Genomic DNA, 72,089 nt, shown 5'->3' with positions numbered 1-72,089 from the left:
CTGAAGTTAAGTCACTTTTCCAAAAACTCAAGAGACCCAATCCCTCAAATCTGACCCATACCAAGAGGATGTTTCACGTTACACAGCCAAGAAATGCTAACAGAAGAAAATAGCTACCAAATCAGCGAGTGAGTGTAGCATCTGAAAGACAGGGAGGAGAAGAAAAAAAAAAAAAGAAAGACAGGACTTGTATCTATTTTGTAGTCTTATAAATCAGAAAGAAAAAGGCAGGCCTTTTTTTTTAACTGTATTTTCTCATTTAAACTACTGAATGCAAAAAAATCTAACACGCAATTTGACCTTTTCACGAAAAACCCAAGTAAAAGTTCAAATACAGGTAAGCCACACCACCAAAAATAGAAAGCAGAAAGAAAGAACCATCAATTGAGGATTTCAATTAAGCCAAAACAGTAAATATAAACACTGGCAAAAAAGAAAATATTTTTGATCACTTTCAATTATTCTCTCATTTCTAAAGAGTACATGATTTTATTTTAAGATTCCATTCATATCTGGGGAATAATGGGAGGTGTAAAGAAGCGGAGGGGCTAAATCCTAACAAATAGAAGAATGCCTCTATTTCAAATATGTGTCTAAAGAGGTAGATCAAAACAAACTGCAGAGGAGGGGAAGGGTTAGAAGGATGGTTTGGCAGGAAGGAAGTGGGGAACTGGGAGAATTCTGGGATAAAGTATCACTTGTGCCCCTCAGTTAAGCGCGGTGTTATGATGGCGCGCCCTTGTAGAAAGAAGTGTTCGGGGGACTGAGGTATCGGTGCGCGCTGGCGCTCAGTGGGGGCAGGGTGGGGTGCCTAGTGCCACAACAACCCCCCACCCCCTCAGCTGAGGTAGACGGTGTTCTACTGTGGAAGCATGGATACACTCGAGCACTTTTACCACAATCAACATATTTACATTCGGATTGAAGAGACAAATGAAATAAGTAGAAGTAAGTTTTGGAAAGCTTTCGTCTTTTCTTGCCCCCAGTCAAGGTTCAGTCAGTAAATGTGAGCGCCTTTCTGGTTCGTTTTTCCCTGTATGAACAACAAATTGAAGCTTCAAGTTATATTTGCGAGTCACAAAAAAGGTCTTTTTTTGTTTGTCATTTTTCTATAGCAAAAAAAAAAAAAAAAGTATCAGTGTGACTCCCCCTACCCTCACCTTGCAGAGAACAACTTTACCATTGATCTGATGGCCTGGCTACAAGGGCCGCTCTGAACCGACAAAGCTTACTCTGGAAAATAAACCCAGTCAGGCAGAAAGGAAATTTTGACAAATTAAAGTACCATTACCAATAACCATGTCAGTCCCAAAATTAAATGGCATTGCTGCAATTATGTACGGTTGGCATTATTTTGCATGTCTTCGAGTTGTTTTGTACTTTTTTGAGAAGATGGTGGACCCTCAGGGGAAAAACTGAGGTGATTTTCTCTAGATACTCTTGTCAGCCGCCAGCTGAGGGGGCGCCAACTCTTGCTCTGGGGCCGCTATGTACAAATAGACTTTATGTACAGGGTCATCTTAAGTCACACATACACATGTACAATGCCACCTAAAGCACCAGAGTTGAAGGCAAGGTCAGTTGGCAGCTGACCAAATTTTAAATTTTCTTAAAAAAATAAAAATGTTCAAAGACTATCAGCTTTATAAAGTATACAAAATACCACAAAAGCAAAATAAAAAAGAAAGGAACATTTTTTCATATATATATAATCATTTTCTTTTCTCTTCTGAGGTACTAGATCCTGAGGTAGTTAAGTAAAATGCATATTAAATTGGTTTTTCTGGGCAGCAGCAGTTCGGCACCATTTCCCTAAGTGTCAGTCATGGCGCTGCCCTCACCTCTAAATATATATTCATCTATGTATATAGGTCTATCTATAAAATGCATCCGAATTTATAAAATGCCACTATTACAGGGGCAGGACGCCCAATATAATCCACCCTTTCAGGGGTCCCGTCCTGAAACAAGAAATCTTTCCCCTAAACATGGCCCACCCAATCTGAGCCAACCCTCCCCCCAAATAAATCTCTATTGGTCCAACTTGGACCTTGATAGCAATGCCTTTTCCTTTCCACAGAAAACTTATGAGAAAGCTTCAACCAATTAAACACTAAAAGGAGAAGAAAAACAAAGTTTCAACTAAATCTTAAGTCATCCAAAACATCTTGTCAGGTTTAAAGTACCACACCAAGGAGGTGATAGGAGGGGGATTCTTATTTCTTCTTTGTGTTTCTAGTGTAAGAGGGGAAAAATTTGTTTTAACACACCCGTGGGGGGAGGTGGACAGTTGTCAAGGGGTGTGTACATGTGAGGGCAGATGACATTGCTGGGAGCCCCCAGAAGTACATTCTCACAGAGATGCAGAGAGTTGAGGTGGGTGGAGGTTTACAAGCTCAGGGTCTCTTAGCCACACTTGAACGTTCATCAAGTAAGACATGGAGGGGTGGATGTTTGGTTGGGTTCGGAGAACCTTTGACCCCTGAGGTGAGCATTACAACCCCTCGTCTTCTCCCCCGGACTCTGCTGCATAGTCTTCCGGCTGATTCTGTCATCGTTCCTCCAGGTCCACTGGATCATTTACTTCCTGCGGGGCAGTGGAGGCTGAGCACCAGGTGCTGTTTTCGACTGCTGTTGCTGCTGCCTCTTCACCTGGGCTAGAATCTCCTGGATCTTCCTCTGAGCCAGCTGGACACATTAGGAGAGAGGGGACGGTGGGATCAGAGCACTGACTAATCAAATTAAGAGTCATTTAAAAAGACACCCATGGCATCCTAAAGCGATGTCTTAACTCTGCCAGTCTACTCTAAGTGAAGTCTTGAATTAAAACATATTTAGGAAACTGGATCAATCATGAGGTTAGTGTCTAATGAGGGAAAAGGTGGTAAAAGCCAAAACATTCAGTGATCCTTAACAGAGTATGTCAGTACAAGTACCTTCAATTATGCAATGACTTAACCATCATGTGCCTCTCAAATCACTACTCCTTGAGGAACTGCACATCTAATGCCTACCATGCACTAAAAGACTTAGAAAAGACCCAAGTGGGACCCTTCTCTTAGATCTGAAGGCAGTTGTGTTTCCGTAAGTGTATTTAATGCACTTTCTGAAATTTGACATTGGAAAATATGGATTAAAATTGAAAAATTTTAAAAACTCATCCATGTTTTCACAAAAATGTTTTTCCATTCACTTGAGGTAATTTCTTTTTCCACAAGAAAGTAAAACACAGAGGAAATGACAACACCTTTTTCTCAATAAATTCTGACAGCCAACATTTAACACATGACTGATCAGCTGATTACCATCATCTTCTCAACTATTTGATTAAACGTGAAGACATGTTTGGTACAATAGTGTGAACTAATGGAGACCAAATTACAGCCATTTAAGAATAGCCTTTGATTTGGAGTTAAAATAATGCGCTGCTGCTGCTTCTTCTGTTTCAGAGCCAAGTGTTCTGTAGCTTACAGCACCACCTGCTGACAACACAAAGCCTAGATTATTTGCTCAAAATCAATTTACAGAAATTGTTGGTTCAAATTCACTTGATAATTCATGGAATCACAGCTACTGGTAATCAGTCAGGTTTCAGGCTACAGGGTCAGATTAAGAGATTCTGCAAGAACTGGGGCGCTTTCAGCATCACCAACTGCAACAACAATCCTTTTGATTTCTGCTTGTTTGGTCTGTTTTTGTATAGTACAGAGTATAACTTTCATCACAGAACAATAACCGTCGACTGAGATCAGCTGAACTGAGGATTGCTGACGTGCATAAATTTAAGGTTTTGGCTCTAAACTCCACAAGGCAAGAGAATAAAAAACAAAATGAGTTCCAGCTAGGTATTTAAATGAGCACTCAGTCCTGTATGTAGGAGGTACAACAATTACTTTTGGTGTGGTTGCAGAGGAAGACGAGCAAAACAGAAAACCAAATAACTGTTCAGTTTTCTCTAGACAAAAGATTTTAAGGTTTTAACAGTTTGTTGCCCAAAGATCATCGTTTGTTGACAGCATTCATATGAGCCAAGGTTAAACACTTAATATTGAACAAGTTTGATGGTTTTGTGTTGACCTCTTTCATCATTCTGAGATTTTGTGACCGCTTCACACCAAATAATCCACCCAACAGGAGCATGTCTAAACTATCGCAGCTCTCGCAACTTTATTCACACATTGAAAATTTGCCTGTGATACAGAAAACCACCTGCATACGGCTGATTTATGAGACCCACCTGACAAGCGAAGAAGTGCCCACAGATCTTTACTATGACCTGATCGTTCTCATCCGGTGTCTGGTCCCTGGGCACCACCACCTCTGCACAGGTCAGGTTCTGGAGCTCATTGACCTGAAGCCACAAAAGGAAGCTCAATATTATATCTAAAAAAGCATGTGATTGAAAAATGCCACCATCAGTTCTTTAACTTCTCCTTTTTCCATTTGTTGAAAGAAGCAAAACTGAAGTGTCATGTAAGCGGTACTAAATTATGATTTTGTTACTGCAGGTCTAGTGATTAACAAAGCTACGTCCTTATTTACCGTTTTTCCACCCTTCCCAATGACTCGTCCAGCAGCAGATGAGGGAACCTTGATGTGAGCCTCCAGTTTCACTTCTTCCTTGGGTCCAAAGAAATTCTCTTCCTTAAGCTTACCAAATATGCGACATTGAGCCTGCAGCCAGATGAAGTTAGAGCAGTGAGTACTCAGGATGCTTTAACAAAATGAGATATTTCATGACTTTAGAAAAGATCTGACTTTAATGGGGTGCAGAGTCACAATGATGCAATTACAGAAAATACAGTTCAACACCACTAACTGAAGAGGAAACTAACACAGACACAACAGCCACTTAAACAATAGAGTTCTACATTTCTATTTGTACCAGCATTGAGCCTGTTTACATGACCATAAAAGTCCAATAACTGGGTGTAATCGGATAATTGTAATAATCAGATCTAACGCATTTACACGCACTTAAGAAACGCGATAATCGAAAACCCACATTTTGATGCTTCAGTCCATTATCAGATGTCTTTCAGAGTACATACGTAGTGATGGTAGACTTATGCTGCTTTTCCACAACGTGGTACTGGCTCGACTCAACCTTTTTGTGTTTCCATTACGTAAAACAACCTGGAGTCAGGTACCTGGTACTATTTTTGTAGTACTTGCTCGGCCAAGGTTCCAAAACAGATGAAGAGATACTATGTGACGTGTAAACACTGCAGACCACTGATTGGTCAGAGAGCTGTCTCTGCGTCATCAATGTGCAACACTCCATCTTTTAAAAAACAGATTTGAAAGTTTACAGTAAATATACCGGTGGGCTAACCCATGATGACAGCCTGCAAAATGACACTGTGGTCGGTCGAGGAGGTTCAGACATTTCTGTTCTTGGTGGCCAAACAAACATTCAGCATGAGCTTGATGGGCCAACATGTAACTAGCAAGTGTATCAGTAACTCTTTGAGCAGACGTCATGGAAGTTATGCGCAGCATCACTATGACATCCAGGTACTCTATAGTATCGCGTAATGAAATGGTCTCTGGGAGTAGTACCTGGTACCCGAGTCGATACCATGTAATGGAAACACAGCATTAAACTTCCTGTTATTGTCTTCTGCTCATGTTCGACTACGCAACTTTCATTCTCTACGATTTTAATTGTTTACAGATACGCAGACGTAAAAGAACGAAATAAATTAGACTAATCTGTATACATGCAAGAAGACAAAATATTGGGGAGAAATCCAGATGTGTTTATCCAATTTCTCATAATCAGACTACTGCTGTTATCTAATAAAACATATCAGATTATCCCGTTTACATGGTCACTTAAATAATCTGACAAATCCAAAAATCAGATAATTATCAGAGTACTGGTGTGCATGTAAACAGGCTCAATGTTTTGTGTGTTTGTGGAGTTACGGCACCTTAAACTGAGCCTCTGGTGGACCATTGATGATGACCATCCTGTGAGTGGTATCTGTTCCTTCTGCGGGGGCAATCTGACAGAGTGGAGACAGCCGGCGTTAAAAATGGAAACCTTCCCTTATGCCCCCAACTCCCAGCAGTCACGCCACAAGAGGAAGATGGCACACATTGACACGTAATCATTGGGATTCAGACCTTCACTGTCCCGTCCGTCACTCACCTTGATCGAAGCCCCAGCAAAGTGTGCCAGCTGTTTGATGTGTTGACCCTGTTTTCCAATGATAGCTCCCACTGCGAGAGCGGGGATGAACAGGTGAACCGTCTCAGACTCCGGCTGTCCCTGCTGGAGACACAAACGCATGACTTCAACGACAGCCTGGATATGATACAACACAAACCGAAAGCTCAGCTCCAGTCGCCAACGCAGACAGTGGATCTAGCAAAGCTGGAAATGTCTTCAAACTTCAGCTGAGATGATGCTCTCCTCTTGAAATCTTCAGATGGTCAAAGGGACATCATGTCCAGCAACATTATCAACACATTCTGCCATTATGTCCAGTGGGAATTTATTCACACTACTGGGCTCTGCTGCATTTTTCAACACCAATGAAGATATAGTAGTGACAATTAAAAATGATCACACGACTGGTTTGCTTTTAACCTTCAAATGTGCTGTACTTTTACTGTTCTATTTTTAAGTTTTAATTATCATGTTTCATGTTACCTGCCTAGGGACAACAGATGCAAAGTAGCGTTTGCTATAATCCGGAACATTTACATCTGATGTTAAATACAGATATTCAGTAATGAGCATCGTCCCCACCAAATAAAAAAATAAAATAAAAAGAAGCATTCCAACATTTGTGCTTCCATTGCTCAAACATACAATGCCATTAACATGTAATTGCTTTGTGGTCTGTAGATAAACTACCATAACCAGTTACACCTCAACACGAACGCTAAGGGCCTGGCTTTCTCTGAAGGTGACAGTCATCCTGCATGCATCTCAAGAAAGAAACTACATCTCATTTTATCTGTAAAAATAAAAGCACCAGGACAAAACTCCTCAAAGAAAGAAAATGCACAACTCATTCAAATGCACACTTGAACTGACTGACATAAATGCATTCCAAAAGCTGAAATGAAATAAATTACAAAGTTTTATTTACAGTACAGTGTGAGTCTCATCCTTAAAACAAAAACACAGCAAAAAACATCTTACCAAGTTTATTTTTCTCATTTCTAGTCAAAATATCTCACACTTAAAGTAAGACAATCACCTAAAGAGTAACTTTTCAGTGAGATATAAGAACTGATCTTTGGACAACAGATCTTGAAAATTTCTGTATGGAGTTTGTATGTTCACCCCGTGTCTGCGTGTGTTCTCTCTGGCTTCCTCCCACCATCCAAAGACATGCACTGATAGGTTAATCTGTTAATCTAAATTGCCAATTGGTGTGAATATGAGTGTTTGTCTCTATATGTCAGCCCTGTGATGAACTGGTGACATGTACAGGGTGTACCCCGCCTTCAACCATAAGTAGCTGGGATAGGCTCCAAGTGACCCCCACAACCCTAGTGAGGATAAAGCAGGTTCAGAAAATGAATGAATGAAAGACCTTGAAAATCTTATTTAAAGAAATCTTACCAAGATAATTTTCACTTGTTCCATTGGCATTTTTTTGCTTGATTCAAGGTTTTTTGCTCAATTCAAGCAAAAAAATTTTCTTGAAATAAGATTTTCAAGATTGTCTACAAATAAGCCCTTATATCTCACGGAAAAGATACTCTTTAGGTGATTATGTCTTATATAAGTGTGATGAGATATTTTGACTACAAACGAGAAAAATACATTTGGAAAAATTTGAATTTTTTCTAGTGCAAAAGCATCAACTCACAATTCAGGGCATGATAATTTGTGAGTTTCAGTTGTTGCTCTTTTTTTTTTTTAATTTAGAGATTTTATTTGATGAATTTAGGGGGAAATATTTTAGAAAGAAGGAAAACCCTCTTTAGTTTCTTAGAATTCCAATGCTTTGGTTCAATATTCCTGTGCAGTTTGTTCAAGAAAGGCTCATTCCAAATCTTATTCTATATACAGCATTTGGAGTGTTACAGTAATGTACCCATTCAAGTAGAAAAAATAAGGCATGTACAGTATATCTAATATGCACACTTCAATACGTGCTCACTTAATGCAGTCGACATGACAATACTGAACAATGTCATCACACGTCAGGTCATATACACGCCAATTATTGAGTTTCATGTTCTCACCAAGAGCCACAGCTGAAAGAGGAACCATGGGGCAACAATTTAGAAGTTAATAAAAATGGGAATTGGAAATTAACAGATGAAAACTGGCACTTGGCATGAGAAGGACAAAAGCCAAAAAGAACAGTACTGTGCAGAAGTGCGGGCCAACATTAATATTGTTAGTTTAATAAAGTTAAAAATGACCACACATATGCATTTCTTAGTCTCTGTATTAAGATATAATCTGGAATATGTGAAGTACGTACAGCAGTAAAAACAAAAGTTTCATAAAGGAAAAAAAAAGATAGCTTTTATAAACCAAAGTGGTAGTATTTAGTGTGACCTGCCTTTGCACTTAACATGTCTTTAACCCTTTTTTCAGACAATATGAGATTTATTGCATTCATTTTCTAATGCTTTATACCATGTTTCATTCAACACGTCAGATGTTTGTTATCATTTGAGCTGCTACTTGTCATGGGTCACACTAAATACCGACTAACTTTTAGAACCCATTTAGTTCAGTTTTTTGTACATCTTTTAAGGCTCTACACATATTTCCTAGGGGTGCAACAGTATAGGTAGCCAACAGCTCGTTCCCTTCCTCGGCTCTTGGCCACGGTTTTGGTGTTTTGTGCGTAAAGCAAACTGTTTTTTCCTCCCAAAACTATATTTCTGTTTTGTTTGTGTGCAAAACCTGAATTTCACAGTAGGAACAAATTACATTACTGTACTGAATGAAGTAACACTTCCTGTCCTGAACAATATAACCCCTTCTTTTGCCTTGACTACTTGTATACAGTCATAAAAACAGGCATGTGCACACATAGGGCCCAAAGGGTGTTTTTTTTTTATAAATAAATTGCTGTTCTGCATAGGGATGTAAAAGAAAATGGTGGTATAAAAACACCACAGTTATCTACTGTATGCATTTCCTTGTAATAGCGTGTCACGGTATTGTATGTGTGCCAGAGTCCTGCACCAAATCAGGTAAAAAAATAAAAAATAAAAAAAATTAATGAATTTTTGCAGACACGGGTAGAATTCAACGAAATGCGGGCAGGTAGCGGGCAAGGAAGTGACAATGTAAAAGAAGATTCATAGCTGAAAATAATTGTCCGGACATTTAATGATGATGATCATCTAATTTCACCGTGGTTGATCTACAGCCAGTTTGTTTGTTGAAGTGAGCTTCACCTCTGTTTACATCCAGCCGCAGATGGCATTGAGCAGCACAAATTCAAAAAAAAAGCAAAAAAAAAAAAGCTCTTAAAAGTGACTTACTGTGTAGACAGTGCATTTAATTATGGGTCAAGTTGCAGGTCTAATGTACATGGATACAGGTGGGTGCGAGTTCGCAGGCAGACAATTTTGTCTCTGTCCACTGTCTCTCACTGAGGGGCGGGGCTTCCCATGCTGCATGCTCACATGCATGTCCAGAGAGCGAGAGAGAATCAACTGCAAAACAGAAAACCTGCGATCCATAAGGGCAGATTGTCCCGTGCAGGGCTAACCGAACGGTACACGGTTTTCCTGAGTACCGTTGCATCCCTAATATTTCCTGTACTTTCTTCTTGTATCTGAAGAAAAGAGAATGACAAATGAATACCTTTGATCATTTCAACCCTAAAAAAACAAAAAAATAAAGGTGGCCTGAGACTTTTTGCACAGTACTGAAGCTCTGTCTGATAGAAAGTTGTGATGAGATTATTGAATATCTGTCGTCTCATGTCATCTCAGTGCTGGGGGAGCGGTGGCCTGGCTGTAGACCACACATACATTTTTGGAACTGTCCAAAATTCTAACTATATCGATGACACACAAAATTACCCCTGAAACCATCTAGCTACATATTGGGAATATTAAAGGGATTAAATGACAGTCAAGCAACACTAGTTATTAATTACCAAGATGATGACAACCTACTGACTGAGGCCACAGCAAGACAATGTTATGGATGTCTGATATGAAAGTATAACTGAGATCACAACTAAACACGGTTACATTCATGACAAAATGGCCCCCAGATATCCCATCTCTTTTTACTGGACGTCATTTATGACATAGGATTAACTTTAGTGCTTTCTCTCTTCTTTGTTATTAATTTAATGTGAATGTCATTTTGTCGTTTGCATTTTTTCTTCTTTCTCTCATTTCATCATTTAAAGGTGTCTGTGCTATGTCCATGAATGACTCCATAAAATACAACAGATCTATGGACTTCTCTGGATCTACTAACCACTTGTGTGTGTGGACTGAGGAAACAAGTGGCAGCCTGTGTGTGTGTGACTGCACCAGATGATAAATGACAATAGTAAAAGAAAAAGGCCACAGTTGCCATTACTTTCACCTGAAAAAGTTGTTCAGCGCATCTGCACTCTGCAACAGATTCATGCATCTACAGAAGTCTTCCCACTAGAGATGACTGCTTACCGAGGTCTTACAGAATATTGCACATCAACTGTGTTGGAGGGAACTTTGGAAGGGAAGAATGTAGCATTACCACGTGTAACAGGTAGAACTGTTGATATTGGAATAAACCCAAAATTCCATCAATAAGTAAGAGCTGAAGGCCATCAACATGCTTTGGCAGCGTCCAAATGTGGAGAAGGGCTGTCAGAAATTCATCTTGTACACCACCAAGTATTTTTAAAATAAGACTATGTCCTATATTTGGTGGAGAAGATACTGCAGAATATTTGGTGGAACAGGAACAAAAGACAAAAAAAACCAAAAACAAACACTTGAGGACTCTTTTGCATTAACGGCAGGTTAGAGGCTAAAGATCAGAGGGCAGATGAAGATTTATTTGTTGTAAACCCAAACTCTAATCCCACAGCGAGCAGCCACAAGCCGTGCAAAGCACTTGGCAGGGGTGACTTACAGCAAGGGGCTGGCTGCTCGCCGGTGACATAGAATCCCAAAATGGCCCCTCACCCCCATAAGGACTCCACTAAAAAGGAAAAAGAAACATGAAACTGAGCACCTAAAGTTTGTTTCTAGAATGTCTGCATTTCTTTCAGTATGCCATAGTTTTTACGAGCCTGACTTACAACTTTCAGGAAAAAGGGGACCACAGGATTTGTAATAAGTGTATGGACAAAGCCACTCAAGGGTACCGCTGAATGTCACTTACTCCAAATGGTGAGAATCCAGGGTGGGCTCCAGTAACTTGGACATTGGACACATTGCCCATGCCTGATGCTCCACTGGGGAACAAACCCAGTGCATTCAGATTCAAGCCTGGAATCAGGTTGGACTGGAGCTGGAGAGAAAAGAAAAAAAACATCACTCACTAAGCACTCCTCATTATCCATCACAATTACCAACCAGAAGCTAAAAGCTGAAAAACCCAGTTACTTACTCAACAGCTATGTTTCCACATAAAAACAAATGAATTTAATGTGATCATCAGGAGAAAGAAAATGAAAGTTATCCGTACTTCCATGAACAGGTTTGGGGCAAATAAAGTAGGCCGTGTCATGTGGTCAGAAGGTGGCGATACAGGCTATGTTAGACAACTTTCATACTGTTACCATTTTCCAACTAAAAATTGTGATTCAACTTGTGTCTTGACTATTCCCATAAACCATGAGGATGCCGGTAGTAACAACATATACACTTTGTATATTACAGAGAACAGTCAAATGTTCACCATCTCAGAATTCCATGAAAAATTTGTCCAAAAAAAAAAAAAAAAAATCAAATTTTCCATATTTAAAAAAATACATATATATTTTCTATTGTGAAACTTCAAATCAGACATTAAATCTAGTTATTGAAAGGCACTTGCAGGCTGGAACTGCCAGAATTCTCAGGACTACAGATGGATTTTAGCAGGGATGTTAAAACGCCCCGTGAAGGCAAGATATGTCTAAACATTGATGCATCCTTCAGGATGCAAGCCTCCCCCCCAACCCCCCATTCTACTGCATATCCTGACAATAATGAGAAATGGACAGCACTTTTCCCCTTGTGTGAATATTCCCACAATGAGCTACTTTTTAATCTAAACAGTTATACATCAGTGTCCGCTGTAAGCTCAATGCCAAAATGTCGAGGGGATAGACTGTCACTCATGAGGGAACATTAATATTCCTCTTTGGTAATTACTGCACAATATAATAAATTGGATTTCAATGAAAAACCTCTGGCAATGACCAAGACCTTTTACACTACCATGTGAAATACTGGTACAGTGCATTTCCACACCACTGATAAGTAAAATGGGTTCTTTTTATACATGTTTGGTCACAGGCAATTATCTTCTCAAGACTGTCCATCACTTATGAAGCAAACACTTCAGAATATTAACCACATTAAGAATATTTCTGGAGAGTTACATCTGTCCTTTGCTGAACACTTACCGCCATGGCAGCCATGTCACTGTCATACGATTCCCTGACCTTCTTCATCACTTCCTCTTCAGCTTTTGCACACGCTTCAGGGTCACCCTTAACTGTGATGGTCCTCTCTGGATTGTATATGGTCAGGTCTTGGAGACTGATAGAATAATGGGACACAGGCACATGAAAACAACTCATTTTCTGTGGTATCACATATACAGTATATCACATTCTTAAACAGCCACAAAAATGGCAGCAGAAACTTAAAGTAGTGTATACCACAGACTCATCACTGAACTTGGAGTGTGTATCAATCTTACGATGAGATTGTGATCTTGGTCCCCGTGTCCAGTTCTATTTTCTTCAGGTTGCGTCCTTCCTTCCCAATTATTCTTCCTATAAAGCCGTTGTGTATGAGAATCTTCAGTGGGATCTCCTCAGTACTGCACAAGACAGGTGGGTTGTTGCATTAAAACCCACATTTACACTCACAAAAGCAGACATGTGAATGCCACTAACAATGTCTGTATGCGGTGAACCAGCATTTTACAATACTTCATGTTCCATGTGGAAGTTTTTGCAATATTAGCACCATCCCGCAACAAAGCACAAATTGAAAGCAAGATTACATAAACATTACATGCTATAAGAACTGGCAACCACCAAAGACCCATGGCTGTGCGTTGTAAAGAAGCAGACCACAGCAGCTGCAATATATGAAAAATATCTGGTATAGACCATACAGCGAGCCCATTAAGGGGCAGCAACAGATTAAAAAAAAGAGAATCCTTTAGGATACGATAAAACCCACACAACACCCCAGTTTAAATGACCAGACTTCTCACCTTTTCTGTGACTGTCTCTGGTGTAGTCCGTGAATTTTGTCCAACATGAGTTATTTCTGTGTATTAAAAACTAAATTGAGAAGCATTTATATTTTTTCCTCACTACATGACTAAAATTAAATCAAATGCTTTTCACATTTGTACTGAGGGTTTATATCCATTATTTGTTTCTTATATGCAATATGGCTTGAAGACACGGGTTGTCATGTGATGTGTTCTCACATTAATCATTAGTCTTGGGGAGAAAAAAAAAAACAAAACAAAAAAAACAGCCTAGGGGCAATTACTTTGATTTGGCCTCATGTAGGTCTTAACAGTTTAAATATACAGGCATGTTTTTTGCATGACTGTATGGCAAAAACATTAAAGGCTTTGCAACTTATCCGAGTGCCTAATATTTCTTTAGAAAAACAAACTCAAAAGATCCCTGAGCTGAAGAACAACAGAAGGTTTTTACATGTCTGCACTTGGGCATGCCATTGTTTTTCAGCCAGTCATTGGCATTTATATTAGTAAGTGTAAAGGGACCCAGGTATTCATCATAAAACATATAGTCATTCTGACTGGACTGGAAAGAGACACATGCAGTGGGCCTCAATTCAGAACATTTTTACATACAACTTTTATTATGTTTTTTTGTTTTGTTTTTTTTTCTTCTTTAAGTACAATGACCCTGTCCTAGAATGCCACAACAAAATTCAAAACACGGGGGAATAAAATGGAGCTCTGAAAGTCAATGTTTTTTGCATGAAGCACATCGACACTGATAAATCTTGGGCATTCAGTTACTGATACTAATTAAGCCTAAGTGATTAGCACATTGACTGCATTTTTGTATTACCTTTACACTGGCAAATAACCAGTGACCAGAGGTAAACTATGGCATATATTATGAGTACGTGTGTCATTTAATTTTCCTTGAGGTATAAACTTACAATTTTGTGTCAAGGGCTTCCTTCTGCATGATTTCCATAATGGTCCTACAAGCACTTGAACAGCCTTCAGGTGTAGAGTGAACTGTGATGGGCTTCTCTGCTGCACCAGCATTCTCCTTCCTATGGATGTCAATCCTGGGACGCAGAAAAGTGAAGGGAAAGTCACTTTAAAGCAAATTTACTTTAATGCTGTAAATGAGCGGTAAGTCAAAGGGCAATGCTCAGTTCAGTTCTTGATCCACTGCAGACATACTTTGAGTGGGTCTGTTTGGTGATGTTGCGGATAGTCGCCCCCTCCTTGCCGATAATTGCCCCTACAAATTGCGTGGGAACCAGCATACGCAGGGGGATGTCAGACTGTACTTTGGGGCGGGCGCCCAAACCTGGGGAACTAGACCGAGGGGGTCCACGGGCATTAAATGATCTCCTGCCTCCGGGTGAAGAACCTTCTGGTGCAACAGTCTCGTCTGGGATATACGACACTTTCAAGGCATGGTTCTCCATCATAGAGCCATTCAGCTTCTCCATTGCCCTGAGAAGGAGACAGATCTATCAGTCTGCGTGAAATCCTTGGTCGTCACTTAGCATGGGTAATTTAAACAAGAATTCCATTTTATAATCATGAATACAATGCTTGAGTACCATCAGTATATGGCAAACATTTTTGGAGGGTACCTAGTGGAAGTATGATACCATGTCCAAGAAATGATGGCATAAAACAAGACATTCCAAGCCAAGCTAGTTCAGGTAATGTCTTAAGTGATGGGTACAAGACATGGTAAAGTCGTCTGTGTTAACTGCCCAATAAACTGAAAGGCAGTGGCAAAAACCCATCAGCTCATGAGCAAGAACAAATTCAATCCAATTTCAAGATGAGATTCACACTTGATATGTGTCTTGTTAACCATAGGAATTTAGATTTTTAGCAAACCAAACACGCCAAGTGAACACCAACCACTCACGAGGCGAGCAAAACTGTAGTATGACTCTCATACACTAGGGGGCACCAGATGGCTGATTTAACCCCCCCACCCCTCCCTCTCAACACCAATACCCCCCTCTTTTCACCCCCATCACAGTATGTCAAATTAAACTGGACTGTTTTTTTGGGAGGAGGAAATCAGGTGCACTTTAAGAACACTAGACTGAGGACACCGATGTCCGTTTTAATGGAAGGCTGTAAAGTGGCAAAACTAAGTACACCCATGTCAAAGACACCAACGTGGATTGACTTGGAGGTTAATGACGTGAATAATGTGCATGTGTGTACTCACAGCCTGGCTTGGTCCTTTGCTGCGTATCGAACATTGACTACTGCAGTCTCTGTGTCAGTGTTTACTGTGGGAGAACACACAGCAGTCAGTCACACACATTCAATGACAGTGACACAATTTGCGTCTAAGCCATTTTTACTCAGTTTGTAAATGACAAAGACACTGCGAAAAAAATTCAGTGATGCAGTGCATTTTAACATTTAGACTTAAAACAATAATGTAGTGTTAATATAAAACATTGCATGCCAATTCTTAATGTAATGTCAAGAGGGTGTTAAAGCAAGGTGTGGAAGGATTTTATGGGGATTTATGACAAAGATTAGGCAAAATTCTGTATTTACCTTGTTCACAGCTCTCTACTGAACCATACTGAGCAAGCACACCATCCAAACACTGAGAAAGACAGAAAAGGTTGGTTAGTGTTAGCGAACAGAAGCTCAGCAATGGGAACCACCGTCGCTCGCTTCCAGGACACAGTCCATTAATTCTGAGGCCCAGAGTTCAACATTGAGTTACTTGGATCTATTTGCTCCCTTCTTGTAAAAAGCCCAGCTACCTCAAATCATGACTTTCCCCTAAGCACACATGCATGATGCCCCAGTGCGGATTGTGTTTTATCATCATTTTAATCATCTGCATATTTATCAAGGATGCCTTCTGACATAAAAATACTATATTTACAAGCAACCTGCAACCTAAATACTCATATAGAAATGCATTTGTCTCAGAACTGATCACACATACACTAAATAGTTTCTTATATGTGCTGACCTCATATATTTCAATTATATTTTTCAGTATGTCCTTGTATGATTTTAACATTAAATCCACTAATAAAGGGAATGTCCAAAAGAAAAGCCACTCGCCCAAATTTAAAGACCACGGGCTTCCAATTCAGAAATGTGAACAAATGTGGGCGAGAGGGGGAGCGAGGGTTCTAAGCTAAGCTAAGACCTCTGACCATGCTCAGTCGAACCCAAGGCCACACCCCCAAGAGCTCAACCCCACTTTCTAGCCAACAAGACTGCGTCCCTGTCCCCCCACTCCACCAACCCACCAACCAAGCAGCCTCCCGCCTCTCTGCCATCCCCACTCCCCATCATTGGCTGCTCCAACTCTGATATGAGTTCCCTGAAGCCAAGAGTTGCGAGCTGCTGGCTGGCTGCTCTGCCTGTCCATCTGCAGGCACTAGCCAATGGAAATCCAGGCCATTCAGGAAAGGGTGGGGTACATTCCAGCAGGAAGCAGGGGCTGGGGGAGGGGTGCGAGTTTATGCTACACATTCTGTGAATCGGCGCACATGGAAGGAAGGGGAAGCAGTCCAGGCCCACCCACCCACTCACTACCGCTTGTGAACACGCCACTACTATCCACCATTCTCTAGCGGAGCTGCACACACCGTGACCCATTATCTTATCTACCTGATAAGATGCATACAAGGCCTTTTGCATCACATGAGCACATCCTCCTCTCTTCCTTCATTCCAACCCCTCCCCATCTCCAGGGGGGGTGAAAACCTCTATGTCACCTTTTGAGAAAGCAAACGCCACGCTTGCTACATGCTAGGAACATGGGTGGATCTGGAGCTGCAGTTGAGGGACATGCGTAGGCAAAGCGAGCCCACCATTACAAAACACTGAGCCTGTCCGTAGCCATTTGATCACACCGAGTGGATCAGGCTGAAAACATGAAATCATCACCTTTCAATCTTACATTTAAGAAAGATACTCAACTGAACAGTTAAAATTATTCTCTATACTCTATGGAGCATAAAAACTAAAAAAAAAAAAAAGAAAAGGAAACACACCACATCAGGCACACGCTATCAAAGCTAACCCTCTGCAAAAGGGAAGGAAGAAAAAAAAAAAACTGTCATACAGCTGTGTTACGGGCATGAGATTCCTAATATGGAAGTTAACTGTGGAGAACTGGACACAAATGATTTTAAAGAAAATACAGACATTGGAATTTCAAAATATCTTGGTAAAGTTGTTGGGGAAAAAAAAAAACAGATAAACATGGGTGCACGCATTAAATTTGGAATCAAAGCAGAATTTGTGGCCGATAGTGATTATCAAAGTTTTTAATTGAATGTTTAATAATGCAGAGGAAACAAGGAAATCTAACACACACAACCATCAATTTCCCAATTATCACTCAGAGGCCTTGAAATTTGTCCATGTTATAAGTTACCTTTTCTGATTATACCTTTTATTTTTATGTGGCACCTTTTTGTCAAATAACACTTTCGAGAACAGCAAGACTAAAGTATTTTACCAGCCCTGAGCATTTGTTTAATGCTGCAGCCCACTTGGGTGTATTATTCTCCCCAAACTCCTCAAGCGACTAAGTTGACTTAAAGGCTTACTCCAAGATCAGGTCCTATTATTGAGCCAGTTTTGACAGTAATGTGTGACAATATATTTTTTGTTGGAGGAGACTTCATCTTTTTTTCCTTGCATTAAAATGGACAGTGCCCTGATCTTAAAAAAAAAAAAAAAAAAAAAAGTGTGTGCATGATAAAAATCCACTAGCACTGACTGTGACTACATAACACTGAGTGCTAAGGTAGTGTTTATAAGTGTTAACAGTATCTGCAGTGTTCATTTAACTGTAATGTACTTGGAGGTGTATATTACAAAGATGAATCCATAAACAAAATGTTACTCAATTACAGGTTAAATTCTATTCAAAAACCCTTATGACACCAAACTATAACCTTGCATGAATTTGACTGAATTAACACCCTCCATATTGATTATAATAAATCAATGTGATCAATAATTAATTGCATTATTCCCATTTTCTTCCCGACTGCGACAAACATTCACATGCACATTGTAATTCCATTTATCCATACCAACAGCGTATGAAAAGAGTAGATACACAAGAACAGCACTCAACAACTTCCAAAAGGAGAAAAAAATAAAAATAAAAATAGTCCTTCCACCATATAAGGAAACCTCAGTTGGTAAGGTCAAAACCCCAGTCGCACAAAGGTTTCACAACCCCTTCAACAATACTTGGTTTATTTTTAATTCATTTCCACAGTATGTTTTTCTTCCTTTTTTGCAAGAAAATGCAGGCTTTCACATTCATACCAGCGGTGTGATCAGTGCTGAGAAGACATCATGACAGAAAAATTCCCAGTTAAACAAATCCAATCTTTTGTGACCCCATAACAACTTCAGCTGCTTAGTAAATAGCCAACACATGTATGACTCCAACCCTACATAGATCATAATTTGTTTGCCTGTGCGCACACATCAGCCAAATTAGGATAAGACCATAACAGTGATTTTACCAGTTTCTAAAATTAGTTGTGTGTAATTTTACAGGTTTCTAATGGTAATTCCAGTTACTTGCCAGTCAGTGACCCCAGTGGCTTGCACATTACAATGACCTGAGCTGTGTTTTGCTCAAACAAATGTACATTCTACTGAAACCCAAAGGTGACTCAAAAGCCCAATAAATGAGATCCCAGTTGGGATGCCCCCATGGTGCCCCGCCCTAGAAGGAGTTAGAAGCCTGGTAGCACTCACCTCCCACTGCATGTGAGGCGGGATATTCCTGATCTGCAGCTTACAGCTCCTGGAGAGAAAACAAGGGACGAAGAGGGTGGGGGATGGATAAAAGAGGGAGGGAAAGAAAAGAAGAAATTGATGAAGGTAGATGGACAGATATGGAAAAGGAGGAGACGAAAGGGAGAGATGGGTGGTTAGAATACAACAAAAGCAATATAATGATAATTTTTTTTTATTTTTTAAAATACAGTTTCACACAAATCCTTCTCCATCTACCATCTAATGAGACACATCAGAGTGGAGAAGCCGCAGATATGACGACTTGTGCGTTAATTTCCATTCCCAGCTCAGCAGGTGCACTGACACACCATGGTTAAAATGTGGGAGGAAGTTAAGAGGAAAAAGCAGGTGAACGAGTGATTTGAATTTACTATCGGGTGGCCTAAACACAGTTGTGTTTCGTCAAAATTAAAAATGAGCTCGAAGTGCACATCCACACACTTCTATTCCCAAATCATCAACTGTCAGAGCCCAGCAGAGGAAGAGATAAGGAAGACACAGGACAGTTTAGCGGGTAGAAAGAGTACTAAGAGACAGAGCGGGGAGGAAATGATTCACAAGGCAAAGATTCACAAGGCAAAGATATAACCATCTGAATGTGAATTTGTCTACACACTGAGTCAACACATATGCCCTGTAGCATTGCATCATGAGGTTTCAACCACTGCAAGGCTGAAGCCCACACACTTCCACCAAAAGACATTTATCCAGAAGCATCCAGCTGTTGTATCGAAAGAAAAAAAAAAAAAAAAAAAAAAAGGGGAAGGGGCGTCAGTGGAGGTAAGTGTGCCGAACAAGAATCCAAACCCAAGGTCTGCCAACGGTATCACACTAAACAGGAATAGTCAAAATCTTCAAGCTCATTCATTGAGAATATGCATACTGCAGAATCAAGCTGAGACTACCATTTACAATAGTGCTGCTGTGCTCTGTCACAAGGAACAACCAGGACAGAAATCTCCGATTCATACTTGAAGCATAAAGGTTCCCAGTTACATTTGTGTACAGCAGCATGAGCAGCATACAGGCTGTGTGTGGAGGTCAGGCAGACAATAGAACTTGTGGAGTCACAGAGTTTCACACGTGTTGGCCTGGACATGGATGTCTATGCACTGTGAGAGTAGTGCAGGGCACTCCAAAGTCCAGTGCCTGTTGACACGCACAAATCTAAAGGAACAAAATGTACATATGGCTAGGAGCTGAAGCATGAACAGACGTGCACACACATAATGCGGATTCACAGACCCTGACCCCAACCATTTCCACACTCGTCACATACCTCATGTATATACAACATATGCAGTTAATTTAAGTTCTACTGTGTGCAGAAACAATTTCCTGTCTTCTGTGTAAAAACTTAAGTTTGAGAGTTCTTACACATTTGTTCTTTTGCTCAAGTTTCAGTGCGCAGCCTCATGTAAAATGGAAGACATTCTACTGCTACAGTGTGTTTCACTGTTAATGGTTGTTTTTAAATCTGTTTTCTAACAATGTATAAGTCCACACAACTTTCAGAAATTGTACTATAATGTGTTATATTTTGTTTTAAAATTTAACAAGATCAAATTGATGAAAGGTCACGTAACATGTAGGGAAAAAATACACACAAGCACATCTATGCAGTAAAATATACTGCACATGTGCAACAAGGGCTGAGTAGATTCCACGGCTAACTCACTGCCGCCATAATCAAGCCAAATTGCATTTCAACAGCATATTAAAGTGTATTTGATAATTTAAGAAACTTCATTTCTAAATGGGCGAACTGCAAAGAAAATTCCCAAATAACTTCCAACAGGAATTCTAACCCTTTCCAGCCTACTGTGCCATTCCAAGCTGATCTGACCCCCTCTCCCCACACATTCTGTATGCTCTGCATTGCGGTGGGAACGCCATGCGAAATGTGCAAATGCACCAAGCACTTCCAGTCGGATTAACCTATAGCTACACACACACACAAGAAGTCAGCCAGGGTATGGGGTGGGGGTTGGGGGTGGTATACATTCCCTAGCCCTAGCCTTTGATTTGGGGATGGGGGAGTGTGTGAGTGGGGTGTGGTGTTGGGGGGACTAGCCCTGTTTCAGGCAAGGGTAACAAGGGCCCTCTCTGCCCTGTGGGGGTGGGGCCCTGTTACCATGGACACAGGCGAGTCCACTGACAGGAACATGTAGAGCGGGGTTAAAAGTGGGAGGGAAGGAGGGGAGGGCCAGGAGTGACCAGGGTTGGCTTGTCGCATGATGACCAAGAGGAGGCTCAGTTCCGTATTTACTTAAAAAGATTTTTTTAAAAATGATACATATACAACCATATTCACAATCTTCTGTTTTCACCCCTCCTTTGCCACCCAGCTGCAACCTATGGACAAACACCTTGATGAGTAACATACAAGTGCAGGTGTAGGCATATAAGCAAGTAGGAATATTTATTTATTTATTTTTTTTAAAGATAAGATTCTCAAGTCAGCACCAATGGATTGCAACACACCTGTATTCATTTCTCTGCCACTCACATCTGAAAAGATTCATCAGCACAGGGACAGTGTGAGACACACAAGATCTGTGCTCAGTGCTCATCTACAGCCAATGACAGTATGCAGAGGTTCTGAATGACCGAGCCCCACGCAGTCTACTTTCCACTTTCCTTATAGGCCTTCCATGCAAACGGTGGACCCAATAAGCTACATTCAACACGTACGCTTGGATAGAGTGTGTGGAATTCCCTCAAGAACACACAGTTGTTGAATCTCTTTCAAGTGACTCAGCTTTTACAAATATTATTTTACATTAGTCTTTTTACCTACCCAACAACCACAAAAATACATTTGTACATACATTTAAAGATAGGTTAAAAAAAAAAAAAAAAAAGATACAGTGAGTGAACCACGATGACCCAGAGTTAAGGAAAAGTTAAGTCTTTGTCTGCAGACTGGGTAAAACAAGGGGCCACATTCATAATTCTCTGGCACCCCAAGTCTCCGTCCAAATCCCCATTTTTTCAGGTGGGGCCCCACAGTGACCCTGTGACCCAGAATTCTTGTAATAAGAGCCAGGAGCCATTTCTACAAAACAACCCCAATACAGTCGGAACTGTTCTGTAAATCTGTCTGATTTATAGCTGTTAAAATCACTTACAAATTTGCAGAACTATATTTTTAAATTAATTAAAGACTGAAAGCCCAACAAACCACACAGACATACACACACAATATTCTAGGGCCTACATCCTGTTACAGTCTTGACGTGCACACCTATGAACAAATGTTTAACGTTCATTTCCCTCTTACGCTACACACATGAACAGACAGACTTGGGGCCACCCCTCCTAAAGAGATACCATTTTCTTTCTTCATGTACACGTGACTAAGCGGGGATATAAATGGCAGGATAGACGTCAGCCTGCGGTTTTGTTTAATTCATCCAACAAGAGCATAATCTGACTCTGGTAGTTAACTCAGTGTTCTAAATAATGTCACTGCAGAATTTCAGTTTAGCTCAGAACTTAAAGTACAATTAATTATTTGGGTTGGGGGGATCCTGATCAGTTCCAAAGGATAACCTTTTTAAAAAAAAAAAAAAAAAAAAAAAATTGTCTTGTGCTTACAGGGTAATTAATTTGTTTTAAAATGCAATAACATGATTACAAGAGCAAAAATAAAATTTACACTTCAAAACATTGTCACTTGTGCATACACTTAAACTAAAATAAAACTACATACCTGTAAGAGTCTCCTAAAGATAGTTTACAGTTTGCATACTATTGCTGAATTAAAATACAAAAATACACACTGACAAGAATGAGTGTCTTTAAATGTCAGATTAAAAAATAAATAAATAATAATAATAATCTTTTTTTTCTTGAGAGAAGCAAAAGGCAGAACACCCATTTTAGAGTTTAATAGCATAACTATTAAATAATATAAAACAACAACAATAATACTAATAATAATAATAATAATAATAATAATACATGTGTTGAATTAACTGAGCCTTACATGTTAATGCATATATTTTCTGGACTCAATGACTGAGATTTTGGGCTCATTTAGCACAATTTCATCCAGTGCAGGCATACACTAACAGAAATGAGAAAAAAAAAAAAAAATCACATATTGAAATTTGGCCAAAACCTAACGCCACACTCAAGACCAAGTGCCCCGTGGATTCCTGTCTTTATGAACCCTAAATTGTTGCCATCCCACCTTGCTCTTAGTCAGCAACAGCACTTCCCCTTCTTGATGAGTTCAAAGGTTAAGCCATGGTGATTGGCCAAGCCCCCAGCTGATATCTGCAGGCTGGAATGCACAGAGGGGCCCAGTGTACGACTGTGTGTTTGTGTGTGTAGCATATACTATTGTTCGTATTGACTACTGCTATGTTTAATGTCGTAAAACAGGACGCGTTTTACTTTTTTTGGTGAAATGTGATTTAAAGTGTATCGTTGCTGCCGTGGCCAACTGCAAACACCCCAAAAAACAGCTTTTAGGAGGCTCCATTAACCTCACCTGGTGTATTTATCCCAGCAAAAGCCAGCTGCAAGTTAACCCATAAACCTACCAGCTGTGATATTAATTTGGAAAATACATTTCACGTCTACATGCGAAACTCCATCTTGCTCTGTTCTGTGTGCGCAAGCGCCACGTAAATAAATGCAAACAATAGTGGGTCAGGCGTTCAGCTCTATTTTCGAATTTTTACAGTAAATCCAGGTAATAATTAAACTTAAGAGGAGCTCAATCATTCACAATACTCGTGATTCCACTAAAAAAAATAATTTCACCAATTATAATCCAAGAAGCGTTTTAATTTAATAGGAGGTAAATTGTAACCAAATTACGTCAGTGCCAAAAAATGCGCACACTATGCTCAAAGCCCCAGCATTTAACGTACTCAGCACAGACTGCGTAAGGGCGACAAAATATAAGTATGGTAGCCTGTAGGAAATCACTGAAACACGCCAGGCCAGTGTGGCCACGGGGTCTAAGTCTGAGAGTGAGCTTTTCCGTGACTTAGGCCCCAAACCTCCCATTCCACTCGCGTTTGGGAGTCCATCTCGTGCAACAGCAGCACAATGTGCAGAGGAGGGCGGAAGCTCAGGGCAGGCAGGGAGAATGACGGGCAGATCCTTCTCAAATGGACGACTCCACAAGGCCCGTATGCCTCAAATCCAGCCTGCACTCACTTAGCACACATTTCAGCCAGCACACTGAGGATTTACTAATCGCCCCTGAGGTTGCAGCTCAAATAATATGAAGAAGGCCTACTTTACGGACCCAAAAAATAACATGGGCGAACGAGTACACACACAAACGTATGTTGTGGTCAAACCTAAATGCACGACAGGGTTTTAAGAGTAACCTGACAGTCATGGCGGTGGAGGAGGACACCCCTTCCATTTGACCCCACACAAGACGAGTCAGACAGAAAAAAAAGAGGGGGGGGGGTAGCCTCATGTATAGACTATGCAAAATTACAGTACGGTAAAAGCTGGATTAACAGAAAATGTAAGAAAAAAATATAAATAAACAAATAAAATAAAATAAAAAACACACTGGCTTCTTGTAGAAAATGGCTACAAGAGGAAAAGAAGGGGGTGGGGGATAGAGCTCCCACGAGTGGAACCCAGTATTAGATTTTAAAACCCGACCTACCTTTGACGTTTAGGGACTGAGTGCTCCACATCCAGAACTTTCCCATGAAGTTCAACTTTACCTAGAAGACAAAATAAAAAAGCTTTTATTTCCATTCATCACTGACCTCCCTCCTCTGTTGTGTGTTTGTTACGCGCGTGAGGTTCCCACTGTTTCTACACTGTTAAATGTAACATGCTAATGTACCCGTTAGCATGTTAGTGTACATTTTTAGCATAATGTAATATTAGCAAGACAAATTGCTACAAGTGCACAACATGCTAATAAAAAAAAAACGAGGACACAAACTAGCTACATGGAGATAAATACGTAGAATTGTACTAGTTAACACAGTTTTAGCGTGTTTTTATCGTGGACAGGCGTAACTTTAATTTAAGACTAAAGTACGGGATGAAGCAAATAATACACACAAGCTAGTGGAGTTAGTTGTCCTACATTTGACCAACACAATTAAACCACCTGGTGTGTCAGCATGGGCGAAATGGCTTCACAATGTAGCGAGTGTTGACCACCGGAGAAGGCCTGTACTTTTGGAACCAGGATAAAGAGTGCAAGTTCCATTTGAGACCGGTTCAAGCAGTAACACATTACGGCCTCCACTACACTAACGGTGCCAGAGTGGGCTGTGAGATAAAGCCCACAATAAGGCTCACTTCACGGCGTCCACAACCCGCTGCCCTGCACACACACACACACACACACACACATATATATATACACACACACTCTCACACACTCATATAACGCCTCTCGTACTCACAGAAATTGCACGTACCGTTTCAAGTGAAATAACAGCAGCAGAATTTCACTGAAACCCACGGCAGCTATTTGCCTGAACCCACAGTGTCAAAAGGCCAAGTAAAGGTTGTGTGAGAGACAGGAATTGCTTTGGGTACACCCTCACCCTTACAGGACCTACATGCGTTTGTGTTTCTCATAGGGGCCCCGAAGTAAAGCAATCTCCACACAAATGCAGCAGTCCGTGCGTCTTCCAAATGCCACTTTTCACCCTCCAAAAATGTACTCACCTGAAAGAACATCGATGGCCTTCATTGCAGCTTTCTCGTCCGGGCAATCCACAAACGCATAGCCAGTTTTGACAAGAAATTGACCAGTGAACGGAATCTTCCACTGCTCAAAGATACTTTCGAAGTCCTCCTCGCTCGCCTCTGCGCTCACGTTGCCAATGTATAGCTTATTCATGTTCTACGCCGAAAAGGGACAATCTTTACGCTGAGGGAGATAGTTATTTGCACTCACGGATGTGCAGTGTTTGGAATAGCCTAAATCGCCTTTACTACTACGGAGTGGCTGTGGCGTGCTTCCCGGTCGGTCAAGCCACAGATAGATTTAAACTGGCAGCCTCACAGTGCGTTTGCGCTCCCTCGCCCCTCTGTCTCTATCGCGCAATAAATAAATGCTCAATTATTAATCTCGTGTCTCCAAACGATGGCGGGCTGGGTGAAAAGGAGGAGAAACTACTTTGTGTCTTCCTCCAAACCCCTTGGCAAAGAGACAGAGAATGTCACACACGGTAAGGCTGGCGCCCGCCTCTAAGTCTAGAGCCTAGAATAAGAAGAAGAAGAAGGGGGAGAAAAAAAAATCCGCTGCTATTCCGGCTTTTTTGAATGAGCCACGTGTTCAAACTACAAATGAGCCCACACGTGAGGAATCCCAATTGCTCAATTAAGTGTTTGGGATTGGGGAAAATTGCACGGGAATCTGGGGTGGGGACAGCAGAGGGGAGTGGAGAGAAAAAGGAGGGGAAGAGTGGATTGGTGTTGGGAAAAAACCTGGCGAGCTATGTGCGTAAAGGGATTCCGTGAGAACCCAGTGTATCTTTACTAGAATCACATTCGTGTGCCTTTCTCTGCAAAGCCTCGATTCTCATTGGTCGGTTGGGGAATAGTAAAACGGCAGCGCGTTTACGCACGCCCATAGCGGGGAGACGCTGATATTGCGGGGGCTTGTGCGCACGGCTGTGCTAAGTGCGCTGTACTGATGTCAAAATAAGAGGAAAAGGGGGTGGGGCCATTCATAAATGATGTTGCACTATATTGTTAAATTGCACACTGGACACATTCAATTTTAAGAATCTAGGATAGGGAGGGGTCTGTGCTGCTCCACGGGCCCTCGCGCAATATGGGAAAGACACGTAGCCTACTACTGTCCAACTGACGGCATCCATCTTCTCCAACTAGACTCAAGCCTTCCCCTCCCTGATCCACAACTCAAAGTCCACCAACAGGCCTGACTTGTGGTCGCCATACTAAATAATACTAGAGGGGCGTCTTTGGGAGAAATGAGTGGTGCCACGTTACTTGTTTTTTTTTTTCCAACTTTCGTACAGCTTTGAGGCAGTGAGGAAGCGTTAATCATGTGGAGCGAAATGCACATGGCGAATGTGCCATAGCCTACTCTGCACTATGGCCACTGCATCTGCTGAACGAGGGAGGGGTTTCCTACACAAAAGTGTCCCTAGCGTTATATGTAAAGCACAGACAGACTGACTCAGTGGTGGAAGATGGGCCTAAAATGCTACAGAACTGTCAATAAGGTCTTTATTGGATCATGAACACGGACCGATAGTTTACGCGCAAGTCAATCCACAGAAAAACATGGTGACACGAGAATAATAGGTGGTTTGATCAATACCTGTTGATGGGAGAGAGGGCAACGCAGAATGTGGAGATGATTTTCTTACACAAGCGCCACAGTGATGGACAATATAGATAGATAGATAGATAGATAGATAGATAGATAGATAGATAGATAGATAGATAGATAGATAGATAGATAGATAGATAGATAGATAGATAGATAGATAGATAGATAGATAGATAGATAGATAGAAATAAGACAAAAAGTAGTTTGGGATGGGTGTGTGTTAAAAAGTTATATAGACTAGTTATATAGACTAAATGTCATCTAAAATTAACATTTATTTGCAGCATAGTATAGCAAACTATAGCTAGATAGCTAGCTAGATAGATAGATAGATATAAGACAAAAAGTAGTTTGGGATGGGTGTGTGTTAAAAAGTTACATAGACTAGTTATATAGACTAAATGTCATCAAAAATTAACATTTATTTGCAGCATAGTATAGCAAACTATAGGTAGATAGCTAGCTAGCTAGCTAGCTAGCTAGCTAGCTAGCTAGATAGATAGATAGATAGATAGATAGATAGATAGATAGATAGATAGATAGATAGATAGATAGATAGATAGATAGAAATAAGACAAAAAGTAGTTTGGGATGGGTGTGTGTTAAAAAGTTACATAGACTAGCTATATAGACTAAATGTCATCTAAAATTAACATTTATTTGCAGCATAGTATAGCAAACTATAGCTAGCTAGATAGCTAGATAGAAATAAGACAAAAAGTAGTTTGGGATGGGTGTATGTTAAAAAGTTATATAGACTAGTTTTATACAGGGTGTCCCATAAGTCTCCATACATAGGAGACATAATACATTCCATACATATACGGTTCTATGTATTTGTATGTATGTATTTCTTTATATTTCTTCTTTATAGTTCTTCAGCAGTGGAGGACACGCATTGAAATGTGTTCCCGACAAAATGGCAGTCATATAGAGCATATTATATAAATAAAAATGGTTTATGTCAAGAAACATTTATTTTTCCTATGTATGGAGACTTATGGGACACCCTGTAGACTAAATGTAATCTAAAATTAACATTTATTTGCAGCATAGTATAGCAAACGATAGATAGATAGATAGATAGATAGATAGATAGATAGATAGATAGATAGATAGATAGATAGATAGATAGATAGATAGATAGATAGATAGATAGATAGATAGATAGATAGATAGATACTCTGCATTAAACAGCACATGTGACAGTATGTTCATTATTATAATTTTAGAAGTGAGGTCACATGTCACCCAGTTTCTTCTGCATCAGTCTATATGAACACAGAATCATCACTTTACTAACACAAGTGATCTAAAAATAATTTCACCTTACATTGAAGCTCGACAGATACATTTTATACCATCCAACTTACATACATAGTTATATTTATTTTAGATTTTTCAGCAGACGTTTTTTCTACATGTCACTTTGTCACTCGCACTTTATTTAGCTCTTAAACACCATTGTACGCATTGGTGGGATAGATAATATTTCACGTACACATATGTGTTTGAAAGTGAGTTTGTTGGGCGTTGTCTGCACTGCAGCCCTGCAATGTCCTCAGCCACAAACATAGGCGTTAATTCCAGTTGATAGTCCGTTTTTCTGGTGGATAAATAGGTGTAGGTGTGCAGGATCATGTGCACCGGGTTGCAAAGGCAGTGTTGGTGTGGAGTCGGCCCTTCAGCCACCAGCACAGACCGGGGCCATGGCTGTCTCACTGGGCTTACTCCTGTGCTGCTGAACAAACACACCAAGCCCTGTGATTGGTCGGGGAGGCTGGCCAATCAGCGGCGCGCAGACCCTCTCCGTACTACTGCTTCTGGCTCGGCCTCAACGCGCTCATTCATTGGCTCCTCGGCTCGACTATTCTATATGAATCAGCGCGCCAATTATGCATTAACTCCCCATGTTTCCCCTGCAGGACTTTGTCATAAAGCATCAACATGTAACGAAAGGCGAGCCGACGGACAAAGCCGCGCTCCTTTTTTTTTTTTTTTAAATGAGCGACTACAACTTTTCAGGAAGTTTGAGTCCAGGGTGGAAACTCATATAGACTAAATAGGTTGATCGCCTTGAGAATTAAATAAAGAGCTTGAAACATACATTCTGTGCAAAATATACACGCGTTTAATCCTTTTCGAATTTGTCTCATGCCTCAAGTGCAGAAAAGTTTCTTCATACTATTTAATTCTAAGGCTGAGTACATATATGTGTTCTGTATGGAGCTACATAAGGAATCTAATAACCTAAGTGCTGTCTGCTGGCCTAGTTAGGCTGATACAATTTTTTATAACCTACTTTATTCGGCTTTAATGATTTCCACTGCAAAAAGAAATAAGCAGACGTGCGCACACAGGGGCTCGGAGTGCGCAGACTTGTTCGATTTATGGATGAAGGGCGTTTATTCTAAGAGTCAACATACATCCACAGACAGTCATGTGAGTGTTCGTCTGGCTCTGTCGGTGAAATGAACTGATGCATGGCTGCAGACTGTGAATGTGTCTGCAAGCTCTGCAGGAGGAGTGAATGTATCGCTGAGGAATGTACAGAAAAGTCTCCCCGCCCCCAGTTTTGCTGGACTCCTCGCCGTGGACAAATTCCATAGGGGGCAAACTGACATAAAGTTTCAGACTAGACTGCAACCTATATGTGGGAAGATCTGCGGTTAATGTCAGTGTAGGAAAAGATCTGACAAAATCGATCAGGTTAAATATAGCCTGGGATATTTGTAGAAAGAAAGGGGAGTTAGATTGTTTAAGTAAATCGCAGTTTATAGCTCAACTTTGAGCCTGTTGGCCTCACTCCAAGGTATAGATGCGTCGCCAAAACGCGAGGCTCCTCACAAACCCATTTAGAGCACACTGAAACAAGGGATTCTGTCCACCGGTGAGATCGCTTTATTTTTATACATATACATATTTTCTCAGATATTTCAAGCTTATTACACTGTATTTTCTTCCACTTGAGTTGTAACCATTAAATCCACTGAATGCCCGCTTCGGATAGACTAAAGGAAACACTGTGATGAACGCCATGTTGAGATTGCACAGCCTTACACTAACATCAACTGCTGGAAACAACGTCCTTATCGATGTAAATGCGGGCCTTTTTTACTCCAAACACATGTTTTCTATTGGAATCAAGTTCTTTCATGTAGGATCTCCTTGCAACAACAAAAAAAAAAAAAAAAGATGTGTTTTCCTCCATAGATTCTGCTATGGGATGACACCCTTTCAGATCATTAGAAAATGGCGGTTTGTGCCCCATCAGAACATATGCCAAGGAACTCCTGATTTTTTTTCAACAGGAGAATGTGTAAACAGTTATTGCAAGCTGGTAAAAATACATTGAAATGTACTTTTCAGCAATTGTGTTTGTTATTTTTAATGTACAAAGCTTGTAGGCCTAAAAGAACTAGTCTCCTCGTTTTCTCGTCACTCACTTTGTTTTTCTACTGAGCTGAAATGTTGAAACCAATAGGCAGAAGGGTATTAAATCCAAGTCAGCAGGATCAGAAATAATTATTTAAATGTGGATATGTTTTTAGCAAAATGTCTGATCCCTTGTTTCTTGAAATTAGAGTTAAAACTTACTCAGAGCAGATATACACAGCAACCGCCACAACACTTTTTTTCCTCCCATTTCTTTGCTTTGATTCCAAATTAAATATGTTTAATTGCAAAAGAAATGTGATAAGTTGGTGTGCATTTATCAGTTTTGTAACTCTGTAATGATTTTTATGCATTCAGATTTGTATGTTTTCATTATTTTTAGCAAAATGTAGTTTTCATAATGGCCATCTGTTGGATTTTGTGTTTTTGTCAGGTTGAGATGACTGCTTTTTTAATGTTGAATAACTGATGAGATTAATACCACATGTTTATGCAGCACAAAAGTCTGATGAAAGTGGGAGTTTTCACGTAGTCACATGAATATTTGCAGACTTTGTCACACATTGCAGCTACACTGCATGATCCGTGCTTGAACATGTCTGTGATAACTTTTTTTTTTTTTTTACATGCTTCAGTTTACTGCTTTCAGCACTTGGTTTCTCTGTGATTTTTGTTGAGATATTTTCTTTTTAAGTAGCTCAAGCAATTATTTTTTCTTATCTTGTTTGTTAAACTGTAGATAAAACCTTATTTGTCATTACTTGCAAGTTTACACTTTACATTATAGCAAAATAAAGTGAATGCTTTTAAAAAATCTGGACATATTCTCTCAGGTGGGAAAGATTCTGTAAAGTCTCACTAAAATATAGTTAATTTCTTTATATCAATGGGTATTTGATCTTGAAGTGTTGGACAAAATAATCTGTCATTTTCACAAGTTTCTGCATTAATTTTAATGAAGTGATTCAATCAATTTTAGTCATGACTTTACAGTATTTTTGGAAACACAGCAATTTTAAATGATAATGACGAATAACTTTTCCACTGTGTGTAAATTTGTAACTGGTGTTAAATCCCAATATTTATATCTATGCAAAATATTAACACTAGTTTCAAATATTTTCTAAATTAATGATGAAATAATTTATCAGAAAGTGACAAATTAACTTAACAATCAAAAGACATGAAAACACTTTAATTATTGGCAGATAACTGGGATTTTGACAAATGTGTGACGAAAAAATGTTCATATCTCTTTAGATAATCCCCCTCCTAAAATATAAATTTTTAGAAAAGGTTAGATAAATATTACATGGGTAACCATGTTGTTTCTTTTGTACCACTTCATCCTCTTCAGATCTAACTGATGTTAGTTCACTTGTTAAATCAAGTGGACCACGTGTTAGTTGCTTTTCATTTCTGAAGAACTTTAATGTGGTGGATTTAAACCCATGTTTCTCACCAGTCCAACTGTTGTCAAAATATACAGGACTGAAGAACAAGCTCAATTGTCCTCTTTGTGTAGTTTAGGAGTGGAACTTCTATTAGGGTATAAATGGTTAACTCTAGAGCTGCAGGTTGTACTGGTGTGTCTGCTCAACACACTTATATACAAGTGAAATTCTACAATTAAGTTGATGGAAATAAAAGTGAGGGGGGACAATTTTATGTGCTATAGAATCAACATGCACCCCATGTGTGGCCCCACGCTGCAACACTGACATGAAGGTAAATGGAGTGTTTTTTGGGGTCACCTTACACTTAGTATTTTCCCTTCATTGAACCAGAAAACAATGTTCTCACGTCTGCTTTTTTTTGTTTGTTTTGATTAAGTCCAGCTTCTGTAGGTGAAATGTGTGAAGCCCAACAAGGAAACTGTGCTTGTTCCATCCCCTGCTGGTCAACCTGTTGGCACATGGCCCCTGAAATAATACCTGTCAGTATTTCATCTCAGTCACGGAAAAGACATTTGCAGATGCTCACATAAAATCACATGTAACTTGGAAATCTACGAAATTTTCTGTATTTTCAACCATCTGTGCACCTGTTCTCAATTAATATTGCTAAGATAAATGAGTGTTTTAAATGTATAAGTACCAGTGACTTAAGCTACCTTGAAATTAAATACTTGAGTAGGCTATATTCATTTAAATGTTAAATAAGCAAAGCACATTATACATAATTGTCAATTGCAACCATGGCCCTCACCTTTTTCCTTCGACAGTTGAATCTTGAGTGAGAAAGAACTCACTTTTTAACCTTTCAACCTTGGTATCCTGCCAACAAGTGGTTACCTTGGAACCTTAAGAGTGATGCAATTTTCATTCAGTCAGTGTGAATGAATGCACAACACAGAGGGGTCTCATGGTATGTCAGCACTGATTATTAACCCAGTTACAATGAACTATCTTATGAGGTTAAGAGTAAACCCTTCTTTCAGGTATATTTTAGTAACTAGCTGCTTACTATCCTAGCCTTGTGCCAATCTGTAACTTTTATTTCAGAAAAAAAATAATAATGCTGTTTTCAGGTGTCAGAACATGACTGGTATTACTGTCCGATAGCTTAAACTTGGCCTTGTTTAATCTCTTTTTAGAATGCGGAGCACGTTTCAATATTTGAGAAAAGATGTTCTTAGTAATGTCATTGCAGAGATGAAGTACTTTAAAGGAGCTCTACTTATGTGTAGCATGGTGATTTTTCAACACATCAAAAGATTATTGTAAACATGTATTGAGAAATGTTTCTTTAATGTTATAGTCACCAAATACTCTGATACATGTTGTTGCATCTTATGTCATGAAAGTCATCCAATAAAGGACTAGTGAATGTCTTCCTTTGTGTCGTCATTGGTCTATCCCTGAATGTCAGAAAAGTAAACTTCTCATTGAATCGACAGTATTGTGACTTCAAACTTATTACACTGATTGTTTTAAAATGGTGTGAACATGAACTTATCATGTACAACATCTTGGCACCACTCATCTGTGAATATCTGCTTGTTTTCCCACCTCACCCACTCAACTCCCACCTTTGTAGCTAAGCACAACTTTTATTTCACACACATTAAGTCAGAAAACCACCTTACAAACTTCAGTTTTTTTAATATATTATTTATATTTCCATACAAAGAAATAACATAAAAAACATAGTACATGGTAGTAAAAGTGCAGAAACTAAAATTCTACTAAAACATGACGTAGAATGTGAGCAAAGACCTGATCACTGTTTGCTGGAGGCTTCATTTTACAGCCCTATTCTACCTGTTAACTTACCAGTAAATTTCAGTCAAGTGATATGTAATTTTAAAACAATAACCTACCTCCTAATTTAGGTGTAAACTGGCAATAGTTACCTGAAACTCCTATCAGTAACAGCAATCACATGTATTCTCAATATCACTTGATAGAAATGGGAATCACGGATGCAGAATATAAGAAGCCAGTCAAAAAATGAAGCACCAGCATTAATACAACCATCAGTTTCAGTGGTCTTTTCTCACACTCGACATGGATGCACCAAAACGTCTAGAAAATTAAGACATCTATTGCATGTAAACAAGTGTCCTGTTGGTATACACATGCTAATTCAAGCATGTTTCCACTCTGAAACACATGGATGAATCGCACACCATCAGTTACTGGAGGGAAGCTGAACTTGGAAGGAGGTTTTTTAGTATCGTCCTGTAAAAAGAAAACATGACAGTCAACAGACAGCTAAAAACCAGTGTAATAATGTTGAACTCAAACAGACATTTCCCACTGATTGATGTACGTGTGATTAAAAATGCATGCAAATACTAATCTGACTTCATGCCTGAAGACAATAGAGTGGATGTACTGCAGCGAGCTCTCTATTATATTATTATTATTGTATGCATTTCATTTCACACTTACGTGGGCTGTAAGAGCGAGACCGTGAGCGAGATCTGTATCTACTGTAGTAGGGTGATGGAGATCGCCTGCGGCTGCAAAGAAATGAAGACACTGTTGAGGAGTTTTTTTAAAAACCCTTGCACGGCCCTCGCAGTTGTAACACTCACCTATACCTGTAGTCATACTCCTCATATCTGTCATAACGGTCATAGCCACGGTCATAGTACGAGTCTCTTCCCCTCCTGCTGCTCCCACCACCGCCGCCACCACCACCACTGCCGCCTCCATTGCTGTTGAAGTAAGAAAACATCATGGAATGACTTCCAGGCGTCGTATCTCTCAAGAAACTCGCAAAAAACATCAATTCTTAGAATGTTTGAAAGTGTTTTGTGAGCGGATGCACATTTAGACATAGATAACTACTCTGTCCTGAACATGATACACCTTGCGTTCCAGTTCTGGTCTGCTGTTTTGCTAAAATTTACGACTGCCCTGCAACAATGTGATGAATAGCTCATGCACATGTGACACCCTGACATTAGTGTTCATCTTACTGAGTTGGTCGACCCATGTAAATTCCCGGTGTGGGGGTATGAGGACGTTTGGTAATGGAATAATCCACTCTGATACGCCTCCCATCCAGCTCCATACCGTTAGCTCGCTCCATCGCCTTGGGAACACAAGAGGGAGGAGAGGACAAGATGTTATCAGAATGCTGTAAAACTCATGGTGAAAATTATTTAATTCTCAAAGGCCAACACAGATTACACACAGTAACTTCTTTGCAAGGGACACAAGGCTGTAATATGAGGGAATTTGAGACAAGGCAGACACCTAGTGGTATAACTGTGTAATCACACCTTAATAAAAACGTGCTCTTGATGGGGAAACATCTTGAACATGCAGAGTGAGTATTTATGAAAATAAATTCAGCTCATGTACTATAGTCAATGATCAAATATGGATGTAAAAAATACAGTTAAAACATAAAAACATGCATTAAATACTCTATAAGGGGGGGGGGGGGGGAGTCAATCATGATTTAATGTAACGTGTCATTTTGTAACAATACACTCAGACCCCAGAGCCATATAACCTCTCTTTGTAGAGAGCTAAAAAGAGGAACACATTTCCCTCTGGGCATCAGATGAATACAAGTGATATCAACAAGAGACACTAAACTAGTCAGTCAGTGTAATGTGACCACAGCCAGTGGTTACAAATCCTTTGCTCAAATAAATGTTCTGATACTACTTTGTCAATATACTCCACAGCAACTTAAAGGTTCTGTACTCAAAGCCTCACTTGTACATGTCACTACTATGACAGCTATGAAAAGTAAAAACCATCATTCTGTAGTAAAATGGTCCCCATTTGTGTTTTTGGATCCAATTTACTGCTGTATTTTATGGCTGTAGATATTTGAGACTGAGGTCATTATCCTGACTTTAGTTGGTAGTTTAACCTAGAGGAGAGCATCATATTCTACAACATCAAGAAAAAAGTTTTAGGTTTCACAATGTATTTTCTATAAAATGGACATAAAGTTTCATAAAAGAAAGGCTTAATCCTACAGTTAACCATAGACATGCAGAGCACACATTTTAAAGTATGTGCTTATTACCAGGTAGGAATGGGGATTTTAAAATAAAGTGTAATGTAAGTACTCTAAGTGATCAAACAATACAGCGTTGAAAAAAGTACAATATTTATCTCTGAGATGTAGAGGGATAAGATGGGAAATACTCAAGTAAAGTAAAAACACCTTAACCTCTGAGTTACTGAGACTCATCAATGCATTCTGTCTTCTGTAGGGGACTAGAGTTTCACAGCTTTACTGTGAAACATTGTCCACTGCAAAGGACATTCCATAAAAAATAAAAGTATCTGGAAAAACTGTTACCAATCAAGGCAATTATTCAGTGTAAAAAAGGCAAAACCTTTACTTTCTTGGGTCTCAGGAGGTAAAATTTTGTACCTATGTACTGGGTTTGAGTAAATGTAGTCAGTTACATTCCACATCTAACAGTGGAATTATCTCATTGCCCATCACACCAAATAAAAAAAAACAACATACACACACACACACTCGCACACACACACTTCCCATACCTCTTTGGAATCCTCAAGTCTCTCAAAGTATACGAATGCAAAGCCACGGGAGCGTCCTGTCCGCTGGTCATACACCACGTTTACCCCGGCCAGAGGACCATACCGTGAAAACACTTCCCTCAGGTCGCGTTCTGTTGTGTATAGGCTCAATCCAAATACCCCCAAACATGTGCTAGGGTCTGGGTTCGCCTGGAGGGGTCAACAATACGGGTCAGAGTTGAAGGTGTGGCACACAACATCAACCCATCAAATGCACTGTACACCCAATGTGTTTAACTGAGTATGCAAAACGGATCTGCACATGCATCTGCACTTTACATATATAATGTGTTGGCCACATAACCACAGAGGTATAAAGTAAAAAGAGGATACATCATTAAATAAGTAATCTTTTCACATTACTTTTCAGTTCATTATATTGTAACCCACACATTGCTGCTCATCAGCTCACAAGTTGGCACCACCTACAGTGAACTACACACCAGCTTTGACCTTGGGATTTTGTGTATATATTATCTATGGCTACTGTAAGTTGCTAAAATAAGTAAGTATCTATGTACATGTGAACAACGGGGTACCAAAACATCTCCCTCTCAGCATCTACAGTTGTACCAGTTCAACCGGAAATGCTGAATGGGCAAAATATGACAGCTTTAATAACCCCTTAAACAGCTGTAAAAAGACACTCCTGGGAGAGTCACAGAAACTGGAAAACTATTCATTTGCCACCTGCTTGGTTTCTGTTTTTATCCACATTTCGTTTCACATGTACCTCTAAAAGCAGCAGTGTTTTACAAACTGTGGTCAACTCTGGTGCTGCAACAAAATCACTTCATTTTTGTTATTCTGTTCAATACCAAGGATATATTTACAGTTTGCCCTTATTTACTATGATAACTCAAAGCCCTGTTTTTCATCAATATCTATCATTTATTTGTCAGTGAAGGCAAGAGTAAACTCTCGACAGCTATCTTTGCTCTCTTTGTCATTACCTTTCCTGGTAAATCCATTCAGAATAATAAATTATAATAATGCAACCAGATAATAAAAAAAAATAATAATAAACATGCACAAGTGGAAAATTACTGATTGATTCCTGCCATATATCAAAAACATGCATATTGACAAATTGGTTAACATTTATCTAATACCATTGTTTGATTCATTATTTTTCTTTACAATTGATTAACTATTAAAAACAATACCAAGTGGCACATAGTAACTGCTAAGATATACTGCTCACCCCTGACCAGTTTTGTGCATGCTAAATGGTTAAATGATTTCAAAGGATTTGGTAGATGATCAGATTTGCCCTGCAGTCATCATTCATTCAGATTAAAAAACAGCTACTGAATACAGCCTGTTCTATTTAATTCCCTCAGTGTTTTAATGGCCCACTTTCCTCTGGTTCAATAACAGACAGGGAGCAGCACCTTTGACCCACACAACATTACATTGCTCTTGTCCAAAATGTCAGAAGGTCCACATACCCTAACATCAGCATCACCGCCATGACTGTATGCTTCTTTTTTGAAGTCATGGCTCTGTTGATATAATGAAAGGAGGGGAGAATTAATCAAAGGGGTTATTAAATGTCATGTCAAGGTGGTTTCCCACAGCTTTAACCACAATCATCTGATAAACCATGTCTTTACAATGTTAGTTACACAAGAATCATATCATTTTTGTAACAGTTTTTTAATCAGTTACAGTGCATACGTAAAACTACTCACTTTTTTTGTACATGTATTGCTGCTTTTCCACAGACAGTATACACTGGACTTGGCCTCACGCATGTTACAATTCCACTGCAGGTATAGTACTATGTCAGTGCAGCTGGTTGTCATAGCAACACAGTGTACACTAGCGTGATGTTGACTCTAGTGTGACTGCAGCTACGAGTGAGGCAACATTAATAGAATAACATTTTATATTGACATTTTCTCAGGGAAGACTGAAAACCTTAAAGCTTACTTGAACCTTTGCTTTGATGTCAGAGGTCACACACACAACCTCAGGACAACTGAAGTTGCTGTTCCACATTGCGTCATGATGACAAACATACATATTGACACAGCAGTGATTGTGGATTGACCAACCAATGACCAGCATGATTATATTTAATGTTTGGTGTCATTATGGCTCACTTTGAACCTCAATGAATTTCACAATAGACATTATATCCAATAGTATCAGGTGATCTCTACTCTCACACAGTGGAAATGATAAAAAAAAAAAAAAAGCTGTGTCAAGTCAAGCTCATATGTCAGTGGAGAACCAGCCCATATTCTGCTACACTTCACCCTATCTAAAAATCTAATTGCACTCACCCTGCTGCCAGTGTGACGGCGGCGGTTTGACATTGGAGAAGTGCTCTGGCTCCTCCTGCGGCGGTATTCTGGGCTATAGGAACGAGAGCGGGACTTCCTGCGATGGGAATAGGACCGAGAGCGTGAGCGGCTATAGCGGCGGTTTGAGTGCCGCCTGGAACGAGACCTGAAAACGATGTAGAGGAAGAGAACTGAAATTGGATTTGTAACAAAAACTACATTCAGAAAACAGGCAAAAGTGCCCTAAGTATTTTTTCACTCACATATAACTCAGATCTGACATAGTGTGTGCATAGTGTACGTAAATCGAATCGACATAGAATATATGGAATTCTGATCTAGGCCACATCAATGATCAGATCTTTAACAGCGCAACCACTATCTAAACAATGAGATCATAATCAATGCAACTTGCATATCCCTCTAAAATGCACAACTTTAGCTTGCACGGTAGTCTTTTCACAGACTGAATTACATTGTATGGCACTTTTACAGAAGGAAATGATTTGAACACGTTTAACATAATTGTTTTGGTAGGTGTGGTCCAGTAATGGCCACAAAATGTGTAGAGTTCTAAACAATACAAAAAATAAAAACCAATATATCTAAGCAATAAATTTTAACTGAGCACTAAGGCCAGTGGTGTGACCTAGTGCTGCACTATATATATATATATATATATATATATATATATATATATATATATATATATATATGTCAGGGTAGAGACTGCGATCGTAGTCTCTACCAGTAGAAACTCCAATCAGAGTCTCTACTGGAAGAAACTCCAATCCGAACCCTAACCCTAACCCTTCTACTGGCAGGATCGGAGTTTCTACCAGTAGAGACTACGATCGGAGTCTCTACTGGTAGAATCGCCGATCCTACCAGATCGCAGTCTCTACCCTTATATATATATATATATTTATACACACACACACACACACACATACACACGTATACAGTCGTCCTCAAAATTATTCATACCCCTGCCATTTTTTGTAACTTTTTGTTTTTGCGATGAAATGAATGAGTTTTGTCAAGTTTGTTTGTGACTTATATGTGATACACAAGTGAGGAAATAAGAACAAATGATACTTGGAGAAATACTTCATTTCAGGAGTATTTTATTAGAGGATTTCTAAAAAACGCCATGTTCAAAATTATTCATACCCTAGGTTTATTAAGTCCAAAGTCTTTTCTTAATAGTCAATAGAGTAGCCTTTTTTCTTGATAATGGTTCCTGTAAGTGTCCATAAGTTCTCTTCTGTCTCCTGTGGGGTTTTGGTCCACTCTTCCAGGACCAAAGCCTCCAGCTGGGTCCGGTTGGATGGTCTCTTACCCATCACTCTGGTCTTTAGCTCCCTCCACAGATCCTCTAAATGATTTAGGTTAGGACTTTGACTGGGTCATGTCCTTGAACCACTACTGCACTACCTTGGTGGTATGCTCGGGGTCAGTGTCCTGCTGGGACATCCAATCAGGACCAGTCTAGAGTTTCTCAGCACTTTCACGCTGTCATCCAGGACGTTGATATAATTATGTTAAATTCATGATGCCTTGTAACTTCATGAGGTTTCCAGTGCCACTAGCAGAGAAGCATCCTAGCATTATAGGTTATAACCATAGCATTATGTTGCCACCAAAATAACCGAGGTATGAAAGTATCACAGACAACCATCCAGCCAGTATTGCACAAAGGAGTTCTCCATGGATGCAGACACAGGAAGATGGCATGACTCAGGATGAAACATCAGGAGGCTCATCTGGCATTTCCTAGCGCTCTTCTTAACCAAGATCCAAGCTTTTGGTCATCAATCCAGTGATTTGATGAAACAAAGATGGAGTTATTTGGCCACATGGATGTTGACTGCATCTGAAGGAAGCAAGGAGAAGAACGCAAGCTGAACACAGCCCCAACCATCAAGCATGGTGGTGGCAACATAATGCTATGGGGTTGCTTTTCTGCTAGTGGCACCGAGAACCTCATCAAGATACAGGGCATCATGAAAAAGGAGGATTATATCACCATCCTGGATGACAATGTGGAAGTGTCTGCTGAGAAACTGTAGATTGGTCCTGACTGGACGTCCCAGCAGGACACTGACCCTAAGCATACCATCAAGGTAGTGCAGTAGTGGTTCAAGGACATGACCCAGTCAAAGCTCTGACCTAAATCATATAGAGAATCTGTGGAGGGAGCCAAAGACTAGCATGATGGGTAGGAAACCATCCAACCGGACCCAGCTAGAGGCTTTGGTCCTGGAAGAGTGGACCAAAACCCCACAGGAGACAGAAGAGAACCTGTGGACACTTACAGGAACCATTATCAAGAACAAAGGCTATTCTACTGACTATTAAGAAAAGACATTGGACTTAGTAAACCTAGGGTATGAATAATTTTGAACGTGGCATTTTTTGGAAATCCTCTAATAAAATACTCCTGAAATAAAGTATTTCTCCAAGTATCATTTGTTCTTATTTCCTCACTTGTGTATCACATATAAGTCACAAACAAACTTGACAAAACTCATTCATTTCATCACAAAAACAAAAAGTTACAAAAAAAATGGCAGGGGTATGAATAATTTTGAGGACTGTGTGTGTGTGTGTGTGTGTGTGTGTGTGTGTGTGTGTGTGTGTGTATATATATATATATATATATATATATATACACACACACACACACACACACAGGGTGGGGAAGCAAAATTTACAATATTTTGAGGCAGGGATTGAAAGACAGTGTATGCCCAATTAGTTTATTGAAAGTCATGACAATTTATTTGCCACAAGAAAATTGACATAATAGAAAATGTTTTTATTCTATGTGTCCTCCTTCTTTCTCAAGAACTGCCTTCACACGCTTCCTGAAACTTGCGCAAGTGTTCCTCAAATATTCGGGTGACAACTTCTCCCATTCTTCTTTAATAGTATCTTCCAGACTTTCTCGTAATAGTTTTGCTCATAGTCATTCTCTTCTTTACATTATAAACAGTCTTTATGGACACTCCAACTATTTTTGAAATCTCCTTTGGTGTGACGAGTGCATTCAGCAAATCACACACTCTTTGATGTTTGCTTTCCTGATTACTCATATGGGCAAAAGTTTCTGAAAAGGTATGGATAATAGTGTTAGGTATGATTATGACATCAATATATGTTTGGTTTCAAAACAATTGACGTAGTGCCTGCTGAGAGAAAAAAACTAAATGTTCATTGTAAATTTTGCTTCCCCACCCTGTGTGTGTGTGTGTGTGTGTGTGTATATATATATATATATATATATATATATATATATATATATATATATATATATATATATATATATATATATATATAAAGCATTGTTATCACAATAATGGAGTGTGTAATTTTCCTATTTCTGTTTTACATGTCATGGGGTACCAGAGTGGTTTTCTCCATCACTCTAACATGCTAGTTTTTCTGACAAAAAAACTAAAGTAATGCTACTGTTGCTGGTTGAATGCAATTTTACATGTTATTAATGTTGAAATGATGTGAATATTTTCAGGGCACAACTTTGGGCAAGGCCTGAACAATTATATTTAAAGATTTTATTTTTATATGCAGTATTTACCAAACCAGGTAAGCAATGGAATATTGTTTTGTTAAAGCTCCTACTCTGGCACTTTTGTTATTATGAAATACATCCATGTCATTTACACATTGTTATATGTGAATAAAATGACAAAATATTTGACTGCGTATGTGTCTGAAGGTCTATGGCAGCAGCATCACCAGGTTCTTGGACAGAATTGTGTAATTGACTGTAGTAGTACAGTATTTTGTCTTAAATTATAAATAATTGAGTCAGCATACAAACAATTGGCTCTTTTTAACATTGTTAAGGAACCTTTTTATAAGGAACATTGTAAAGGAACATTTTTCTTGAAATTGGTATTTCTTTAGGTTAACGAGAAATATCGCAATATTATCGCTATCGCAATGCTGTACACCCATATCGCATGTTTTGACAATATCGTGCAGCCCTAGTGTGACAGCAACCTACATGGCACATTAAGTAAACTACTGAGAACTCTCTAGCAAAAAATAATTACATACCTTGATTTGGATCGAGAACGGGACCTGGACTCAGAGCGTTTGGAGGCCCGTGAAGGGCTCGGGGAGCCAGACCTGCTCTCCGACCTGACCCGAGCTGGACTCCCGCGATCCGATTTAGATGGGGACCGAGACCCCTATTACCACAGCATCATGTTAACATCTGTCTCATGTAGACACATTTATTTCTTCACACAGTTAAACAAGCCATAAAAATAAGATGTGGTAGAGCATGTTGTACACATACACCTGGCTAAAATGTGTAACTTATATGCTGTGGAAGAAAGGGTTAGTAATCTTATCATTTCAAGTGATATGCTTTGGTTTACAATACATACATATTTTTCTAACCCTTAATAACAAAGTATATGATTCCATGTCCACCTGGGCCACCAAGGAGAAAAATAAAACATGCATTTTTATGTTACAAAAAGGAAGCATTTGCACAGAAAAGACATTTGTAACAGTGTATTTACTTAACCTAGGGACACATTCATTCTTCCAGATTCTTTACACGCTACTCCCTTCTCTCAGGATTTCTATCCTTCTTCATTCTTCTTTTTTCAGTTTTCTCATTTTCTGATTCCAGGTCTGTTTTTCCTCTCTTCACCCAAACTGTAACCAGTTTCATTTTAGCCATTACACTGCAAGTGCTTCTATCTGACACCATTCTTCCGTCACACTTCCTCCCTTTCCACTTCTATGTTCTGTTCTGTAAATGTTTTCATTAGCCTTCTTGAATATTTTCTTCATCATTCTTGGATAAAACTCTTCAAATCCTTCACGATCAATAACCTTAATGAAAAAAGAACATTCAATAAAAATTAAGGTTATAGGTTTATGAAAGAGGAAATTTCTTTATAAAAAAAAAAAAAGATAATGAACACTGAAACACTGAATGCAGTACAATTACATTTTTCAACTTTTCAGAATAATTACAGAAATTGGAGCTTTATGGTTACAGGTACAAGAAATGAATAGATGGACTAAGTAGCTGTGTTGCTATTGTCTAAATCTCATATCAGTGAATGGAGACAGGCTAATATTTGGCTGCTACTCATATATATAATGCTGGTAAAAACAGATCAGTGGGTCTGCTAGTGTGCAACAATAGCTGCAGCAGCTGCAGTGACGCTATGCAAACGGCGCTAAAATAGGTGACCGAGACAGTGCCGCAAATGAGAATGCGCAAATTGTGCAGAAAAGCCACGGTTTAACCCTTGTAGCTTATTAAGCTAGCGGTAGCCTGCTGCTAGCTACATTCCAATGTAGCTGTTATTAGCACAAAAAAATGCATTTATGTGGAAATATATCTACATATACACACACTAGCGGTTACATGACTGTGAGGACAAGGAATATTAACTATGAGTAAAATACTTCTCGGTCGTTACAAACGTTTAGCATTAAGCCACTAATGCCGATAATAAGCTATTTCTTTAATTGCAGTTCACTGTGTCAAATTCGAGCAGTCTACTTTAATTTATGGAAGCCACAAAGAAGAAAAGGAAATATGATAATGTATCAAATAAACTACTTACCCGGGCTTCGTAGTGTCTGTCCTCAGTGTCACTCATTTTTCAGTAAAATACTACCACGGATAAAGACAGTGAGACACAGTGGACTACCACGGTTTGACCGTTGGTTTCCACGGAGTATTGTTGGCTAGAAGATGGCTGTTCCTGTGGGTGATGTGTTTATGTACTGCGGAATCTGACGTCATCTCCCACTTCCACTCCTACATCCCCACCGTAAATAAATATATACATAAATAGATAAATAGGTGCACCATAAGTCTGATCTGGGGAAACACAAAGTTTTTGACCAGACCTTTTCTACCACTGCCTCTTCTAAACTTAGGATGAGAGTCAAGAATAAAATGTTAAATGAGATGTCATCAACTTATCAAACAAATTCAAATTCATCTCTTCATTTATTTCAGGTAAAGATGTGTTTATTTGTCATATTACACTGCAAAAATCTAAATCTTACCAAGTGTATTTTTCTCATTCTAGTCAAAATATCTCATCACACTTAAAATAAGACATAATTACCTGAAGAGTAACTTTTCAGTGAGATATAAGAACTTATTTATCTTATTATCTTATTAACTTATCTCTTGAAAATCTTATTTCAAGAAATCTTACCAAGATCATTTTCACTTGAACAAGTGAAAATGATCTTGGTAAGATTTCTTGAAATAAGATTTTCCAGATCTTTTGCCTAAAAAAAGTTCTTATATCTCACTGAAAAGTTACTTTTTAGGTGATTATGTCTTACTTTAAGTGTGATGACATATTTTGACTAGAAATGAGAAAAATACACTTAGTAAGATTTAGATTTTTGCAGTGTATGCAGGTTCACTGAGGAGTGATTTGCTGTTTCAGTGTCACATGGTCACACAAAAACATTCTAAAAAAAAAAAAAAAAAAAAAAAAAAAGCAAAACCAGGCTAAAATTAACCCATAAAGACCAAGTGGTACTTTTATGGCTGGTCCAAAATAGTTTTTATTCCCTATATTTAACTTTTCTTAATTGATCGATCACCATTATTCTAAGATTATTATCTGCATTTTGTGTTTTTTCAGTGAAAATCATGTATTTTCCTGTATTTAATTTACTGATCATGTAGATGTTCATAAAACATCAGATTAAAGTTGAGTATTATATCAGAAATACAGAAAACTCAAGAAAAAGTGACTTTTTCAGCGGAGATATCAATAACAGAATGTAAAAACAAGTGTCTTCATCCACTGTCACTGATCCAACTCCATGGGTTTTACTGGTGAATCAATGTTGTAGAAGATGACGGTGTTTCCACAGTAACTATAAAGCCTCTGAACATCCAAATGGGTCATATCTAACGACCATGAAAAGATGAAAAATTGTATTTTACACCAATTATTTACATGTATCGATAGGATTAGTGGATCAGAAGTTATTAAACATTTTAGATCAGCAGATGCTTTTGGTCACAAGTGGCTGGTTGGGGCTTTATGGGTTAATTGAAAAATAAAAAAATAAAATAAAATAAATCTCTGCAAGTAAATACACCACCACAAGACAGAGGATCAGGAGTCATGACTGAGTAGGATTTTGATTATACAAGTGTACACTGTTGTAAGGAAAATTAACATTCCTGGTTTGAACTTTGTTCCACTGCTGCAGTTGGTAGGTTAAACTTCTGTTCTTAGAAGCTTAGAAATTAATTTCAAACTGATCAAACATAAGAGACAGTATTTTCCACATTGTATTGCATCATCAGTCAGTGGGACTGTGGTGCAATGAGAGGTTTTTTCAAAGCCCCACATTTACATTAAAGAGGATACGTAAAAGGTAATTAACCCCAAATATTCCGCTCTAGGTGGAGATAAAAATGGATCTTTTTGTTCAATATATATGAAAATATGGTAATCACACACAGATATAAATCCAGCATGTGTTTGTTTTATAGGATAGGCAAAGACCGAGGCCTAAGAACATAATCTGCTGTTAATGTAGAATTTCTATTTATACTTTAGTAGCTGCTCAAAAACTGTACCGGTGAATCTAATAAACTTGTAACTTTTTAAATTTGACTTCTTCTAAAAGGTAACAAATTATAGCTATATCTAGATTCCTAGACCTGGAATGTCTAGATCAATTGTAATCATTTTCAAAACAAACAAAAAACTTTGTAACATATGAAAGATATTTGAGCTATAAATGTGAATAATTATTATTGGATTCATTATTATTGCTTTTTTAAATACTTTTATCGTGTGGCCTTCATCTCTGATGAATACCACACTGTGTAATATAATGTAATCACAAAGATGAATATTTTGTCTAGGGGGAATATAGGTATGCTTCTGAAATATTTATCTTCATGTTATTTCTTGTAACTGAGGATGAGGCCTTAAGTTTTTTCCTCTGAATTTTTCATGAGAAATTTGTAATCATCATATTTTCAGTAACACAATATTTTTGCACCCTTATTTCTGTATGTATTTTAATTATCATATTGATAATATATTGTCTAGTATATATTGTACAAATTGCTGTTCTGTGTTTTAATAGTGCGTTTTATATATATATATATATATATATATATATATATATATATATATATATATATATATATATATATATATATATATATATATACATATATATAATCATAATATACATAATCATACCTAACACTATTATCCATACCTTTTCAGAAACTTTTGCCCATATGAGTAATCAGGAAAGCAAACATCAAAGAGTGTGTGATTTGCTGAATGCACTCGTCACACCAAAGGAGATTTCAAAAATAGTTGGAGTGTCCATAAAGACTGTTTATAATGTAAAGAAGAGAATGACTATGAGCAAAACTATTACGAGAAAGTCTGGAAGATACTATTAAAGAAGAATGGGAGAAGTTGTCACCCGAATATTTGAGGAACACTTGCGCAAGTTTCAGGAAGCATGTGAAGGCAGTTATTGAGAAAGAAGGAGGACACATAGAATAAAAACATTTTCTATTATGTCAATTTTCTTGTGGCAAATAAATTGTCATGACTTTCAATAAACTAATTGGTCATACACTGTCTTTCAATCCCTGCCTCAAAATATTGTAAATTTTGCTTCCCCAGCCTGTATACATATCTCTCTCTCTCTCTCTCTCTCTCTATATATATATATATATATATATATGTATATATATGTGTATATATATATATATATATATATATATATATATATATATATATATATATATATATATATATATATATATATATAAACATTTTAGATCAGTAAATGATTTTGATCTCCAGCAACTCTTAGGTTATTTATGGTGTCAGGGTTGAAATCAATGAGAAGTCCGAGACACTTTGCTGCTGAAATATTTATTTAATTACACAGAAACAGAGTTCCACTGGTGCAGCACCAGTTTGTTCCACAGGGCTGTGACTGACTCCTTTAGCACACAGTAAGACAATCTTTGGCATCTTCATTAGAACTTCATGCATCATTAGAAGGTAACCCACCTATTGGCACCCTCGGCGGTGACCACTGCCTAAATGTCGGGTTTTAGACAAAACAGAATATTTTATTTTATGAGGCACATCATTGAACAGATGCCCTGAATGACACAGGACATTTTTATTGCAGTCAGCTGACTGGATTAGTGGAGCGGACATAAAACTGATTTAAAGGCTCAATGTGAGATACTTAGTGACAGCTAGTGCCGAAGTTGTAGACAGCAGTTCTGAACTTTTAAATAAGGGGGACACTTAATCTGGTCCACACTCATAACATAATAGGTGGCACAGATTAATGCTGGATGCCATCTGCTATAAAACATAAAAAAGAGGAGCCAATCCACTCTGAGCTACTGTAAAAAAGTGGACACACAATATAGCAGACTCTGCAAAAGATGACCTGCTCCCTGTTCAGATATAAATGGCTCATTCTACGGTAAAGCGAACACGGTGACTCTCATTTTTGTGTGATCATACACTAATGAAAACACAATTATGATAATGATATTCAATGTACTTACACATTGGGCCTTTAAATGAGAAAAGCTTTTTTTTTCCACAGAGATGTACTTATCACAATCAATTATCACTGTCATCTTCTCTACATCAGCATTGAGAGGAAACTATTTTTATTGCATCATTTAATGCAGTCACAGTTTTATTTCAGACTACCTGCCTTCACTCATGGTGTAGTTTGTAATATGTCAGACACATCTTAAGTAATGGAGAATTCATGAGTATCTACAATTTATGTTTTCATTAAATATTTTCTTCCATATATTTTATTATGCTACTTACAATTTTGTGTCAAAAATAACATGAAAATATTGCTTATCCTTATTGTGGCACCAAATGATGATGATGTTAATGAGCAACTCAGGGATCCTAGACAGGGTGAGACCATGGTCCTTAAATACATTAAAGTTGAAACAGAACCTTGTCTAGTATTTTTAGATAAGCTCTATAGTCACAGTGCAATATGAACCCTGAACATGTCTAAGCAGTAGGCCGGTTCTCTTACCAGCACTACAGGGCTAAATACTAACCCAAAAGTACATTCAATCTGCTTTACATCTAAATTAAAACATTTCTCTACACTAAACAAGGGAATTCAAACATCGGACACCAAATTAAGAGAAAACACCGATAATCCTGTGTTTACAATGGTAAATAGTCATCCAAAATATTTTGCATAAGTCTCAGACAGTTGCAGCTAAAGTAATGTGTTCATACTGCACTGCAAAAAAAAAAAACCTCTTTGGGTTATATTTATGGGTGCGCTTTTAATTTAAATTATCCTTTAACAAAAAAATAACTAAAAATTGTGTGGGAGGTGAAACAAACATTTTCTACATATAGAATTAGCAACTGCACAAGCCACAAACTTACATGTAGCTAATCCTACCAGTGTACAGCAACTGTGTGTTTAGTTAAGCATTTTGATATGTTCAAGCAATATCGTCAAATTGTTGACACAGGGGACAGGACAGCATTTTAAGCTATTTCTGTGATAAAGCTGAGGCTCAGTTTCAGTTCTAAGTGTTAACGCTTCTTTGCATCTGCTCAAACTATTGCAAAACTTTGACATTACTTATGAAGATGTTGAAGTGGAACTCAAACAGAATCAGCAACAGAAACATAAAACTGTGCAGTGCAGTCTTGGTAAAGAAAAATGAAAAATAAATATCAGCATGTGAAAAGATACAGCATAAAGCAGTCCTTCACTCTGAGGCTGGCTGGACATTTCAGAAAAGCATCTCTCATTTTAAGTCTCTGGATGTCCAAATGTCCCTCTGTTGCTTGTCCTTACTCTGATGGGGTAACATCAGTGATAAAAGCAGAGTGATGTATACAACCTATCTTCTAAAACTATGGCCTGTTTGGGATGTGTGGGTGAAGACGCGACGTCCCCGGGTGGCTGCCCAGAGTCTCCTGCTTTGAGGACTTCTGGAGGGAAGTGGAAGCAGAAGCAAGAATGCCTCCTGCAGCATGGGAGGTGTTAGTGGAGGAGGAGTTGACCACCAATTCGATTTTCCCCTCTAGTTTTACCAGCCGGGTCAGAATGTCATCCAGCAGCACGGCTATTGTTCTCTTCAGGTCAGCTGTGTGGACATGTGAGAAAAGGAAGGAAGGAAAAGAGAAAAACAAACAGAGAAGAAAATAAATCATTCTCAGAGATGTAAAACCCATAACATTCATGCATGAACTAAGTCAAGTCTGACCAGGATGTGCAATATGACCATATGCAGTACTGGGCAAAAGTCTGAGACCATCTTCATCTTTGTTGTTTTTGCAGGGTTGAAATGAGCAAGCATATTTATATCTCATTCTATTTTCTTCAGATACAACAAGAAAATACAGGGAATGTGTGCATAGGCTTAAAAGACACACAAAAGCAGTAGGTCAGCTCTCTCACCTGCACAACAGCACCAAATACAAGCCCAACAGTACATTCAATCTGCTTTGCATTGACATAGAAAAAAAAAATAACTAAATGGGTTCCTAAAGGTTAAAATGACTATTTAGTGTCACTTTTGACCCCATGATAAGAAGCAGCACAAACAGCTAGAAACATATGCTGAATGAAACCTGGTACACAACATCAGAAAATGAGTGCAATAAATCTCACACTGTCTGAGCAAAAGGGTTAAAACATGTTAAGTGTAAACGGAAACCACACTAAATTCTACCACCAGATTATATCTTAAAACAGAAACATTAGAATTACAATTGCCTAAACTTTACTAAACCAGCAAACCTAATGTAGGTCCAGGACTTTTACACTGTATATAATGTGATAACACAAGTATATTCTCTGCATCCCTTCACTCAGCACACATGTGGGCAAGACACTGGCACAAAGACAACAAATGAACATGGACACTGAATTTCATATGGGACAGGGTAATTCTGAACAGGAGAAGGACATAAACCAAACAACATGAGGATCTCGTACCTAAAACAGGGGCTACATCTGTGAATGAAAGTGATTCTTACAATGGACCAGAAAAAACCTCCCCACAGACTCAAACACCACTAACCTCTGTTATCTTTAATACTGTGTGAAACAGAAGGAAGCTCCCTCTCTGCGGTGTTTAGATTTAGTATTCTATATAAGAAAATATGTAGGCCTGTAAGCCTGTATTCACTTTTGTTCGCATTGTGTGGTTTTTAACCGTCAGCCAACTTCAGGTCAAAGGGGTATTGTAATCATTTTGTCATCTGTCCACCTGTCTGTCCATTCTGGTCAAGGGGTATTAGTGCACAGCAAGTTATGTTGATATTTGTAATCATGTTGATATTTTAGGCCTAGAATTATTTTGTTTGCAACTACATTTAAAAGTGTTTTGAAGATTTTACATTGTTAGATGTAAAATTGTGCAAAGGTTCTCCATAAAAGGGAAAAAAATATCAAATATGAGTACCTTTTATTTGTTTGAGTATATCATTCAAAATGAAAGAAATAAACATTTCAACTCAGTCATTTTAAGAGAAATTATAAAATAGTTCACTATAGTAAAAATAGATACATGGAAACTATTTATTCATTGTATTTACAGTGTGCTATTTTGTGGCGGTAGTAAACTTTTCATCATATCATACAGGCCATTGCTCAACATTTATAAATTCTTCTTAAAGGCTCACCATATCCAGCCATGGAGGTTCCCTGCGGCCCACCCAGTGCATTCTGGTTCTCTTCAGTCAGGACCTTTACGTATCTCCGACTGAGCTCCAAGATCTGCTCACGCAGCTCTGCGCTGCTCTGATGTCGTGGTTGCTGCACAGTGTAGCGCAGCAGCATTAGTCCCCATGCCAGGCCAAATACCAGCAGCAGCACACTCAGCTTCTGGGACATGTTCCTCCGCAGGAGTGCACCCAGCATGGTACTGGGGGTGGCAAAGAGGAGAGGAGCTGGAGTGGGCTGGTCCGAGCCTCAGGGTATAGTCTTGAGTGTGATGAGACAAATAAGTTCTTACAGTCTGTAAGGAAATAATATTTTCTGTAATGTCTCCACGGAGACAAGTCAGCTACATAGCGACACTCCACGACATGGTACAGAATCACTGTCTTGCTTATAGACACTTAAACAAGACACGTCCTTGCTCAGTACCAATGCAGATGCTGAGGTGAAAAAGTGCTGAACAATGGAGCAATCAGGAAGTGCAATCGGCAGGAAGTCAACGCCCACAGAAACAGTCAGGAGCTTCTGAAGGGGTTCTTGGTTGAAAGTTGACTTGGGGACAAATGAGTGGTTCAGCCTGGAGATCCATAGGCATCATTTACTATGTCAGAGATGAACAAGACAAGTAGAAGAGACTTAGTTAACAACAGAAACACAGAGGAAGCACACTCTTTCAAAAAGATAATCATTTCTTAATTTTAAATTTTGAAATTACTAATAACAAAACAATCTAATACTGAGCACAACAACATGTTCTTTTTCTAACACCTCTATATCTTGTGGCCAGAGGTAAGTGTTTAATATTTACTGGCTGTGATTTCTGGGTGGATGAATGCAGTTTCTGAAACATACATGTAAACACAGAGTGGGTTAGATGACAAACAAACTCCACATGATCATTATTTGCATTGAGTTGGTGTTTACATCAAAGAGGTTTCCTTGATAACAAAGCTATTACTAAAGACAGACTTTGGTCAAAACACCACAATAGCCCACACATCGACAAATATCCAGGCCTCTTATCCCAGAAACCTGATTACCAGTTTAGATTTCATGGGACCCACTTTACAGCTCCAGATAGGAGGTACAGAAGGCATTCAGTTCATAATCCCACCTCCACAATGGTTACTGGACATACAAATAGTCTGGGAGTGTACCCTACACATGCAGAGGAAATTAGGCAGTCATTACTCTGTTTTCACCATTTCGTCATCACATTTATTCTCCTTTTCACCAGTTCGTCACCAGGTTTATTCTCTTTGCTCTCTCTTGGGTGTAGGTGTGCCAATTCCTATTGAGGTCAGAGTGAGGGCACTGACTACAGGAATAAATTATGAAGAGAAAGGTAATCGAATCCATTTTGTAATTCTTCCCTGTCTCTGTCTCTGTCCACAGACAAACATGTCCCTCCTTTGACCCCAGACCCCACAAAGTATTAGCAAGGGAGAAAAAACACTGAAAAGAGAGCAGGGTGCTACTGATGGAAACGTTTTCACTAAAAAACTTGTAACATGTGACAGCTACAACAAGAAAGCTTTTACCACCCACCTAAGAAACCTTTTGTCTACTCTCCAGCTCAAACTAGTTTTTTAACAATACATCTCTGAACAAGAGCATATTCAAGATGCTTACAACCACGTTTTTATGTTTTCCACCTCCCGATGAGTCACATCTATAAGCTATTTATGATATATAAAACTACATTAACAAACAGGTACAGGTAATATTTCAGGGTGGAGCTGCAAACTATTCTAGCCGTGGGGCAGCAACAACAACTCTTTAGGATGATCTATCTGCACCTTGAACATATAATCCCGTAGGTTATATCCATCAGAATTAATCATATTGTCAACGCACTGTACAGTCTTCAGTGTCATGTTAGACCATTCATCCGACATGGTTATTGTTCTGTAGAACACAATACTATTCAAAGTTTAATCTGCAGACAATGTTCCACTTGTTTAGAGGACTTTATATATAGTACACCCGATGTGGTGTTGGATACTGATAAGGCACACAGTGTCTGTGACAAAAATGCTGTCTAGAAGTTAAATATTCAACTGAACTGCTATCACTTGGGACTCAACAGCTGCTAGCCTCACAGACCTGGTTAAACAGAGCTGTAAATAAATGTCAGTGTTATTATAGTAAAAGGCAGTACAACTGTCATACCTGTTGACTCTCTGAATTTATAGATATATCTATTTATTGTAAGGTTGAAGTTAAAATAGAGAAGTAACCAAGCCAAATGCCAGTCCAAATCCAGAACAGGTTGTTTCTTCTGTATTTCGTCCTGTAAATGTTGATAAGTATTGTGTGATGGGCTGCAGCTAAAGCTATGTTCAACTTCACTTGTATAATGTTAGCTCGACACGTTAGCTGAGCAACGCACAAACTTGTCAGTCACAAATAATAACATTATAATAATAACGATATTATCTGGAATGTATAAAAAGATCAATTTACCTTGGTAACTAGTCTTAGAAAAGATAGTGAGGTAGAAGGAGAAATACCCAAGCTCCACAGAAGAAGGTACTGGGCGTCTGAGTCTGAGAGCTCCGGCTGCTCTGACACTGAATGATGCTTGTTGTTGATTGTTGTCTATGGGGAAATCCTGTCAAGTAGCCGGCTGTCCGCGTCCGCGTTAGCTAGCTCCAAGCGAAGATGTCAGTCCATATCGGCGTTTATTTGCCTTCGTTTCCGTGTAAGACTTCTCAAAGGTATATGGGCTATCTGCAAGTAAAAGTCGGGAGCTAAAATTCCAAGCATGCAACTGTGCTGACTATCATGGCTCCCCCCCGAACATCCCCTGCGTGCGTCATTCATACTGCATTATGGGAAATGTAGTTATTTTAATGGTCCTTTCAATCTAAATCAGTGGTTCCAAACCTGTTTTGGCTCGTGACCCCATTTTAACATCACAAATTTCTGACGATCCCAGACATTCAAAACAGAGACTTTTACTTTTATACTTTTTTTGCTAAAATTAATTTGTTTTTGATCCTCTAATCAAAAAAAATTTTTTAAATCTAATTTATTCTTAGCTACTTATACTCTGCATTTATTTATTTATTGATTGTTAATGTGGTGTGACTGTTTTTGTGGAGCAGTGACCATATTTTGTATTTTTGAATTTCCCCTTGGGGATTAATAAAGTAAATCAATCAATCAATCAATCAATCAATCAATCAATCAATCTATCTATCTATCTATCTATCTATCTATCTATCTATCTATCTATCTATCTATCTATCTATCTATCTATCTATCTATCTATCTATCTATCTATCTATCTATCTATCTATCTATCTATCTATCTATCTATCTATCGTTTGCTATACTATGTTGCACATAAATGTTAATTTTAGATGACATTTAGTCTATGTAATGTATATTATTACAGAGGCAGAAAAGCCAGGTGTAGATTACTGCCCAAAGTGAGAATTTTATTTTCCTTGGTCAGGATATGTACAGTCAGTCCAGCTTGTATTTACAAGGCTGACAATTAATACTGAAAAACACAAGAACTCAAACTAGGAATTATGAAAGAGCTGTAGCACCTTAAACCGACCACCATGAACATTTGAAAGATAAACTGTACCACAGTGCTTCAGTTTCAGCTTCACAGTTTGTCATGTCTTTTACGTATTGTGATTATCTCTTTCAACTCACCATATATTTTTTATTAGTGAGTTTTTATTTTTATCAATTACAATAAATTTCAGGCGACCCCATTTGAATTCCAGGCGACCCCATATGGGGTCCCAACTCCAAGGTTAAAAAACACTGATCTAAATTGCAAAAAGTATATTCAAGACTTTAGTGATGGATCTAAGAAACCAGACACTGGAATAGTATCAGTAGCATATGTAGCACCAGAATTTGATGTTAAATTGGCAGCAAGAATAACAGATCATCTTTCAATATTTTCAGCAGAACTTATCACAATAATAATGGCATTGCAATGGGTGGAACAAGTTAAGAGGAATAATATGTACAGACTCATTGTCAGCAATAGAAAATCTCAAATCCAACCTTTTTTCTCTACTGTCTACAAAAGTGTCCTGCTGTCTTCTATGTCCACTTGACAGAGAAATTTGCTGTTAGTATACATTATATTAACTCTTAATCAGCCCTGAGCATTGTACAGAGGAGTTGATAATATTATTTATCTTGTTGTTGTTGTTGTTTTGTTGTTTTGTTGTTGTTGTTGTTGTTGTTGTTGTTGTTGTGTTTTTTTCCCCCTCTTTTTTGTGTTTAATAGGTTTGTAGGTTTGTTTGTTGTTGTTGTTGTTTTGGTATTGTGTCTGTGTGGTTGCTTATGTCTAAGTACATGTTTATGTAAATGTATAATTTGAAATAATAAAGAAAGAAAGAAAGAAAGAAAGAAAGAAAGAAAGAAAGAAAGAAAGAAAGAAAGAAAGAAAGAAAGAAAGAAAGAAAGAAAGAAAGAAAGAACATCTCAAATCAGATAATTTAAGTGACAGGAATGATTTAGTCTGTGAAACTTTAGTTATGTTAAATCAAATTCAAAGTATTGGAATACATATTAGATTAGTTTGGGTGCCAGCTCATGTGGGAATGATAGGAAATGAGCTTGCAGACAAATATGCTAAGAAGGCACTAAAATCGGAAAGAATATTGGTACAGAATAAAGTTGGTGAGGAAGAAGTTAAATCAATTATTAAGAAGGAAATTATACAGCTGTGGCAAGATAAACGGAATAAACAAAGTAAAGGAAGAAAGCTTTTCATTATCAGTCCAAACGCTGGCTTGAGGCGTTTTTTTTTTTTTTTGGGGGGGGGGTCAGATGCAGAAGAGAAGAGACATTAATTATAAGACTCCGATTAGGACATAAGGGACTAAACAAGACTTTATTTTTAATAGGAAAACATGTGATAGATGTAATGTTCCAGAGACTGTAGAGCATGTGATTATGAAATGAATGAAACAAGGGCAAGAAATAACATGACAAGGAAAATAGAGGGCACAGAAGAATCTTTCAACATAAAAGATATTCTAAGCAAATCATCAGGAGACAAATTTATTAGGTATCTGTTAGAGTATTTAAAAACAATAAAAATTAGCAACAGAATATATGGAAGTTTGTTTTGCGTTTTGTTTTGTTTTTTTACACTAAATGTAATTTGTATTTTCATAGCCTGTAAGCCATTAGAGGTAATTCACATCCGGAGGGTGGCGGAAATGGACAAATAATGTTTGTAGCCGCCGTTAAATAAATAAATAAAGAAGAAGAAAAATCGCTTAAAGGAAAGGAAAAAAAAGTTAGCCATAGCATTCAGCCGGTGACAGATGATCGGATTTAGGGATAAAATATAAATAAAACAATATAGGTTTGTGAAATTTTGATGTCTATATTATTCGCTACATATTTGTCAAAATTAAATATTTTTGTAAATATAATCCAGCATCCAGCTTCAGATAGCACATATATAATGATCATATGTATTTGTATTTACTTTATTTCACTTAATTTTCGGTCTTCATAGATAACATACAAATAGATAATGTCGTGCGCGTGTGTAAAAGGGCGTCAGTCACCGTTTCCGTGGCAACCGATAGTAACAGTATTAGCAGTAGCCTTTAGCCTACAGTCTTTGTTATTTTAATAATGGAAAGAGTGCGGCTTGATCAGTCAGCTTTACGAGCAGTAGATGAGTACTGGGAGTACAGAAGGTTTGTCCCCATGTTAGAATGCTGTTTGTTTTTGTCATTCATGAACTTTAAAGCAAGAAACAACATGTGCCAGTCAACTGTTAGCTTATTACTACAAAGTATGCTAGAGCTATTATTGAAAGTACTGTTAACTCCTGTAAATGTCGACTGGAGTCACAAACTTGATCATTTAAGAATAATAATAAGAGGCACAGCGTGCATTGATTGTATTTTTTAACTCATTATTGGTTGTATGTCTGTGTTTTGTTTGTTTGTTTGTTTGTTTGTTTGTTTGTTTGTTTTTCTTAAAGGATTGTGGGTGATGATGATGGAGGAACACTGTTAACCCCAGAACAATATGAGGAGTACAAAAGGAAGGTGCTCCCTCTCCGAATGAAAAACAGGCTATATGTAAGCTTTGGGGTACCAGGTGGTATTGACTGCAAATTTATTGGTCCTGAGACCCAGTGCTTCTGTACACATCGGTAAAATAGCTTATATAGTAACTAAATTAGATACATGTGTTCTTTGCATTACCCTCCTCAGCTGCATATAGATATAATGTAGATCCACACATTTAGGGGTTATTTGTAAATCCATTCTTCACAAAGCTGTAGTCTTCATGTCCAGGTACAAGCAACACAAGACCGACTTTGAAGTGATTCCCTCTGGACGACCCCTAGCACTTCCATGTCAGGTCAGAGGATGCCAGTGTTCAACATATGAGTTTGTTCCCCGTAATGGGCCAACGCCTGTCAGATGCAAGTGTAAACACTTACCCCAGGATCACAGTGAAGCTGCTGGTCATTTGTGCAAGAAGTGTGAGTTTCTATTGCAACCATATTACAACAACTGGGTGATTCTAGATATTAGATTTAAAATGAAATATATCCGTCATGTTTTTCACTTTTCTATGTTGTTTATCCTCTTTTTTTCAGGCACTTCTTGTTCTGGATTCCAGAGCCCCTTCACCTGTGGTTGTGGTCAGCCCAGCTATGCTCACCAGACACTGGTGAGTAGACTTGACCTGGATCTGACCATTTATTGAATATTTAAAATGTCTGTGGCATAAAAGAAAGTCAAACACAGTGTAACTGTATAGAATCCATACCATTCATGAAGTTGCACATTTAACTGACCATAAATCATTATATCCTTTTTTCTATTGTCATTACAGGTTGAGACAAAAGCAGAGAGGGAGGCCCGGGGTCGACCACTAGGCAGGGACGTCCCTTATGCTGCCATGGGTGGATTGACAGGGTTCAGTTCCCTTATAGATGGTTACCTTGCAATGGAGGCCAGTGACTTAGGTGAGTGCCAGATCTGTATCTTATAATGAATGGTATACAATTAGTCCATGTGTGTGTGTGTGTGTGTGTGTGTGTGTGTGTGTGTGTGTGTGTGTGTGTTTACCCACAGACTATATGCTTCACTCTGTGCTTGGTGTGATGATGGTTCTGGAACGTAGCATACATGATGTAGTTGACATCAGTTCTTAGAGCAGTGTTTTTCAACCTTGGGGTCGGGACCCCATATGGGGTCGCCTGAAATTTCTAGTAATTGATAAAAATAAAAACTTACTAATAAAAAATATATGGTGAGTTGAAAGAGATAATCACAATACATAAAAGACATGACAAACTGTGAAGCTGAAACTGAAGCACTGTGGTTCTGTTTATCTTTCAAATGTTCATGGTGGTCGGTTTCAGATGCTGCAGCTCTTTCGTAATTCATAGTTTGAGTTATTGTTTGTTCAGTATTAATTATCAGCCTTGTAAATACAAACTGGACTGACTGTACATATCCTGACCAAGGAAAATAAAATTCTCACTTTGGGCAGTAATCTACACCTGGCTTTTCTGCCTCCGTCCATAATTATATACATTATATAGACTAAATGTCATCTAAAATTAACATTTATTTGCAACATAGTATAGCAAACTATTAGATAGATAGATAGATAGATAGATAGATAGATAGATAGATAGATAGATAGATAGATAGATAGATAGATAGATAGATAGGTTGATTGATTGATTGATTGATTGATTGATTGACTTTATTAATCCCCAAGGGGAAATTCAAAAATACAAAATACGGTCACCGCTTCACAAAAACAGTCATACCACATTAACAATCAATAAGTAAATAAATGTAGAGTATAAATAGCTAAGAATAAATTAGATTAAAAAGAAAGATGTTTTTGATCAAAAACAAATTGATTTTAGCAAAAAAAGTATAAAAATAAAAGTCTCTGTTAAAAGTCTCTGTTTTGAATGTCTGGGGTCACCAGAAATTTGTGATGTTAAAATGGGGTCATGAGCCAAAAAAAGGTTGGGAACCACTGTCTTAGAGAGACTGAATATTAAAACCCCTCAGCCACCATTAGACTGCCGGGGGAATGAATGTGCAAGCTTAACGCCAAGAGAGAAAACAGTTCCATCAATAGCCATGTGAGGGCAGCAAAGAGCAATGTAGCATCTAACGAATAAATAAACCTCCAAAGCAGTGTCTGATTAATACATCTATATTACAGACAGCATGCACTGATTTTTCACCCACACATTTGTAGCAGTCAATGAAAAGCTTAGCTCATCTGTTTATAAATTTACAGCATGTTTAATGACTCTAGTAATGATTGCAGAAGCCTTCGGATGGCATACATCATAATTTACAAATGCTTCTATGCACGTAATGCAATCTAGACTCTTGACATGCAAACACACAAATATCACAACATCTCAGTCTAAGTGAATAATAACTTTATCTCAGGGAAAGGTTTTACTTCACCTAACAGTGTTAAATGATCAAAGATTTAGTAGTCCCATTATCAGCTGTTGACTTTATTTCGCAATCTAGCTTTTACTGTGCACACATAGTGGTAGAGGCGGAATGAAGGGTCCTAAAATCTCACATTCCTTTGTCAGTACCTTACAAGTACAAAATGTGAAGTCACAGCATTGCAGTATATGCCTATAACTACTTCTACATTAGTTATCACTCTCCTGATTGTTTTATGTTTAATTCTAATAATTGCATTCTAGAAAATCTGACCTCTTAGTTTTGTCTACCAATGCAGATTAGACACTTCTTGTCCCATTACTGTTGGTACTTGTCACATTTGATTTTCTTGATCTCTGCTGCATCTTCCTGTAAATGAAGGAGGAGAGGGTGGCAGTGGGCCGAGTACCTCCACATCTAGGGTCAACTGAAGTAATCTACTACAACATCTAACACCGTTCTCTGGAAGATGACCAATAAACAGATGAATGCTTCAGAGGTTTTTCAGTGTGATTTCATGTTTCTGTCATGAGTTATGTGTATTTCACAGTAATTAATTGCACATTCCTAATAAATAATTGTGAGACAGTAAATTTCACAAGCAATGTTTTGATCGAGGAGAGTGTTCAAGAGTATTGTGATGATAGGTCAACCAGTGAATTTTTAAAATCCATTACAATAACAATAGTTTGAAGCAGAAAAAAGCTGATTAATTGGCTGATTTTATAAAAATGTGGTAATTTTTCCTTCCATCTTTATACACTCAGAGGCCACTTTATTAGGGACACCAGTACCAAGTGTAGGTGAGTGTATGTGCCGCTGCTGTAAACCATCTGCTCCAAGGGTGGATGTGTTGTCTAGTTTAGAAAAGCTCTTCTGCATACCTTGGTTGTAACTCAGTTACTGTTGCCTGTTTATCAGTTGAAACAAGTCTGGCCTCAGACCTTTAAATCAACAAGGTATTGTCACCCAGAGAATTACCAATCACTGGATATTTTCTATTTTTTGGATCATTCTCTGTAAACCCTTGAGATGGTTGTTCGTGAAAGTCCCATTGGAACAGCAGTTGCAGAAATACCTGTCTGGCACTAACAACCAACATCTTACAGATATACCTAATAAAGTGGCCACTGAGGGTATATTTTGTTTTCTAATGCTTTAATTATTAGTAATTTTATTATTTCGTGTTATTTTGTGCAAGTTAATTATCTCTCAGTCTTGTTTGCACAAAATAATTACCTAGATTGCATGAGATAATTTATGCAAACAAGGCTCTATTTGCACGTGAGTAGTATAACTGGGGGACCTCTAGTGATTTAGAGATTAACCCCCAATCTCAGTTTCATGCAGCCCATAAATAGAAAAATATCCCAAATGCAGCAATGCTTGTCATTGATCTGAGATTTCATCCTTCTGAAGAATTTGTGCTTGTTCTTTCTGTAAATATGTCTCCATGCTGTGTCATGTTATGAGACACTGAAAATTGTACCCAAATACAGCCTTTATAATTTTCAGTTTGTAAATAGGCAGAATAAATGTCAGGATGAAAACAAAAAGTTGCCCTAAATCATAGAGATGTTAATGTACAATAGGCCTATGTTACCACAGGATCTCTGTATTTGTGTCGTTGTTCAGTAAGTCTCGTACAAATAGGATTGACGATTATCTGGGATATGACTTCTTGGTGCTTCTGTAAAATCCAAATAATTAATGCTTAAATGAAAAATGAATAAATGTGGAACTGAACATCAAACACACTGTAAATGTTCATTATTGGTTATTATTTTCCACTGAAGTCTATAATTCCATTTGAGAATGAGAATCATATTATCATTATTCCAAATGCAACCAAGGTCTGTCAATAATGATGGGCTGTAAAACATTCCATAGATCCAGATCGATTGCTCATTGCTTATGTTATTTAGTACATTTTCCAAACTAAGCCTGAAGCAATCACAGTGAATGGTCTAAATGTAATTTAATATATACTTGAAATGAAAAGAGAGAAAAAACACATCCACTGGGAAGCAGAGTGTGAGTAGGAGAAGTGATGTGTATCTTGTTCAGTATTTTTTGTGGTTGCTGCATGTAACAAGTTCTTTTACATTAACTGATGCAATGAGTAGCTTCTCATTTCTTAAACAAGGTGTGACTGTGTTTCAGAAGGGTCAAATTATTGGCCTGCACCAGGCATAGAAAGCAACCAAGGAGATGCTGCAAACAACTAAAATTGGGTTAAAAACTGTCCAACAGATTATTAAAACCTGGAAAAACAGTGGGGGACCCTTATCTTAGAGGGAAGAAACATCTTAATTGAAATCTTTAATGTTTTTGTTTTATTCCACTGTTTGATGCAATCTAATCATTAAAAAAAATCAACCGTAGAACTCAATGCTAAATTTAATTGTGAAATTAAGAGGATTTCCACATGTACAATGTGAAGAGAACCCAATGGGACTAAACAGTTGTGTAGTTTTAGGAAGGCCACTTATCAGTGAAGATAATAAAAAAAATAGGATCAAGGGTCCGGTAGTCCTGCGGCATATTTATTACCTTCACCAAGGAGGTTATGCTTTTGCCAGCATTGGTTTGTCTGTCTGACTGTGTGCAAGATAACTCAAAAAGTTATGGATGGATTTGGATGAGAATTTCAGGAAATGTTGATACTGGCACAAGGAACAAATTATTAAATTTTGGTGGTGATCGGGGGGGGGGGGGGGGGGGGGGCAAGCAAGTATATCAATATTTTCAGCTGTTTTCAAGTTATAGCACTTTGAAATGTGCCCCATTATAAAACAATGGGGATTTTTAAAATTTCAAAAATTCATAAAAAAAATTCAGGAATCAATATTTCCCAATTAATTGAACAAACTTGGTAGACCTCACCCCAAAGATGTTCCACAACAAATATCAAGTCATTCTGACTGACTGTTTCGAAGAGGAAGATTCTTGAAAAATTGTTAACGGACAGACGGATGGACGGACGGACACCAACTGACACCAATAGTCCATCAGACCTTTCAGGCCGTTGGACTAAAAAGGCTTCAATTAAAAATTGGGCAATGTTTTAATGGAAAAAAGGTCATGTTCCTGTTCCAGAGTGATGGGCACATCAGGGTGAGAATAGAGGTGGATGAAGTGATTACCCATCATGCCTTGTGCCTATAGTACAAGCCTGTGGGGGCAGTGTTATGATCTGGGGTTGATTCAGTTGATCAGGTCTAGGTTCAGCAACATTATGTCCAAAAAACAGCAGAAATAAATGTGACACTGCAGCAGCTTATTAAAAACGATGCCACGGCGGATGCATGTCATCATCCAAGCTAAAGATCCAATGAAATACTGGAGTGTTGCACTTATGTTTTTGGCCAGACTGTATTTGTATTACATGAGAATCTGTGAAGGTCACAGCAAGAGAAATTTAAATCTTATTTTTCTAGCAATTTTCCATATTATTTATTGCATATTCTATTCCCCTCTTACGTCTGAGGTTTGTATGAATGTATAAATGATGTTTTTATGTGGGGAGAAGACAGCCCACTCAACGTGTCACCAAAATAACACCAGAACCATACGGCTACGTGTTCAGTGATGAGCGCGGTTTTTAATTTGCAGATAAATGTACTGTCTCCGATTGATTAATCCCATTCCTCACGGTAGATCAGCAGTGATGAGAGCTGATTTAATCCACGTCATGAATGGAGATTGAAACAGGCCATGTTTTTTCCAGTGGCAGCCCACTTTCTTCTGTCTTTAATTGGGAAAATAAAATTAACGAGTGATCTATAAATGGGGATTCACTCCCACTCAAATGTTCCCACTGTGAGAATGACAAGTCACACTGGATCAGCATCTGCCCCGGTGGCCAGTGCATCCTAATCCACCTGTGTTGTAATGCTAGTGAAGGAACCATGTGTGTGTTTGTGTTTGTATGAGTGTGACCTAAACAGGTGGTCTTAAGGGAGAGGGAGCATGGAGACGCCTGAAGGATAGCATGGACGCACCTGGGGCTCTGAAACTGACTGCTGCAGAGGAAACGAGTGGAAGGGATCCCATCTGAAAGCTGACACTTCAGATTCAGTGTGTATCTCCTACAACGTTCCCACAGGATTAAGCATATACACACTTTCACAGCTACATGCACACTTAAAATCAATCATGTTTGCCCTCTGTGACTCATAAGAGCTCTGTCGACTGCAAGAACCAATTGCCCCTTTAAACAAGTGTTTGACCTCTAACCAGCGCTAATTTCTGGACATTTTCTCTTCACATAAAGGCAGAGAAGGTGGGTGGGACAAGGAATAGAGAGTCAAACCCAATTAAGCTAAAACTCAAAGTCCTGCTGCATTAGTGTGACACAGTTATAGTTTACGGTAATTGGCTCTGCATAGCAGCCCGGAGGCAACAGGTAATTTAAACGCAGGCCATTTATTTGAAAGAAATGACTGCAACACTTCCCTCATCCCCATGGAAACCACGCCCCAGCTTGACTGACAGATCCAACACCACAAATCAGGAGGCAAGCGGAGGAGATTAAATTGGCAATTACGGCACAAGGAAACACTTAATTACCCCTGTGACAGTTACACTCAGCACACACTGACTTAACTGCACATGAACAAACACACTCCACTAATTTCCCCACAGACAGACAGAAAGACAGACAGACAAACTCACTGAGCACAGAGCGACACAACAGACTGACAGGTACTGACGAATCACTTCAAACTGGAGAGGCATAGGACATCACTGAAGGCAAAAATACACTTGCAATACAAACCAAAAAAGTCTCTTGAAATAGCAGCCTGAAGCTACTTTATGGACGCTGTATTTGTGGGTGCTTACAGAACAATATATGGTTCTGAGGAAATGAAGAGTATTTGAGTGTATAAGCTCTTGATGCTTCTTAAAGGAGTGATATTTCGCTTTTTGTATTCAACATTATTCTCATAAAATTACAGGTTTTATCTTGATATTTTACAACTTTATTCTCATAGTGACAAGTGTTTTTATTTTCTTATGTGGCCCTAATACGCTGTCGTAGGCCAGCAACGGCTGCTCCCCATAGGTTCAGTCCCCGCCCATAATTCCCGCAATAAAAAGGTCCAGTGTGGTGCATTTATTGCAATTTTTTACTGAATATGTGCCTCTCTTGCTTCTAATTAATACACAAAGCACAGTTAATGTTGTAAGCATGACTAGTACAGGTACACTTCAAATTACTCAAGCCATTTTTCAAAAAAGTTTAAACTAATATCAAGGATCCAGTTAACTCAGACTGCATATTAGACTAGACTGCATCTGTTATTATTGTTTCTGTACAATGAGCTGGGGAAAAGCTAATTGGTTCTTTAATTGAACAAATGTTGGAAATTCACATTAAAAAAAAAAAAAAAAAAAAAAATCAAATACATCTTTAAGTGTAACTTCCTATAGTGTATTACCTGCAGCAGGTCACAACAAACTTTTAAGTGCCTTAAAGGAGTGATACTTCGCTGTTTTTAAAAATTGAATTATGCAGTTTAAAACATTTCCCTGTGGTCTACATAAACTGTAAATGCGTTGGTCTGAATTCTTCATTAATTCAACTCCACAGGTCCATCTTCAACCTATTTCTGAGTAATGACACCAGAAAGGTCGTTTTGAGCGCTGGCCCTTTAAATGCACATGAGACATTTCAGGCCCCACCCCCTCCAGGTTGTTGACCGTGCTGCTCTGTTCTGTTCAACCAACAACTGAACATTTTAGGAAATCGGCTCAAAGTTTGGACATATTTTCAGTATGGACTATAACCGCTGCTGCTGACAAACAATTATAGCATACTCTGAGAAATGTTCGTCTGAAGTCTTGACCTTATATGTGCAAATGTTGTGACGTAACTATTTATAGACGTAACAAACAAAGCAGGAATTAAAGCAGGTTGTAGAAATCCACTCGATTTTTGCCAAAATGAATATAGAGATAGCTTTGCAGCACCTGGAGAGTTCAAATTCAAACTTTTGGAACTATTAGGGTCTAAATACACAAATAAATGGACCAAAGACTAATAAAAGTTGGTTTAGTAATATGATATGATGTGATATGACCCCTTTAAATAGCCCCAAATAAAAATAAATGTTAAACAGGCCATGGCTTGTAAGTACATGTCAACATGATATATAACATAGGCCTAGCTGTTATTTTGTTGCAAAAATATTACATATTATAATTTTAATACAAGGATTAATTAGTCACAAAATGTTATGATGTGACTGAAATCCAAATATGTCGTACACTGTAGACTAAGCTGAGTGTCAAAGTGAATTAATGAAGGTCTGGTTTTGGATAAAGGATCTATTTTAAATGTGAGTTTGAAGGAATTAATGATTTAAGATATATGTATATGTATATATACATATATTTAGATATTGAATTGACAGTTTCTGATTGTTCATCCTACCTTGTCTTGACCTTATATGTGCAAATGTCGTGATGTAACTAGTTATAAAAAGTAACAAATTAAGATGCAATTGAAACGGGTTGTAGGAATCCACTTGATTTTTGCCAGAATGAATATAAAGATAGCTTTGCAGCATCTGGAGGGTTCAAATACACAAATATATGTACCAAAGACTAATGAAAGTGGGTTTAGCAAAATATGACCCCTTTAAGTGGATTTACAATGTGCTGAGACACGTATCATTTTACCATCTGATTGACTTCATTTATTCATTTGAAACACCTGATAACTTTACCTCAAACATTAACTTTCTTGCAGATTTTTTGTTCCAGGCAAATCCTCCTTTACTGCAGGTGTCAAACATACGGTCTGTGGATGATAACTGGCCCGCCACAGGGTCCGATCAGGTATTCCGGATGAATTTGTGAAATGCAAAAATTACACTGAATGTTGTTGCCAGTTTAGATTTGTGCTGTGTGTGTATGGTTGTATGTGTGAATGTGGGTGTATATTTGTGGTGAGGCACTTGGTTGCTAGGGTCACCTGCACACCTGTGAGCATAGGTAGTAATCAGACAGGCAGAGGTTATGTAAGGGAGATGCAAGTGATCAGACCAGGGGATATAAGCCACGGGAAGCCACACAGTTTTTCAAGCATGCCTGTATGTGTGTGACCGTCTGAATGGATGTTGTATTAATATTTTTGTCTGTTTGTATACAAGCTTATTTTATTATTATTATTATTATTATTATTATTATTATTATTATTATTATTAATAATAATAATAATAATAATAATAATAATAATAATAACTTTATTTATATAGCACCTTTAAAAACTGAGTTTACAAAGTGCTTTGACAGACAAGCAAAAGTGCACAACAGCAGAATAAAAACATAGCAAACAACACAATAAAAGAGATGAGTACAGCAAACATGACAACATGACTAACTTTGAGTGTATCATAGTGGAGAGGGCAGAAATAACATAACATGATGCTGTCAGATCAATACGAAATGAAGGAGTGGAATAAAACAACATTATGTATATCAATATAAATGAATAACCAAAACAGGGTAAAATTAAGTATTTAACATAAAAAAGCATTAAAAAGAGACAACATCACAAGAAGGCAAGTCTATAGAAATGCCTTTTAAGACATGATTTTAAAGATGACACTGATTCCGCATGAAGCCTTATCTCTTCAGGCGGGCTGTTTAAGTCATTCAGCACCCTGCCTTTTGTAGGTGTTTTTTAAGATTTGTGAGGAAATAAAGTATTCAATGCACATCCATGGCGGACTTCGTTTTTAGAGACCGTCACGAGTTGGAAATGTCTTCAAAATCCCTCAAGTGGCATTTTTTCTAACTAGATTGCCACTATACTGAAGATATAAGCAATCAAGGGTGTCAAACGCATTTGAGCTCAGGGGCCACATACAGACCAATTTGTTTTAGTTTGTCTTTATTTTAGTGTAAACTAAGAAACTATCCTTTCACAAAAAAATGTAAATAACCTGAACAAATATGAACAAGTTGAAATGTCTTAAGAGAAGTAAGAGCAATTTGAACAACATTCTTCCTGTTACTAAATGTTTTGTGCGTTTGTAGATCCACTGTGATCTGTAAGTTGTAATGATAAACTGAAGCAAAATATTGTTAAAATTATACTTACTCTTTGTAAGGAATTCATGTTTTTTCATGATTGTTCATGTTAATTGTATTTTTCAAGGGATACTTTGTAGATTTGAAGATTTTTCTAATTAAATTTTGCATTTTTCACTGTCAAACATAGAGAAAAGTTTGGAGTAGACATTATTTATAGGTTATTGTTTTGTTGGTCGGCCCACTTGAGATCATATTGGGTTTTATGTGGCTCCCGAACTAAAATGAGTTTGACACCCCTGCTTTACTGCTTATCAAAACAGTTTGTCTTCTGTTAAGATCAGATATTACACCCCATAAAAAAAAAAAAAAAACATATCACACCCCAAATATTGCCTTCTGTTTCCAAGAACCGGACAGTAACAAAAGCAAAAACCTCTCAACAATTCCACGTTATTTTTCCACACACTAGACATATACGTGTGTGTGTGTGTGTGTGTGTGTGTGTGTATGTGTGTGTGTACTCTTTTGTAGCTAAAACAGTGGGAAACTGGTAACGCTGAGACTCAACAGAGGCTGCGCTTCGATCTCCTCCTGTGTTGATTGAATCGGGGGAGGGGGTTGGTCATGAGAAATGGATTTTGCTTTTTCACAAAGCATCATGATAACAAATGAGAAGGGACAGCAGCGTTAAATCAACAGTAATATCTGACTGACAACAGTTTGTTTAAACACATTCAACCACGTACACATTTAATGGAGTGCATTTAAGTACTGCTATATGAGACTCATAGACAAGACATGAGACTTAGTTGATGCAGTTTAACAGGGTTTCAGGGTTTATGAACATTTTGATTTTGAAATGCTCAGTGTGAAATTATGCAAGAGCAGTTGTTAAGACCTGTTTTAGCTTTAATGACAATTAAAGCAAATTTTATGTGTTAATGACGCTATTAATTTATAAAAATGGTTTGTAGCTAAGTTTTAATGAATTAGTGGGTAGGATAAGGAGGGTAGGTAGTACCCCAGATCACGAGTCCCCCATATTAACACAGACACTTACAAATACCATGCTCTTAACTGAATGTGCAATAATCTGCTCTACCTCCCAGTATTTTAATTGAATGTGCAATATACTGATCTACCCCCTAGTACTTTAAATTTAATGTGCAATAACCTTCTATACATCACAGTACTTTTAATTCAAATGTGCAATAACTTGTTTACCTCTCAGGACTCTTATTATCATTACTATTACCCCTTTTTATATATTACTCCATTGTTACAAATGTGCATCTGAGCTGTATGCGCAATAACTGTTTTCTTGTAGGTTTTAGCCATGTTATATGTTTTGTATCTGCCTGTTCTTTTGTCATATCTTTACTTTTTTGTTCAACCTCCCTTTTCTGACTCAGGGAAATGCACAAGAATTCCAATGCGCCTATACTGCTATGTATCTTTGCAAATGGCAAATAAAGCCTATTCTATTCTTCTAGTGAATTATGAAAAAATATATATATTGGATGAGTTTGGCCTTTATTCCATTCACTCATTCTTGTCTCTACATGTTGAAATAGTTTAACATAGTCTACCTTTTCACCTGTTTCAGGAAAATAAGCCTCCTAAAATGTCTTTAATTTGTATTTGATGCATTCAGTGGTGGATGGACACCTAGACTGTTGGAATAATTATGACAGTTATTAGACACATTCTTCTTTTTATTCCTATTTATACACATCAGAAAACACCTTTGACCAGATGCAGTGATACTGAGTCCCAGTCACACTTCATTTAGATTCAAAATACTTCATTAATCCCAGAGGAAATTGTGTGGTTACAGTTGTTCCATGCAAGTATGAGAAAAAGTAACAGCGAAGTAAAGACACCTCTGGCCGTGTTCTTTACTCAGTCCAGTTTATTGTCAGTGTGTACACAGAGGTATGTGTAATCCACCTGCACATCCACATTGACCCCATGAATGGAAACAGGGATCACAGGTGTCTGAGACCTCCTAAAGTCCACAATCAGCTTATTGGTCTTCCTCATGTTAAACTACAAACAGTTCTGTTCACATCATGTGACGCTGGAGTCCACATCAGCCTGGTACATCATCTCCTCAAACCCCACTGATGCATTCGATTGTACCGCAGAGTCATTAGAAAACTTCTGAAGGTGGCAGGTCTCAGTGTGGTAACTATCGATCAAGAATAAATCACATTGTCACAATCATTTCATGAGAAGAGGTAAAAATATTTCATTCCAACTTTATGGGCAATGTTGTATGTGGTCACATCTTAATCTTTTGTAATTTGTGTTTCAGCTGCTTTCTGAAGCATGAGTTTGGCTGTGTAAGGTGTACCTGCACTGGTCATGCTTACAACACTAATTGTGCTTTGTGTATTACTTATAAGCAAGAGACGCACACATTCTTTGCCTTGTAAAGCCTTCTTCCAATTTAATAGAAATGTATATAACATCCATACAAGCCATGCCAGTTGGTTGCATGTGCCAGTGGTCTGTACTGGACGTGGTCAGTTCTGTCTGAGGTTCAGGGGGCTCAGCTATGGAACAGTTATATTCAAATCACATCTCCGTCTACCTCAAGTTTAGGCTTAGGACATATCTAATTTAACAAATTAAAATATTTCTCATACACACACTCTCCTGCACTTACACACACTTACACATACTCTTTTTCTTTTATTCTCTGTTTATATTCTTGTTGTACTTTGTATATTATTGTTTTATTCCTATTGTCATTCTTTAAGATAATGCTGTAATGAGGTGAGATTGTTTTTATAAGCCCCACGGGATTTTCTGATCTCACCTGCACAATTTGTTTCTTTGTTTGTCCTAATGTTTGATTTGTTGTTGTGCTAAATAAATAAATAAATAAATAAATTCAGTAAAAAAAAAAATCACCATAAATCCACCACACTGGGCCTTTTTATTATGCGAATTATGCACAGGGGCAGAACGTATGGGGAGCAGCCATTGCTGGCCGGAAGTGACGTACCATCATAGGTTCCGGGCGATTGAGTGCAAGTAAACAAGCAGCAGTCAGTGAGCAAGACTGAGTGGAAGGCATGTGTTTGCATTTGGTGTTTGTGTAGCCGTAAGCTTTGCAATCCACCACTGTCCTAGAGACGTGACCCAGAACTGGGTGATAATGTCTCATCCTAGACTGGTGTCTGCTGCACGGGGTCAGTGACCAGTCCATCACAGCCCAGGTCATCGAACAAATCAACGACTCTGCATCACTACCGGTGCTGGAACACCCCGTGAAGGAGGCAATGGTGTAGTCCAGGGTGTACGGCGTATACCTACTTATTTTTTAGTCAGCATTGCGTATATCCATAAACGTCTTTCAAGTGAGTGACACATATCAAGAGAACCTACTTTCACGGAATACATAATTCTGAGGTACGTTTTAAGGTGGTTTCCAAATAAGTCACTGTTTTAAACTAGTGGTCACATGACTGTACATTTAAAGGAGAAGAGATTTTGTCATCAATAGTTCAACTATGCAAGTAGTAGGCTAACGTTATGAAAGGCTAACGTTATCCTATGTTTGCCTCATGTTGAATACATTTCCATTCATGCAGCTGCTT

The 72,089-nt window shown here is 38.3% G+C and overlaps 4 protein-coding genes across 6 annotated transcripts in view; 1 reads left to right on the top strand and 3 right to left on the bottom strand.

Annotated features, from left to right (window-relative positions):
* Positions 1-26,630, bottom strand: part of igf2bp3 (insulin-like growth factor 2 mRNA binding protein 3) — a 26,743-nt gene extending 113 nt beyond the window's left edge. Inside the window, exons 1-16 of one of the 3 annotated variants that reach the window (XM_030147574.1) lie at positions 25,853-26,630; positions 24,825-24,885; positions 19,136-19,184; positions 15,935-15,986; positions 15,594-15,657; positions 14,573-14,851; positions 14,320-14,454; positions 12,860-12,982; positions 12,561-12,696; positions 11,330-11,458; positions 11,078-11,146; positions 6,158-6,280; positions 5,937-6,011; positions 4,543-4,674; positions 4,238-4,351; positions 1-2,688 (exon numbers count right to left, since the gene is read on the bottom strand). The exon at positions 1-2,688 is cut by the window's left edge and continues 113 nt beyond it. In XM_030147574.1, the coding sequence (XP_030003434.1) occupies positions 2,581-2,688; positions 4,238-4,351; positions 4,543-4,674; positions 5,937-6,011; positions 6,158-6,280; positions 11,078-11,146; positions 11,330-11,458; positions 12,561-12,696; positions 12,860-12,982; positions 14,320-14,454; positions 14,573-14,851; positions 15,594-15,657; positions 15,935-15,986; positions 19,136-19,184; positions 24,825-24,885; positions 25,853-26,027 (1,824 nt within the window). In that variant the 5' untranslated portion in view covers positions 26,028-26,630 and the 3' untranslated portion in view covers positions 1-2,580. The remainder of the gene's footprint in view (positions 2,689-4,237; positions 4,352-4,542; positions 4,675-5,936; positions 6,012-6,157; positions 6,281-11,077; positions 11,147-11,329; positions 11,459-12,560; positions 12,697-12,859; positions 12,983-14,319; positions 14,455-14,572; positions 14,852-15,593; positions 15,658-15,934; positions 15,987-19,135; positions 19,185-24,824; positions 24,886-25,852) is intronic. The other 2 variants (XM_030147575.1, XM_030147576.1) reach the window with 2 other exon arrangements.
* A 7,341-nt stretch (positions 26,631-33,971) lies between these two features.
* tra2a (transformer 2 alpha homolog) lies at positions 33,972-44,974 on the bottom strand. The gene is made up of 9 exons (XM_030147670.1): positions 44,829-44,974; positions 43,291-43,424; positions 39,205-39,370; positions 38,365-38,418; positions 36,875-37,063; positions 35,317-35,432; positions 34,930-35,052; positions 34,784-34,854; positions 33,972-34,570 (listed from the first exon to the last, which is right to left on the bottom strand). The coding sequence occupies exons 1-9, from the start codon at positions 44,862-44,864 to the stop codon at positions 34,560-34,562; spliced, it is 900 nt and encodes a 299-aa protein (XP_030003530.1). The 5' UTR covers positions 44,865-44,974; the 3' UTR covers positions 33,972-34,559.
* A 3,171-nt stretch (positions 44,975-48,145) lies between these two features.
* Positions 48,146-54,782, bottom strand: ccdc126 (coiled-coil domain containing 126). Its single transcript, XM_030147674.1, has 3 exons — positions 54,445-54,782; positions 51,942-52,579; positions 48,146-50,398 (listed from the first exon to the last, which is right to left on the bottom strand). Exons 2-3 carry the CDS (start codon positions 52,177-52,179, stop codon positions 50,166-50,168), a joined length of 471 nt encoding a protein of 156 aa, XP_030003534.1. The 5' UTR covers positions 52,180-52,579; positions 54,445-54,782; the 3' UTR covers positions 48,146-50,165.
* Positions 54,783-57,596: 2,814 nt separating this feature from the next.
* fam221a (family with sequence similarity 221 member A) lies at positions 57,597-64,495 on the top strand. The gene is made up of 6 exons (XM_030148076.1): positions 57,597-57,675; positions 57,966-58,139; positions 58,285-58,475; positions 58,593-58,666; positions 58,832-58,964; positions 64,386-64,495. Exons 1-6 carry the CDS (start codon positions 57,611-57,613, stop codon positions 64,493-64,495), a joined length of 747 nt encoding a protein of 248 aa, XP_030003936.1. The 5' UTR covers positions 57,597-57,610.
* Positions 64,496-72,089: the final 7,594 nt, after the last annotated feature.

This window comes from Sphaeramia orbicularis, chromosome 11 (assembly GCF_902148855.1).
Source record: "Sphaeramia orbicularis chromosome 11, fSphaOr1.1, whole genome shotgun sequence".
NCBI classification, from domain to species: Eukaryota; Metazoa; Chordata; class Actinopteri; order Kurtiformes; family Apogonidae; genus Sphaeramia; species Sphaeramia orbicularis.
This window is presented reverse-complemented; position numbering and strand designations above follow the sequence as displayed.

Bases quoted from the DNA above. Each gene is read 5' to 3' on its own strand.
- fam221a (XM_030148076.1), top strand. From the start codon at position 57,611: ATGGAAAGAGTGCGGCTTGATCAGTCAGCTTTACGAGCAGTAGATGAG. The intron at 57,676-57,965 runs GTTTGTCCCCAT...TTTTTCTTAAAG, and splicing joins GAGTACTGGGAGTACAGAAG to GATTGTGGGTGATGATGATG. The intron at 58,140-58,284 runs GTAAAATAGCTT...CTTCATGTCCAG, and splicing joins CAGTGCTTCTGTACACATCG to GTACAAGCAACACAAGACCG.
- ccdc126 (XM_030147674.1), bottom strand. From the start codon at position 52,179: ATGCTGGGTGCACTCCTGCGGAGGAACATGTCCCAGAAGCTGAGTGTG. The intron at 50,399-51,941 runs GTGAGCCTTTAA...ATGTCCACACAG, and splicing joins AACCTCCATGGCTGGATATG to CTGACCTGAAGAGAACAATA.
- tra2a (XM_030147670.1), bottom strand. From the start codon at position 44,864: ATGAGTGACACTGAGGACAGACACTACGAAGCCCGG. The intron at 39,371-43,290 runs GTATGTAATTAT...CATCGTTTTCAG, and splicing joins CGTTCTCGATCCAAATCAAG to GTCTCGTTCCAGGCGGCACT. The intron at 38,419-39,204 runs GTGAGTGCAATT...TTATATCAACAG, and splicing joins GCCGTCACACTGGCAGCAGG to AGCCATGACTTCAAAAAAGA.